We start from the raw sequence: 72,089 nt of genomic DNA on the forward strand, positions 1-72,089 counted from the left end.
CAATGCAAGAACACAAAAGATGTTCCAAAATTGCAAATGTCCCCCAAAAAAATGAATGTCACGTTTTGCACATTTTGACTAAGTCGTTCTCAAATCCTTCAGTGATGAGTTCTGTTTCCACGGTGAAAGTAAAACAAACACAAACTGACATCAGCTTTGAGGATTGATTCAGGAATGTTCTCTCTTCTTACTCCGAGCTGTCGCGGTTCTCCGGGTTCGGTGAAGCGGTTCCACTCCGTCACCCAGCAGACGGACAGGCAGCATCTGCTGCTGTCTAATTCTATTTAAATAAAGTTGTGTTTCATTAAATCACGCTGCAAATAAACCGCGTTGGACTCGCTGCTGTCAGCGGAGACTCGTTCTACTATCAGACTCCAGAGTGTGTGTGTGTGTGTGTGTGTGTGTGTGTGTGTGTGTGTGTGCGCGCATTGTGAGTGTTTAATGCATAGTTGTGTATCTTGTGTTTGTTTGTAGATGTATAGGTGTGTGTTTAGGTGTGTGTACCTTGTTTGTGTAGATGTATAGGTGTGTGTCTGTGTGTAGATGTATAGGTGTGTACCTTGTGTGTGTGTGTCTGTGTGTAGATGTATTGGTGTGTGGTGTACTGTCTGTGTGTGTGTGGGGATGTATTGGTGTGTGTGTGTGTGTGTGTGTGTGTGTAGATGTATTGGTGTGTACTGTGTGTGTGTGTAGATGTATTGGTGTGTACTGTGTGTGTGTGTAGATGTATTGGCGTGTACTGTGTGTGTGTGTAGATGTATTGGCGTGTACTGTGTGTGTGTAGATGTATTGGCGTGTACTGTGTGTGTGTGTAGATGTATTGGTGTGTACTGTGTGTGTGTGTAGATGTATTGGTGTGTACTGTGTGTGTGTGTAGATGTATTGGTGTGTACTGTGTGTGTGTAGATGTATTGGTGTGTGGTGTACTGTCTGTCTCTGTGTGTGTGTGTGTGTAGATGTATTGGTGTGTGTGTGTGTGTGTGTGTGTGTGTGTGTGTGTGTGTGTGTGTGTGTGTGTGTGTGTGTGTCACCAGAAGTTTTCCCATTGTGGCGTTTCAGCTCCAAATCTTCAGGTTTTTTCTTCTCATTGCAAAAAGAAAACATTCCTAACAATCTGTGAACGCGACTGATGAAGATGAAGATGAAGATCATACTCCGCTCGGCGTAACCCGACACCGTGTCCTCTTCACGTCGTCTGTGTTGTCGGGTCGATGCCCTTCATCACGTCTAAATGCAAAGATCAAAGAGCCTCTTTCTGACCTCCTGAGGGTCCATGATCACGTGATTATTACATGATTATTATTACGTATTTATTACATGCTTATTACGTGATTATTACATGATTATTATTACGTATTTATTAGCGGTATCAACAGAAGACCTTCACGTTACAGTCAGAGAGTCGGAGGATCTTCTTCTAGTCTATAAATATTATTTTATTCTGGTCCAGGAACAGGTGATCAATAAAAAGCAGAAGTATATTTATGGGAGGAGCCACGGACTGAAATACACCTGACCTTTCACCACGGTGCTGCTGTCTGCTTTGAACACACACACACACACACACACACACACACACACACACACACACACACACACACACACACACACACACACAGGTTATTCCTGTGCTCTTGGCATCTCTCCGGTGGCAGAGAAGCTGCTTTAAACCGGTGGGAGACGAGCACTTGAATGCACCGCCACGCGGGTCTCTCTCCACGACCCAGAATGCACTCTGCTCCAGTGGCGTCTCCTGACCTTCATTTCACCCCAACGGCGCCTTCTGTTGTGATCGTTATGAAGTCTGAAGCGATGGAACCGTTATGAGGCCTAAAGGTCAACGCCTCGTCTGATCGTCTCCTTTAAAGAAACTTGACCTGAAGATCATTGTTGTCATTATTATTATTATTATTATTATTATTATTATTATTATATTATCATTATTATTATCATTATCATTATTGTTGAACATGAGTTTAAATGAGCCGACGCTTTGAGTCAAATCTCACCGTTTAATGAGCAAACTCCTGATGTTCTCCTTCTACTTCTTCTCCTTATTTCTCCTTCTTCTTCTTCTTCTTCTTCTTCTTCTTCTCATTTCTCCTCCATCTTCTTCTTCTTCTTCTTATTCTTCTTCTTCTTCTTCTTCTTCTTCTTCTTCTTCTTCTCATTTCTCCTCCATCTTCTTCTTCTTCTTCTTATTCTTCTTCTTCTTCTTCTTCTTCTTCTTCTTCTTCTCATTTCTCCTCCATCTTCTTCTTCCTTTTTCTTCATTTTCTCTTTTTTCCTCTTCCTATTCTCCTCCTTCCTCTTCTTCTTTTCCTCTTCTTCTCTTCCTCAGGGACCCTGGAGCCTTCACCACCGACGTCAGACCAGATCCGATACGGTGAGATTAGATCTCTTGACTCCATCGGGATCTCTTTGATGTTTTGGTGTTCTTATAATGAGAAGTCTGTAATCATCTTGTTTATAATAGGAGGAGAATCCTAGAGAGAATCTGTTGAACCAGGATGAACAGACTCACGGATTAGTGAACTTTGCTAAACCTTATTCTCTCATGACTCATTATGGACGTGTGGATTTCAGAATAAAAGCGCGCCTGATTAAAATATAGAAAAATGCTGTGTTGTCTCATATTCTGTATCTTTTGACATGGTCACAGTATTTATGTCACACCTTATCTATTTCTTCACCTGTGTGTGTGTGTGTGTGTGTGTGTGTGTGTGTGTGTGTGTGTGTGTGTGTGTGTGTGTGTGTGTGTGTGTGTGTGTGTGTGTGTGTCGTTAACATTGCTTTGCTCTCCGTCTGCAGTCGTGTTCCACAACGCCATCCCCTTCATCGGCTTCGGCTTCCTGGATAACGCCATCATGATCGCAGCCGTGAGTCCATCACACGTTTAGTGGAAATACTGAAGACTCTGTGACGCTGAATGTCTCTCTCTCTCTCTCTCTCTCTGTCTCTCTCTCTCTCACTCTCTCTCTCTCTGTCTCTCTCTCTCTCTCTCTCTCTCTGTCTCTCTCTCTCACACTCACTCTCTATCTGTCTATCTCTCTCACACTCACTCTCTATCTGTCTCTCTCTCACACTCACTCTCTATCTGTCTATCTCTCTCCATCTGTCGCTCTATCTCCATCTCACACATTCACATCACTCCCACTGCCACTCTCCCTCTCTCTTGCTATCTCTCATTCTCTCTCTCCCCCTCCCTCTAGGGAACACATATTGAACTCTCTCTCTCTCTCTCTCTCTCTTTAGGGAACACACATTGCACTCTCTCTCTCTCCCCCCTCTCTTTCTCTCTCTCTCTCTCTCCTTCTAGGGAACACATATTGAACACACTCTCTCTCTCTCTCTCTCTCTCTCTCTCTCTCTTTAGGGAACACACATTGAACTCTCTCTCTCTCTCCCCCCTCTCTCTCTCCCTCTAGGGAACACATATTGAACTCTCTCCTTCTCTCTCCCTCTAGGGAACACAGATATAACTCTCTCTCTCTTTAGGGAACACATATTGAACTCTCTCCCTCTCTCTCTCTCTCTCCCTCTAGGGAACACAGATATAACTCTCTCTCTCTTTAGGGAACACATATTGAACTCTCTCCCCCCCCCTCTCTCTCTCTCTCTCTCTCTCTCTCTCTCTCTCTCTCTCTCTCTCTCTCTCTCTCTCTCTCTCTTTCTTTAGGGAACACATATTGAACTCTCTCCCTCTCTCTCTCTCTCCCTCTAGGGAACACAGATATAACTCTCTCTCTCTCTTTAGGGAACACATATTGAACTCTCTCCCTCTCTCTCTCCCTCTAGGGAACACAGATAGAACTCTCTCTCTCTTTAGGGAACACATATTGAACTCTCTCCCTCTCTCTCTCCCTCTAGGGAACACAGATAGAACTCTCTCTCTCTTTAGGGAACACATATTGAACTCTCTCCCTCTCTCTCTCCCTCTAGGGAACACAGATATAACTCTCTCTCTCTCTCTCTCTCTCTCCCTCTAGGGAACACAGATATAACTCTCTCTCTCTCTCTCTCTCTCTCCCTCTCTCTCTCCCTCTAGGGAACACAGATATAACTCTCTCTCTCCCTCTAGGGAACACATATTGAACTCTCTCTCCCCCCCCCCCCCTCTCTCTCTCCCTCTAGGGAACACAGATATAACTCTCTCTCTCCCTCTAGGGAACACAGATATAACTCTCTCTCTCCCTCTAGGGAACACAGATATAACTCTCTCTCCCTCTAGGGAACACATATTGAACTCTCTCTCCCCTCTCTCTCTCTCTCTCTCTCTCTCTCTCTCTCTCTCTTTAGGGAACACATATTGAACTCTCTCCCTCTCTCTCTCTCCCTCTAGGGAACACAGATATAACTCTCTCTCTCTCTCTCTTTAGGGAACACATATTGAACTCTCTCCCTCTCTCTCTCCCTCTAGGGAACACAGATAGAACTCTCCATCGGTGTGACTCTGGGCATCTCCACCATGGCCGGTAAGCACGACGTCTGATGGTCGAGTGAATTAAACATTTTAAAGTCTTCCTCTGGTTGAGAAACATTTTCTCTGCTGGATAGAACATGAATATATGATAATATATGTGCATATAATGTATATTAAAATGTGTCACTGTCTTTTTTCCCTTTTTTACACACAGATTATTATACATTATTATAATAATGTGTTTATATATAATATATTATACAGTTCACGCTTCAATGACTGCATTCTCTCTCATATTCTCTCAGATGTAAGAACATTCCTCTCGTTCTATATCGCTTCAAACTCAACGGTTCGGTCTTAAAGTCGACTTCATTTCTTTAATCAATACGTTTTATTTTAGATGACGCCTCTGAAGAAAATAATCATTTTTTTACCAGAGATGTGATCATAATAAGTTTATTTGAAATAAGCGATTCAGCATGAAGAAAGTATTAAAAACGCCTGTTTGTCAATAACTTCCTAAAAACATTTACTAGAATGTATCAAGTACTTTATAAAATGCTACATTTTCATTCTTTGAAGTTTTTTGTTGTAGCAGTCAGGAGACGTATGTGGAAATATCTGCAGGTTTCAGTGAGCGGTTTAAACCACGTGAGCAAAAACACTGTTTTGTTTCACGACGTAAAATATGAATTAAATAATGTGTTCGTCAATGAGTTCATCTTCAGCAATAATTCAAAAATCCAAAGAAAAAAATTGCGTTGTTTCGTGAAAGAGCAAAAACATGTCATCGCCTCATAATGTATCGTGTAACCCGACATTATTATTATGATTTTATTAAGATCAGATCTAAATGTATGGAGAGAAACTATTTTCCTGAGACGAGATAACGTGGAACAATAAACACCACTTGGTTTTTTGTTCCTGGAAACAATTTTATATTTATATATATATATATATATATATATATATATATATATATATATATATATATATATTATAATTGACAAGTTATTCACGTACATTTGGAACTTTGCTATCAACAGGAAACATGTTTGCGTGGTGGTGTAAAGTCTGAATAACACGTATAATAACGGTCGCAGGTTCTTGGTTGCGTCCCGGCTGCCGGGTCTCGGCTCTTTTCCTCCACTTCTCCCTCTCCTCACCGCTAGATTATTCTGTTTCCATGGATACTTGGCTCTAGTTTTCCCTTGCAAAGTGGTGTGTGTGTGTGTGTGTGTGTGTGTGTGTGTGTGTGTCATCCAGCCTTTAGTGATGCTGAGCTAGTTACTGCGTTTATTATTTTCACCTCCATCGGCAGCAAAGAAAACTCAAATTTTGAAGATTTGAAAACGTAGCACCTGCACAGATATTAAGGCCGCGAACAAAGAACCTCTCTGTGTGAGAACCCAAAACCTTCAGATGGCGTTGATGTGGTTCATTAACCGAACGGAGAAAGAAGCCGATGAAAGGTTTTCAGAAGGCTACTCTTTGATCTGTGAAAACTGGCTCACACCTCTCTCTCCCCCCCTCTCCCTCTCTCTCCCTCCCTTTCCTCCCACTGAGGCTCATCCTGTGCTCTCAGCTGTTCTCCTCTACTCTTCATCTCTTTCAACACACTGAGCTGGCAGAGTTGAGGTGTTTTCTCTTGGTCTTCTTAAGTTTTCCTCAGCCCGACACATTTTCTCTTCCTGGTGACCCCGATGTGATATCTGTCGGCCTCGAGCTCGATAACCGTGAAAAGCCTTTTAATGGAGCGAGGCGCGATTTCTTCAAACGGGGATAAAGATACACATTCCAATCGCGAGTCCTTGAATTTCTACCCGGAGCTTTGAGTTAAAGAGACGCCCCAATTATAAATATTAATAATAAATAAATATTTATTCTGTCACGCACCGGTCAATTTATAGATTTAGGTCTGTTTACCTTCACAAGACGAGTGGAGAAAACATCCACAACACACACTATCTGTTGATTTTACTACGTTACCATTAGATAAATAAATGTGTTTTGTGAGAGAACTTTGACTAAGTGTTCCCCTCTTGTGGTTCTGCAGCCGCGGCGTGGGGGAACCTGGTGTCGGACCTGGCCGGGCTCGGGTAAACAAACTTTATTTATTTAATTTAGTCTGTGTTTTTAAATCTCTATCCTTGTTTTGACATGTGTTTTTTTTCCTCCCTATGTAGTTTAAAGATTTCATTCCTTCTGTCTTATAATAACTTATGTTTTTATTAGGAGGGGTGTATGTATGTGTGTATGTATATATATATGTGTGTGTGTATGTATGTATGTATATATATATATATATATATATATATATATATATATATATATATATATATATATATATATATATATATATATATATATATATTAATTTTTGTTTACATTTTATTTTTATATTTTACATTGTTTGATATATGTATATAATATTAATTAATAATAATATCAACACATTTATCTTTTAAAAGTAGCTGCAGATGTAGTTAAAGATTGTTGTAATTGACGTCCTCACAGATAGTGAGTGAGTGTGTGTGTGTGTGTGTGTGTGTGTGGTAGTCTTGCAGGCTATGTGGAGGCTCTGGCGGTCAAACTGGGGATGCAGGGTCCAGACCTGACGCCCAAACAGGTGGACATGTGGCAGACCAGAGTCAGCTCTCACATGGTGAGATGTTCAGTCTTCTGGAAACATCTTGTGTGTTTTATATATATTTGTGTGTGTATTGTTAAACGTAGAGAAACGAGAGCTGATGCGTACCGGTAAGTCTCATCAGAGGAAACTCATTTCAGGGAGAATCACACAGACTGTCGGATGTTTTCTGTAGAACTGCAACAAGCGGTTTGGATTAAATCTGAAAAATAATAATATATTATTTCTCTTCCTGCAGGGCAAAGGCATCGGCGTGGCCATCGGCTGTATTTTGGGGATGTTCCCGCTGTTCTTCATGAGCGACGACGATGAGAAGGAGAAGAAAGAGAAGAAGAAAAAGAAGAAGGAGGAGGAAAAGAAGGAAGCACTAACCTGCAGCGACGCTGCGTCTCCTTCCTCCTAACACGCCGACGTGGACTCAAACGCCTCGGTCCTCAAACCTACGAAGCCGTTCTTTGTATCATCGGTTCTTTCTATTGTTACGTTTCTTACGCAACAGTCTGTCACTACGAGCTTCTCGCTACGAAAGTCTTCCAGGAGAAAAGCATCTCCGCATCTTCACCGTGAATCAAAACCTCCAGATCTTCCTCACGCGATAGTTCATATTACCGTAAAGGTCGGGTTATAAGTCTGCTATATAAGTTATAAGTCTGCTGCTAGCCAGCTAGTGCTGCTGCTGCTAGCTCCCAGCTGTAGCCAGCTAGTGCTCTGCTAGCGCCCCGCTGTAGCCAGCTAGTGCTGCTGCTAGCTCCCTGCTAGCGCCCCGCTGTAGCCAGCTAGCTCCCCGACAACCACTGAAGGTAGCGGGACCAGCCCCGGCTTGACGCCCAACTCTGGCAGCGGGGACGCGGGCAGTAGCAATAGGACTGGAGCTAGCAGCAGTGCTAGCTGGCTACAGCGGAGAGCTAGCAGCAGGGCTAGCTGGCTACAGCGGAGAGCTAGCAGCAGGGCTAGCTGGCTACAGCGGAGAGCTAGCAGCAGGGCTAGCTGGCTACAGCGGAGAGCTAGCAGCAGGGCTAGCTGGCTACAGCGGAGATCTAGCGGTGACAACCACCGACGGTATTAGCGCCTTATAACCCGACTTTTACGCTAATAGACTTTGAATAAGTTAGCAAACAGTTGTCTGGGTAGCGGTGGGGGAGGGAGGGGGCGGAGCTTAAGAGCTTCAGGGTTTTTACTAACGTCTTCCCGTCCTGCAGCCCGTCGGTGCAGAACGTTCCACCCTAAAAAAACATGAGTGGCGCTTTTTGAATCATGTTTTAGTTTTTCTGTTCTGCTGAAGCTCCCAGAAGGTTTTAAGATGAGACGGAAACTAATCTTGTGTTTCCGTCTCTCAGAGTAAATAGTTTTTGCTCTCCTTCAAACAGCTGCTGTGATTATTTATTTTTTGGCGGGATTCATACTTCAGAAATCTCCCTGATTGAAAGAAAATGAAACGCAGCGTTTTCTTTCTTTCTTCAGCAGATATTTTATACATTTGAAGACGCCCGTCTCTGAAACTCTAGTTTCTCGTCTGTTCTGATTCTTTTTAAACTTTTTACCAGAAGCAACAACGTAAATGAAAATAAAACGTCTACCTCCAGGGGAACGCGCTCCTCGGTTGTCTTCATGAAGAAGTGACGTGTACTCGATGATCTCTCCGGGTTCGATTCCCGGAGCGGACGCCCAGCGGCGACGCACGACTTCACCGCCGGCGTTTTGCTTTCTGAGGTCTATTCTGTCTTTCCTGTGTCAAATTTGCAGCATCTCTCTTCTCTTCTTCTCTTTTCTCTCTTCTCTCCTCCTCTTCTTCTTCTCTTCTAATCTCCGCACAGAGTTCTTCACGCACTACAATGTGCTCTCAAGTACCCACAATGCAACGAGCTGCACAAGTTAAAGCCTCACTGATGTGTTGCACGAGAAAAACATACTTATTGTTGTCGTTCTTTAATGCCGTTAATTAGACGACAAATTTAGTTTTTTGTTGTTTTTTTGCCTTGAAGTTTGAAAATTGCCAAAACTTAAAGATATTGTTCTGATTATTTAGTTTTGCTGTTATTTAGCAGATTGTTGTTTTAAGGAGGTGAAATGTTTGAACACTATTTTTTAAATGAGATATTTAAGTTTGTCGTTGAGGGCGAGGAGCAACTAATTAATAAGTAATAATAATAATAATAATGTGCCGTTGGTGGACAATCTGAACTTGTATGTTAAACATCTCATGTTTATATCATGTTTTTTTTATTTTTCGAGCATGTGTGGTGAGCTGTCTTTTATTTTCCCTCTTTTCTTGATATTTCTGCATAATTTATCAAAAGAGGAAAACATTGTTTTTGAAGTCTCTGAACAAAAGTATATAATCTCTAAAGTCTATTAAAGGAATGCTGTGTTGTGCTGCCACCTGGTGGCCAAGTCTGGAACAACAGGTGTGTGTGTGTGTGTGTGTGTGTGTGTGTGTGTGTGTGTGTGTGTGTGTGTGTGTGTGTGTGTGTGTGTGTGTGTGTGTGTGTGTGTGTGTGTGTGTCATGTGAAAGTATTGATTATGTTGCTCAATGCAAAGTGTACACTTTAAACTAATATAATAATAAATGTGGGAGTGTTTCTCTCTGCAGGCGAAGCTGAATCTGTGTTGTTGTTGTTCTGCAACCTTCTGATTGTTGCTTATTTAACCAAAAATATTCTAAACGTATTCAAAAACCCGTTATTAAGTGTTTTTTATCTATTTGAACACAAAACTAACACTAACAAAATGGGACATGTTTTACAAAACCTCTAAATAATAGAGCATAGTTATTTTCCAATTAATTAAATAATCCTGACAAACAAATACAAAATATCCCAAAAATGCAAAAAAAAAAAAAATCTTTTCCTACATTTTTACAGATGGAGATTGTTTATTTATTTAAAAGTAATATTTTTCACCATTTAAGTTATAAACACTGACATCTGAGTTTAAAAAAGATCCCATAATTATTTGTTTTTCTTTGCCTCTCCTAACTTCTATAATAATATTAAATATTTAATTAAGAGACAATACAAATATATTTTACTGCAATCTGGAGCTGTTGACATTTGTTTTGTTGTTGCTTAAATCTAAAAGACAGACCAGCGTCTTCATCACAATAAAAGACAGACCAGCGTCTTCGTCATCAGATGCACGTTGTATGCTACGATTTTATTATTTAGCCAAAACAGCCGGTTTACATAGAAAATAGGAACTGAACATTTGACATAATACAGGATTCTCAGAGCCAGAGAAAGAAATACAATAAACAAAACATGTTGCCATTACAGGACTCTGTGTGTGTGTGTGTGTGTGTGTGTGTGTGTGTGTGTGTGTGTGTGTACAGCAATATATTATTCTGATGCCTTCTGGGTAATGAAGTCATTAAGCATCCACCTGCTTAAGAAAATTGTAAATTGTAAATTTGACTGAAATTAGATTAGAAGTTTTCCTTCTTCTTGCCTTTATCCGTCACGATGCGTTCAAGGCCTGTGGGAAATGTCACTGAGCTGACCGGTAAACAGTATTTTTACATTCATGTGCCGTTTTGATAGAATGAAGTAAAACAATGGAAACTTTATTTGTATACAAGCTCAAAAAGGAGAAGCAAATAACACGTGTTTATCATCATTAATGCAGCCGAGTTGTGGTTATTACTACATTTAAAATGTTTCCATCGTCCAAATTATTACCCAAAACCAGGAATTATGATGAAATTAACGACTTCATTCATAATGTGTTCCCCCGTCAAAGAATATTTGATTATTTTAAAAAATAAGCAGCTTTGTTTGATCTGTTTTGTTGATAAATTATTATGTATTTTAAATAATAAAATACATAATTGAGTAAAATGTAAAAATAAATAAAGGAAACATGGATGGTTTCCTGTATTTGAATGTTCCAACTCTTTTTGGCAACAATGAACTAAAACAATAAAGAGCATCATCGTGTGCATTTCATTGAGAACAGTTTGGGTTGTTGCGCATTAATACTGTGTTTAATCCCAAATGTTTTCCCATAATCCCGTCTGCCGGTGTGTGGCACTGAATATATGTTGGGAAAATAAATGAAATCAAAATAAAAGCCTTTAATTTTCAACACCTTTTTAGTGAGAATTAAATGCAATAAAAGAAACAAATCATTTAACACGCACTGTAAGAGATTTGGCAACTTGTCTCAAAAGTAAAGGCTAAATGTTCACACACACGCACACACACACACGCACACACACACACACACGCACACACACACGCACACACACGCACACACACACGCACACACACACACACACACACACACACACACACGCACACACACACACGCACACGCACACACACACACACACACCCCTCTTGCAGGCTCCAACAGTCAGCTTCATATGCTTGTCATCGCATCAACTACACGATTGTATTCGGTAACCTGAAGTGAAATAAATAAATAAAAAACATAATAAAAAAAAGGCTCCAGTCATCATACAGGGTGTCAAACTGCTGCCGCACAAAATATGACACATTATTGATTATTGATCCCTGCAGGGAAACGCGTTGAGCTCATGGACGGCATCTAAAATGCATTCTGGTCCTGAAGAAGCAGAACAACTGAGGACAAAACAAATAGTTCCAGTAGAAAAAAAAGCAGACTATTCAATCTTAAATAAAAAAAAAAAAAGACAACATGCATATTAAATATATTTGTTAATATGTTTCATATGCTCAACAGGACATTTGGGAGTTTAGAAATGTGTAAAGCCACAAATAAAATGGCGGAAAACATTTAAAAATGGATACAAAATGTGAACTTGTGATGACACTATTAACAGTAACGGGGAAAAGTTTCGTCTGTTTCGGCTCGTTAACGCTAATTACCCGCAAACAACCGGCTTGTCGGGCTATTTGACATTTAGTGATTACAAGCTATTACAGGCTGATATATATTTGTCGCAGTTGTACATGAATATCAGTGCACGGCCGGTTACGCTTGTGTTGCGCTAGTAACCGTTTAGCTAACGGAGGATTTTCAGTCGGTTTCCCGCTAACAGCCCTGGCGCCATGATGGAGGTCAACGCATGTTGTTGATGCGTCTGCAGAAACGTTTCAGTCTCATGAATTAGATTTGTTGATAGCTTCTGCCAAAATATATAATTTAACAAACTATGTTTATCTAACGAAAACTATAAATGTCTGTTATTTAGCCAAGCAGGACGGCGCTGCTATCGGCAAACGTAAGCTAACGCTCCTTCAGCTCATTTTGGGAACAGATTTATAGCTTTATCATTGAGAAAATAGGACGTTTTAACAGGTGTTCAGTATTCGTTTGCACGTTTGCGGTACGGATCGGGTAGCGAGCGATGTCGCTTTAATCTGAGACATTTCCGATATAGAAATCGGCTAAAGACCTCCAACATGGCCGCCGGAGTGTTTAAAACCACCTGAAGAATTGCTCCGTAATCCGGACAGTTGGTGTTTGATGGCTAGTAAGCACAGATAGTTTAGGACTAAAGCAAAGCCAGATCCCAGACCAGTTTATAAACCGGTTTTCTGTACACTACACGGTGGAACCAACAGTTCCCGGATCTTCATTTTAGGAGGCGTGTACTTCCAATTTTCTCATTCGAGTCCCAAAAACGGCCAAATTCGTCTGTTTAAATATGTTAAAATGACACAATTCGGCACATCGTCTCGATACCGACGCCTCGACTCGTCCGCAACCCGCTTCCATCTGTGCCAACTACATACAGCTCACCACCGGCACACTGGCTTCACTACAAACAGACCAATACACGTAATCCACATTACTCCAATTACTAATGCTAAGTAGTAACACGGAACCTGTGGTGACGACCTCCATCACTACCACGGACTTGGAGGCGTCTGCTCACAACACAGCCGGTGGATTTATAGAAAACCTGGAGGCCGACAAAGTCCCATCACGCCCGCAGGATTTGAGTTTTTGGACAGGAATTAAATGCAAATTGCAAGAAAAAAGGTAAATAAATACTGACAGTATCTCAGATTTGTTTGGAGGAACTGACAGAAGACTTAATCTGGCACCTTGTTGGCATCCGCGGCTCCTATAATCCACTGCTGGGATGTTACGCACTTGTAAATCTAATTTAAAAAGCCAAAATGTTTGTTTATATTGGGGCAAAAAGAACATGCAGGTTAATCTACCGTATGTTGTGTTAATAATCTTCAATATGCTAACATATACAAATACTCTTTATTCTCTGTCCAACACCCCATTTATGTTTTATTAATTTTTTACAGGAAAAACATAATTGAAAAATCCATAATTTCAATTAAATAGAGAATATTTACGTTAAATTCAGCCTTTCAGGGCTTTTGGCACCTTTTAGTGGAAATGGGAGACCAAGGGGATGTGAAAAGAAACGCATGACAAACAAAACATACAAACACATCAAAATATAAATATGTACATACAAATAATGATTTGATCTTTTTTGAAAATACTCCCGTCAATCCTTCCAGAATTTTTTTCAATTGTCATCTATTGTCATTTCCTTCCAATAGAACGAGCATTAACATTTTACCCAACGTCTCATTTAAGAAGTCGCTGCTACAACTTTGTGTTTTTTCGACAAAAGGACGTCCTTGCTGAAGTTGCCCAGTGCGGCTGATCTCGGATCAGCACCAGTAGAAACCTCGAGCCGGTCAAGAGCGAGACTGGCGGGGTTTTCAACAAAGAGTTAAAGGGACAAGTGCTTCAAATTCGTGGCCTAAACGAGTCGATTGAGGTCTTAATCTTCGTTGGATAAATTCTAAATCCAGACAACTTCTTCTTACTCGCATCAGTTCTGATCGTTCCCCTTTTTGAGTCTGTATCGGTTCAGAAAAGAGATTTTCAAACTGTGTATCTCATTTCAACAACTTCTCTTTGGCCAAAAGAAAAGGCGACAGTGCTAGAAAGTTTGTTTTCGCCTTTTCTTTCACTCAAAATTGTATAATTTCTGTAATTAACTCCACGATCAAATATCACTGCAAAGGTCTGTTTGCTAATTTCTAAACTGATCCCCGATCAGAGTCTCTGGGCAACCTCGGCGTCCAGTCGATGTCATACCTCCCATTCGCGTCAACTTGTTAATACATGACGTGACGTATTGAAACCCATTTTGCGTCCCTTCCAAGAGCATATTTGCCAACAGGGATGCAAAATGGCTCAAGTCGAACCGACCCCTTTCCCGTCTCAGTAAATGCACGGCGCCGATCGGTCATTGGTCGACGTCCTCTTGAGCCTGACGCCTCGGCGGATGGCCACGAGAAAATCCTCCACCTCGCCGTATTCCGACTCCTCCAGGAGCTCCGGGAGGGGCCGGCGCTCCCACTCCACCGCCGGCCGGCTGCCGGGTTGCGGCGGCGGGGTCGGGGGGTCCGACCCCTCGCTCTGGCGCCGGGTCTCCCACGGGCCGGCTCTCGGCGACAGAGGTGTGGTCGCGGGGCTCAGAGGGCTTCGGGTCGCGTTGCCGCCGCCGCCGCCGTCCTCTGACGACGATGCCCTGCCGGGGAAACCCGGGTGATCCGGCACGGTGGGGGTCTTGACCGGGATCATGGGGGGCTTGATGGGTATGGGGCCCAAGCCGAGTCCTCCGGACGGCCGGCGCAGGTTGGGTTTGGAGGACGGCGTCCGCCGGATGGTGGCGACCCCCGGGGTGACGATGGCTAAGGGGTTGCAGGGCAGCCCGGCGGTGGAGGCCGGGCGCTTGGACTGGAACATGCGGCGGTAGGACTGAGTGATGTCGCTGTTCCTCGGGATCGTGGACGACTTGTCGAAGTCCTGCTGCGGCTCCCCGTCCTGGTCCGCTCCCACGGAGTAGTAGTCGCAGTCCGACACTGGAGGGAACAGACAACACGGCACGCGTCAGGGATGCAAAGTGACTCGTCATCGTCTCTGAAGGGTATTTCAGTTTGAGGAGATTCTTTTCAAAGTATTTCAGAATCAGAATCAGAAACCGTTTATTGCCAGGAATGTTTACACAATCGAGGATTTTTTCTAGGCGAAAGGTGCATACATTAGAGTTTGTGTGTGTGTGTCCAAAACAAGGTTGTGTACTAAAGTTTGCATCACTTAATTATTGCGTAGGCGCCTAGAGGGGTTATGTTGAAAAAAGATAGATGTATAGATGTGTGTACTGTGTGTGTGTACCTTGTGTGTGTGTAGATGTATAAGTGTGTTTGTGTGTGTGTACCTTGTGAGTGTGTGTAGATGTATATGTGTGTGTACCTTGTGTGTGTGTAGTTGTATAGGTGTGTGTGTGTACCTTGTGAGTGTGTAGATGTATAGGTGTGTGTGTGTGTACCTTGCGAGTGTGTGTAAAAGTATAGTTGTGTGTGTGTGTACCTTGTGAGTGTGTGTAGATGTATAGGTGTGTGTACCTTGTGAGTGTGTAGATGTATAGGTGTGTGTACCTTGTGAGTGTGTAGATGTATAGGTGTGTGTGTGTGTACCTTGTGAGTGTGTAGATGTATAGGTGTGTGTTGGTACCTTGCGAATGTGTGTAAAAGTATAGTTGTGTGTGTGTACCTTGTGAGTGTGTGTAGATGTATAGTTGTGTGTGTGTGTTTACCTTGTGAGTGTGTATATTTATAAGTGTGTGTGTACCTTGTGAGTGTGTGTATATGTATAGTTGTGTGTGTGTACCTTGTGAGTGTGTAGATGTATAGTTGTGTGTGTACCTTGCAAGTGTGTGTAGATGTATAGTTGTGTGTATGTACCTTGTGAGTGTGTGTATATGTATAGTTGTGTGTGTACCTTGTGAGTGTGTGTAGATGTATAAGTATGTGTGTGTACCTTGTGAGTGTGTGTAGATGTATAGTGGTGTGTGCACCTTGTGAGTGTCTGTATATGTATAGTTGTGTGTGTACCTTGTGAGTGTGTGTAGATGTATAAGTGTGTGTGTACCTTGTGAGTGTGTGTAGATGTATAGTTGTGTGTGTGTACCTTGTGAAGGGATGGTGTCCTCTGAGCAGCAGAGTGTGTGTGTATGTGTGTGTGTGTACCTTGTGATGGGATGGTGTCCTCTGAGCAGCAGTGAGCAGCAGGGTGTGTGTATATATAGGTGTGTGTGTACCTTGTGAAGTGATGGTGTCCTCTGAGCAGCAGGGTGTGTGTGTGTGTATATATATAGGTGTGTGTGTAGCTTGTGAAGGGATGGTGTCCTCTGAGCAGCAGGGTGTGTGTGTGTATATATAGGTGTGTGTGTGTAGCTTGTGAAGGGATGGTGTCCTCTGAGCAGCAGGGTGTGTGTGTGTATATATAGGTGTGTGTGTGTAGCTTGTGAAGGGATGGTGTCCTCTGAGCAGCAGGGTGTGTGTGTATATATAGGTGTGTGTGTGTGTGTGTGTGTACCTTGTGATGGGATGGTGTCCTCTGAGCAGCAGGGTGTGTGTGTCTGGCTGCTGTAGCCACTGGATCCCTGCAGGGAGTCTCTGCTGGACCCGTGGATGTCCAGGCGGAGGCCTCGGGCCAGCGCCCGGGCCAGCTCCTCATGGGTCTCCCGGTCCTCCTAAAGGTCCAACGTAGTCTTTTATTTCATAACTCGACCCGAAACACACCTGGAATGTCGCTCGACTACTCGTGAAACCTGGCTTGGTGATTGGTGCGTGACTATAAACATATTTAGAAAGTGTTGTTATTAAAGTGACGCGTTTAAAGCTTCACCGTCAGAGTTTACACGCTACCAAGTCATGTGACCAAATACAAACGCCCTCTGACCCTGTGTGATGTCACGGAGTAGTTTCCCTTCACCCCCTGTGGCTCCTCCCCCCTCGCGGTGACGTCGGCGCCGTGGTGGCTGCTGGGATCTGTAGTCTCTCTCCTGTCCCTGCTCCTCTTCAGGGTGTGGACCATCGACTGGTCATACGGTCCCGGTTTGGCCCAGTCCTAAACAGAGAGGACACTTTGTGGTTTGTTCTTTATTAAATCATTATATATATATATATATATATATTTCTTTCATTCATTTTTATTTATTTATATATATATATACCGTAAAAGTCGGGTTACAAGCCGCTACTATGTTCGGTGGGTGTCCCTGCTAGTTCCCCCGCGGTAACCAGCTAGCGCTGCTGCTAGTTCCCCGCTAACTTCCGCTAGCTCTCTGCTAACTTCTGCTAGCTCTCGCTAGTTCCCCGACAACCACGAGAGTCGGGCGGCGACCCGGGCAGGGACGCGGGCAGTAGCAGCAGCAGCGCTAGCTAGCAGCAGCAGTGGGGAGCTAGCAGCAGCGCTAGCTTGCTACAGTGGGGACAACCACCGAAGATAGTAGCGGCTTGCAACCCGGCTTTTACGGTATATATTTGTATATTTGTATTTTATTTATATATATAATATATTTATTTCATTCATTTTTATTTATTCATGTATATATATATATATATATATATATATATATATATATATATATATATATATTTGAATATATGTTTATGTTTATTTTATATAGTTTTTCAATTTATTTATGTATTTTATTATATCAATATATTACATTGTTACATGTATATATATATATATATATATATATATATATATATATATATATATATATATATATATATATATATATATATATTGCATTTATATATACAGTATATATTGAATTTATTTTTATATATATTTTCATTTCAATTGATATATTTCTTTTATGTTTTTATATATTTTTTATTCATTTATTATATATATTTGGAGTTACTTTTGTTGTGAATTTGTAATTTGTATTTACATTTTTATTTAGAAACGACAATAAAAGTAGTTTGGGAAAACCCGACATTTTGAATATAAACTATAATTTTCATTCAAAGAAATATTATATTATAATATATGACATACATATAGAAAAACAAGAATTATAAATATTTACATGATCATTTAGTATAACTATAAATCTTTGTCAAAATTAGGATTAAATTCTGTCAGTTCAACTTGTTTTTTTTTAAAGCACACATCAGACACAACCTGTTTTAAAGAAGCACAAACTGTGACATCAGGACATTAAAGTCCGTTACAGAGCAGCATTTTGGTGAAATGTATCTTTGATGTGATTTCAAAGTGAGCAAAGAAAGAAAATACATTTCAAAAGAATACATCACAAAATGAAAGAGTGGAAGACAGAAGGAGGATAAAAAAAAGAGGAGAAGGAAGAGAACGTGATGGAGAACGAGGATCAAACCTTCCAGGACGGGACTCTGGACGACGAGGTCGCTCCGGGGCCGAGGGGCGGGGCCTCTCCCGATTGGCCGGAGCCTGAACGAGGCCACGCCCACGTGGGGGAAATGCACGAATAGGAGGGCGAGGAGATGGGTGAGGAGGAGGAGGAGGAGGAGGAGGTGAAGTATGGAGGGTGGAGGTGGGAGTCCGGGGCCTGCAGCGCCGCTCCGTGCAGACAGAGGGCGCCGGGGAGCTCGACCCCGTTGGACAACTGAGGAGCGGATGAGCGGAGAAAGAATGAAATAAATAAAAAGGTGACGACGATGTGAAAACAAACATGAGGGAGACGAGCTCGGGTATATTTGTCTCTATTTTATTGTGACCTGAAGCTGCCCCACTACCCAGCATGCTCCTGGGTGAGGGAGGTCTTCACAGACCTGGACCCCGGTGGATCAAAGCTACAATACCAACATCTGCTACATTTTGGTGGGAAAATACTTTAATGAAGCTTTTAATTATTAAAAAACGTTGTGACCCCCAAAACGTTTTGTGCGTGTGTGTGTTTATGTGTGTGTGTGTGTGTGCTTTATGTGTGTGCTTTATGTGTGGATGTGTGTGTGTGTTTATGTGTGTGTGCTTTATGTGTGTGCTTTACGTGTGTATGTGTGTGTGTTTATGTGTGTGTGTGTGTTTGTGTGTGTATGTGTTTTTTGTGTGTGTGTTTTCTGTGTGTTTTATGTGTGTGTGTGTATGTGTTTCTATGTATCTGTGTTTGTGCGTGTGTGTTTATGTGTATGTTTATGTGTGTGTTTTTATGTGTGTGTAAGTGTTTTTATGTGTGTGTGTTTATATGTATGTATTTGTATGTGTGTGTGTGTGTTTATATGTGTGTGTAAGTGTTTTTATGTGTGTGTGTTTATATGTATGTATTTTTATGTGTGTGTGTGTATGTGTGTGTTTTTATGTGTGTGTATGTGTTTTTATGTGTGTGTGTATGTGTTTTTATGTGTGTGTGTGTGTGTTTATGTGTATGTATTTTTATGTGTGTGTGGGTGTGTATGTGTGTGTTTTTATGTGTGTGTGTGTGTGTATGTGTGTGTGTTTGTGTGTGTGTGTTTATGTGTATGTATTTTTATGTGTGTGTTTTTATGTGTGTGTATTTGTGTGTGTATGTGTGTGTGTTTATGTGTGTGTGTGTGAGATTATGTGCATGTGTGTGTTTTTATGTGTGTGTGTATTTGTATGTGTGTGTGTGTGTGTGTGTGTGTGTTTATGTGTGTTTGTGTGTGTGTGTGGTCACGTGTAGATGTTCACCTGTTGCAGCCCAGATTGGGGCTCGTTGTGTGAGGGTGAGGAAGAGGAGGAAGAGGAAGGCTCCTCAGATAAAGGGGAGACACACGACTGCAGCGGAGCCATGCAAAGCACACACACACACACACACACACACACACACACACACACACACACACACACACACACACACACACACACACAGAGCCAGCGGCGCAGAGGTAAACAGACAGAAGAAGAGCAGAGGAGCGAACATGTTAGTCAATAAAAAAACAAGCAGAATCTCCGCAAAGTGAAAGTAAAGCGACGGAACAAACGAAGAAGAAGAAGAAGAAGAAGAAGAAGAAGAAGAAGAAGAAGAAGAAGAAGAAGAAGAAGTAGAAGAAGAGAGACAGGAAGCGGCAGCAGGTGGGAGGAGAAGCTCACAACATACATCATAAATAAAATAAATATAAATATAAATAAAATACTGAAAACATCAGGCAAACGCATCGTTCTTTCCACATTTATTGTGAGTATTTCAGACTCTAAAGCTGCATGAACGTGTTGTTGACTCTGGCGCCCCCTGTGGATGAAGGTGGCAGTGCCTCGGAGCACCAGGGTCCCTTTAGAAAACCTCTTCACTGCAGACAGTCTGCTTAGTGGACGTCTCCTTTAAGTACGATTAGTGTATCTGATAGTATTTGATCTCACAATGTATCAAATACTACTACTACTACTACTACTACTACTAATAATAATAATAATAATAATAATAATAGGAATAACTGATATTGTCTACACATATTTTTTTGTGCCCGTGAAACACTGCTCAGAAAACCCTGCGGGTGTTAAGTGCACACACGTGCACGCACACACACACACACACACACACACACACACACACACACACACACACACACACACACACACACACACTCACACACACACACAAACACACACAGAAACACACTCACACACACACACACACACACACACACACACACACACACACACACACACAGAAACACACACACAGACACTCACACACACATTCACACACACTGACACTCAGATACACTGACACACACTCACACACACAGACACACACACTCACACACACACACACACAGACACTCACACACACACACACACACACACACAAACACACTCACACACACACACACTCACACACAGACACTCACACACAGACACACACAGACACACAGATACACACTCACACACACACTCACACACACAGACACACACACACACAGACACACACAGACACACACACACACACACATTCACACACACACATTCACACACACTGACACTCAGATAAACTCACACACACTCACACACACACACTCACACACACACACACACACACACACTCACACACACTCACACACACACACACACACACACACACACACACACACACACACACACACACACACACACACACACACACCCCTCTCTCTCTCACCTGGGAGCCCTCCGGCGGCATGGGCGAGGGGGACTTGGACTGGGAGCACTGGTTGAACTGGAAGGCGTCCTGGGAGATGAAGCCAGAGTCGTGGGAGGAGATGGAGGAGAGTCGGGGGGGCTGCTGGGGGAGCACCGAGGAAGACGAGGACGAAGAGGCGCGGTAGCGGAAGTGAGAGGTGGGGGAGTGACAGTGAGACCCGCTGGAGCGAGAGTCACTGCTGTTCACACTGTTCAGGCTGCTGCAGGGGGGAGGGGGGGGGGGGAGAAGGGGGGAGAGAGGGGAGGGGGACAGGAGGGGGGGGAGGGGGGGGGGGGGGGGGGGGGGGGGGGGGGGGGGGAGGAGAGAGGAGAGAGGAGGAGAGGAGAGAAGATTATTTCCCAGATTACATCGTCAACCGTTTTCAACTACTTCTACTACTACAACTACTTCTACTACTACAACTACTTTAATTACTACTTCTACTACTACAACTACTTTAATTACTACTTCTACTACTACAACTACTTTAATTACTACTACTACTACTACAACTACAACAACCACTTTAATTACTACTTCTACTACAACTACTTGTATTACTACTTCTACTACTACAACTACTTTAACTACTACTTCTACTACTACAACTACTTCTACTACTACAACTACTTTAATTACTACTTCTACTACTACAACTACTTTAATTACTACTTCAACTACTACAACTACTTTAATTACTACTACTACTACTACAACTACAACAACCACTTTAATTACTACTTCTACTACAACTACTTGTATTACTACTTCTACTACTACAACCACTTTAATTACTACTTCTACTACAACTACTTGTATTACTACTTCTATTACTACAACTACTACTACTACTTTTACTACTGCTACTACTACTTCTACTTCTACTTCTACTACTACTCTTACTTCTAAGGGTGAAATAAATTGTGTTTTTCATGACAGTACATGTACATCACGGTTCTCTGAGTACAACGATACTACTCTTCCTATTTTAAAATAACCTAATACATCTAGCAGTTCCACCGTTGGCCCCCAGGGGGCAGCAGAGCAGCAGGCAGCGGGTCAAAAGGTTTCTGTGGTTTCGGTGGTTTGTGGGAACCAACCTGCACATGCTGGACTTCCTGGATACGGTGGTGCTCGGCGACGAGGGCGGAGTCTGGTAGGTCCAGGTGCTCTCTGAGCCCTTCAGGTCTACGATCACCTGCAGGGACACGGCAAGAGGGGGGCTCAGTGTGTGTGTGTGTGTGTGTGTTTGTGTTTGTGTGTGTGTGTGTGTGTGTGTGTGTGTGTGTGCATGCGTGCATGTGTGTGTGTGTGTGTGTACCTGCTCGCTGGAGGCCGGCAGCTTGTGTGGGTCCATGGTGAGAGCCTTCAGGTCGTCGGTCAGAGTCTGCAGGTGAGTGATCTCCCCCAGCATGGACATCTCCTCCTCCTGACGGCAGATGAACACATGAACGCATGAACGCATGAACATGAACACATGAACACATGAGCACATGAACACGTGGCCGTATGAACACATGAACGCATGAACACGTGAACATGAACACATGAGCACATGAACACATGAGCACATGAACACACGCCCGTATGAACACATGAACGCATGAACACGTGAAGATGAACGCATGAGCACATGGACGCATGGACACATGGATGCATGAACATGAACGCATGAACAAATGAACGCATAAGCACATGGACGCATGAGTGCATGAAGACATGAGCGTATGAACGCATGTGCGCATGAACGCATGAACACATGAGCGCATGAACACATCAACACATCAACTCATGAACGCATGAGCACATGGACGCATGAACATATGAACACATGGCTGCATGAACGCATAAACACATGAACACATGGATACATGAACATGAGCACATGAACACATGGATACATGAACATGAGCACATGAACGTATGAACACATGAACGCATGGGCGCATGAGCGCATGAACACATGAACGCATGAACACATGAACACATGGCTGCATGAACGCATGAACACATGTGCACATGAACGCATGAACACATGAACGCATGAACACATGACCACGTGAACACATGAACACATGGACGCATGAACACATGGATGCATGAACATGGGCGCATGAAAGCATGAGCTCATGAACACATGAACGCATGAACCCATGAAAAACATAGACGCATGAGCGCATGAACACATGAGCGCATGAACGCATGTGCGCATGAACACATGAACACGTGAACGCATGAACACATGGCTGCATGAATGCATGAACGCATGAACACATGAACACATTAACCCATGAGCACATGGCTGCATGAACGCATGAACGCATGAACACATGACCACATGGCCGACTCAAACAGGTTGCATTCAAAACACCTCTCGGTACATTTAAAGGTTTTTATTGCTTTATCCTCCGGTGAACATGTGACTGACCACGACGGGCTTCAGCATGAACATATGAACACATGAACATGAACACATGAGTGGTGAGACTGACCACGACGGGCTTCAGCATGGACATATGAACACATGAACATGAACACATGAGTGGTGAGACTGACCACGACGGGCTTCAGCATGGACACGAAGCAGCAGAAGCGGCTCCTCTCCTCCACCAGCGACCTCCTCACCGCCTGCTTCTCCGTCTCCTCCAGCAGGAGAAACTTATCACTGACCTCCTGCAGAGCGGAGTCCAGCTGGGGCTGCAGGTCTCCACGGCCTGGACACACACACACACACACACACACACACACACACACACACACACACACACACACACCGTTAAACTCTGTAGTTGTGGGTTCGCGGCTCTAACTGTCGAGCGCTAAAGAAGAAAGAAGGCGACTTACCAAATACATCCGCTGGACAGAGCAGTGCATGATGGGACATCACAGGATGAGGAGGGAGGAAATAAAAATAAATAAAAACATGGTATTACTACATGGAGAAAGTACTTGGATCTTAAAAGTACTACAAAACTACAAAAGTACTTGGAACTTCAAAAGTGAATGTTATGGATTCTGAATCATACTAATAATATACTTATAGTGCCCAAAGTAAAGAATACTCATTATGCAGAATGGTATATATTATATTATATCTGATACACACATAATACTACACACCTAACAATACACACATAATACTACAATGAAGCTGCTGCTCATTTAAATAATCATTTCTCAGAAGTGATCACAAACCTTTCTTTGCTTTCTTCTGCAGCTTCAGAGTGTCTGAAGATCTCTTCTTGATCTCCTGACGGGCCTTCTTGTACTCTGCAGACACACACACACACACACACACACACACACACACACACACACACACACACACACACAACGATGAATACACAGTTTGAGGCGTGCACAGAAACTGTAGAGACATGTTTTTTGGTTTGATACATGATGTATAAACAGCATGGTGTCTGATTTCACTTGTTGTCTCTCTCTCTCTCTCTCTCTCTCTCTCTCTCTCTCTGTGTGTGTGTGTGTGTGTGTGTGTGTACCTTTGGCGTGGTCTTTGTCCAGCGTGTTGGCGACTCTCTTCCACTCCTCCGTCTGCTCCTGTAGAGGGTTGATCAGACAGTCCAGGAACACCCTGCCAACACACACACACACACACACACACACACACAGACACACACACACACACACACACACACACACACACACACACACACACACACACACACACACACACACACACACACAGATACGTCTGAAAACACAAGTCCACAAAATCTGCTACATAATATAAAATAAATAAAAAAATAGACCAAAACTACTTATTCTTTTCACCCATGTATTTATTATGTATTTAAATAGTAAATAATTTATACAAATAACTGTTATTACAAACTTTAGTATTATTCTTATTATTTATTTATTGTAATAGTCAATTCTATATACAAATAATATTAATAGCTATTATGAACTTTATTATTATTATTAATAATGACAGAAGAGTAGACATGGAAAATGAGGAAGAGGAGAAAGAAAAAGGAGGCTGCAGCAGGAGGAAGAGGAGGAGCCGGTTCCCATGGAGAGCTGGTACACCTGTTCAACACACACCACACACACACACAAACACACACACACACACACACACACTCACATGGAGAACTGCCGGAGCTTGGCCTCGATGCTGCGGTGCCTCATGCACATCCTGGTGAGGGCCGAGCCGATGTCTCTGGTTCCTCCTGGAGAACACAGAACACAGAACACAGACAGGTTCTGTCAGAGCTCGGCGGAACGGTAAAAATACTCAAGAACCACGACGACGAGCGGATCCACAGAACAATTATCCCCCAAAATCTTGATCGGTTAATCGCTGGAGTCGTGTTTTATGCACAAATGGCAGAAAGATGCTGTTTTCAGCCTCTAAAAGAAAGGAGATTTCCTGCTTTTATCTGTTTGATATCATATTAAATTATTATCTTTGAGACATTTCATGACCTGGATGATGAATCGACTGATCCAGAAACATGAATGAGAACATTAATCATTAATTAGAATAATCAGAAATGCATTTCCTCATCTCACATTTCATCCGTCTGCACGAACACGTTCGGCTGCAGCAGCAGAAAAAGGTTAAATAGCGTTTTTGGTCCTGTCCCTTTAAGAGCGACGTGATACACGCGTCAGCTGGTTGCCAGTTTTCTTACTTAAAGTCTGTTTTAATATCGTTAAAAACAAACAACAACAACCCAGGATCAATAAATGAGAAACAACGTAATGTGACACAAAAATAATACGGCAAAAATAAATTTCCATAAACACACACACACACACACACACTTTGGAGCTTTTACTTTTGCAGAGTCGTAAAAAAAAAAAAAGGAGCACATTTATATATATAAAAATGAATTATTTACCCAAAGAAATTATGTTTTTTAAATGTAATCTAACTCTATCTGACGCCCACCAGTAGAGACCAGAATAAATGGTTTTAAACAGTTTTAATTGTCTAAAAATGTAACTCGGAGGGCGGAGAAAACTCCATCTGTGACTGCAGCTTAAAAAGGACGGAGAAATAAAAAGAGACCAGAAAACTAAACGGTGTGACGACTTCCTGTTGACGTAAAGGAGCCAGAGGTCAGAGGTCGCCTGCAGCCTCGTGGCCCGTTGCTCAAGGACACTCCAGCAGGGCGACTGTCACTGCAGCAGAACCACGGGCACCCGAGGGTGCCAGATGGCCGCCCCCTCCGACAGAGCCCCCCCTCCTGGGGAAAGTTCAGCAGACCTCAGCCGGTCAAATACTAAAGTACAAATACACCTTCAACCTTCATCATGTCTTTATTTTGTACATTTAATAATAATATCTGACGTCTTATATTGACGTGCTCGGTTTCTCCTTAAGGTCTTTTTTACGTGGTGTCCATGAAGGGTGCCCCATGAGGGGTATACAAGTGTCTGTGTGTGTCTGGGTGGGGTGGTGAGCACTGCATTGCACCACTGACACCTCTTCCTCTCCTCTTCCCTCTCTCCACATGTCCTCCTCCTCTTCCTCTCTCTGTCTCTTACACATCTTCCTCTCTCTCCTGGAAGCCGTTCAAAAAGGAGGAGGGGGAAACGAGGAGAAAAGCTTTGCTCACAAAAAGACCATCATTTAAGAGGGGTTTCATATTTAATTTAATTTAATTATCGTTAATAGGTTTTGTTAAATCGAGGACAAAAACTTGGAAAGTAATAAAAGATAAAAACATTAAACGCAATGCAATTGTCAAAAAAGACATTTTGTTGTCATTGTTGAGATGTTTGACTTTGACCACCGGATCGTGCATTACACCTGTTAGTGTTGATATCAACAGGTGAAGGATGGAGTCTAAATGAAAGGGCACATATTGAAAGGTTCATATTTCTATTTTGGGTTTTCTACTAGAACATGTTTTGCTTTAATGTCTGAAAAACACACCTGTGCTCACCTGCTACGTTTTAGTTACCGTCTCTTTAAGAGCCCCGCCCCCTTTTTCAAGGGCCATGTGATTGGCTTGTTGAATCACATGTTTTCTGATCTGGACCGTCTTTATTTTATCTCGAACGTCTCCTCCAGCGTTCAAAGTAATAATCTACAAAAAAGAAAACGCTGGAATTCGTAGATATCCCGTAACATTTGGGGATTTGGTGTCCGGTCCAACAAACAGCTTTTAGAAGTTCGTTCTGTGAAGCGAGAAGTCAACGTTGATTTATTTTCCACGTATCGTACGTACTTTAGTAACGGCACTATAACGTAAGTAGTTTTGTTGCTCAAACTTAAGTAAGTATTTCACGTTCTTTTCCTAAACCGAACTAAGTAGTTTTTTAGTCTGCGAAGACTGAATTTTCAAAATATTCAATTAAAATATGTATTTATGCTGTTATTGTTACTCTAATGATAATATAGTAACAATACTGTAGCAAACAATATAGCAACAATAATGTAACAAACAATATAGTAACAATAATGTAACAAACAATATAGTAACAATAATGTAACAAACAATATAGTAACAATAATGTAACAAACAATATAGTAACAATAATGTAACAAACAATACTAGCTGAAAATACAGTACTGACACTGTAAATACTTTTACAGTAATCCTGGTTTTCCGGAGGACATTTTGGGTTCTCTGAGTCCTCTGATCCCTGAATCTGTGTTCTTCAGATGAACATCTGGGCGTAATCTCTTCTCACTCCTAACACTTCCTGCACCCCATCTCTCTCTCTCTCTCTCTCTCTCTCTCTCTCTCTCTCTCTCTCTCTCTCTCTCTCTCTCTCTCTCTCTCTCCAGCATCCACACTTCTTTCTCTTCACACACATCCTCCTCCTCCTCTTCCTCTTCTTCCTCCTCCTCCTCCTTCCGTCACGCCTTATGCCGACGACCCTCTGCTCTCCGTTACTGAAGCCTCTTTTTCACTCCTCTTCCTGCCCTTTTCTCACCTTTCGGACGAGTCGCTACCTCCTCTCTTCTCACCTTGTCTCCTCTCTTCTCACCTCGCCTCCTTCTCTCTTCTCCCCTCCTCTCCTCCTCTCTTCTCCCCTCCTCTCCTCCTCTCTTCTCCCCTCCTCTCTTCTCCCCTCGTCTCCTCCTCTCTTCTCACCTTGTCTCTTCCTCTCTTCTCCCCTTGTCTCCTCCTCTCTTCTCACCTTGTCTCCTCCTCTCTTCTCACCTTGTCTCTTCCTCTCTTCTCCCCTCCTCTCTTCTCCCCTCGTCTCCCCCTCTCTTCTCACCTTGTCTCCTCCTCTCTTCTCCCCTTGTCTCCTCCTCTCTTCTCCCCTCGTCTCCCCCTCTCTTCTCACCTTGTCTCTTCCTCTCTTCTCCCCTTGTCTCCTCCTCTCTTCTCCCCTCGTCTCCCCCTCTCTTCTCCCCTTGTCTCCTCCTCTCTTCTCCCCTTGTCTCCTCCTCTCTTCTCACCTTGTCTCCTCCTCTCTTCTCACCTTGTCTCTTCCTCTCTTATCCCCTCCTCTCTTCTCACCTCGTCTCCTCCTCTCTTCTCCCCTTGTCTCCTCCTCTCTTCTCCCCTCCTCTCCTCCTCTCTTTTCCCCTCCTCTCCTCCTCTCTTCTCCCCTCCTCTCCTCCTCTCTCCTCCCCTCCTCTCCTCCCCTCCTCTCCTCCTCTCTTCTCCCCTCCTCTCCTCCTCTCTTTTCCCCTCCTCTCCTCCTCTCTTCTCCCCTCCTCTCCTCCTCTCTCCTCCCCTCCTCTCCTCCCCTCCTCTCCTCCTCTCTTCTCCCCTCCTCTCCTCCTCTCTCCTCCCCTCCTCTCCTCCCCTCCTCTCCTCCTCTCTTCTCCCCTCCTCTCCTCCTCTCTTCTCCCCTCCTCTCCTCCTCTCTCCTCCCCTCCTCTCCTCCTCTCTTCTCCCCTCCTCTCCTCCCCTCCTCTCCTCCTCTCTTCTCCCCTCCTCTCCTCCCCTCCTCTCCTCCTCTCTCCTCCCCTCCTCTCCTCCTCTCTTCTCACCTCGTCTCCTCCCCTCTTCTCACCTTGTCTCTTCCTCTCTTCTCCCCTTGTCTCCTCCTCTCTTCTCACCTTGTCTCTTCCTCTCTTCTCACCTTGTCTCTTCCTCTCTTCTCCCCTCCTCTCCTCCTCTCTTCTCCCCTCCTCTCCTCCTCTCTCCTCCCCTCCTCTCCTCCTCTCTTCTCCCCTCCTCTCCTCCCCTCCTCTCCTCCTCTCTCCTCCCCTCCTCTCCTCCTCTCTTCTCACCTCGTCTCCTCCCCTCTTCTCACCTTGTCTCTTCCTCTCTTCTCCCCTTGTCTCCTCCTCTCTTCTCACCTTGTCTCTTCCTCTCTTCTCCCCTTGTCTCCTCCTCTCTTCTCCCCTTGTCTCTTCCTCTCTTCTCACCTTGTCTCTTCCTCTCTTCTCCCCTTGTCTCCTCCTCTCTTCTCCCCTCGTCTGAGAAACGAGGCGTTACACTTCTATATCGGTCCCGGCTGCAGCATTATTTGGAGCGTCATGATGCAGACAGAGTGAGCGGCGCGTCGTGTGGTCGCGACCCAGTTTCAGTGGATCGATGCCGTTCTCAGACCACAGCTGTGAGGAGAGTGTGATAATATCTGCAGCTCTAATGTCAAGCGTTGCAGTTCATAAAGAGACGAGAGATAACGGGTGAGAGGAATATTTCCAGCGACTCTCCAATGGGACAATGTGTCTGATCCAATAATGTTATTATCGAATATTTAGAATGAGCAAAAGCAATTTTTGTAAATATTTTTTACATTACTTTAAATGAAGTCTTTAAATGATCGTATTCGAGGCTGCACCAGTTCAACACTATCATCCTCCTGACCCCGCAATTGTATTCAGAAAGCACATTTAATTACAACAAATATAGGCATAATAAAAAGGACATGGATAGCTCTAACTTTTTTTGCAATGACAAATGTGTGTTTTATATTTTATCCCTACATTACACTTTACAAAATGCTTTGTCTTTTAATTCAAATGTTCTATTTCCCTTCATTATTTTTAATTTATGTTGGAGGAAGCTTAATATCTAAGTTTTTGAATCACCAACAACTGCTTATAATAATAATTAAATGTCTGGCCTGATTCTGTGTGTGCTGACCCATAACCTTTTATCACCTTTTAATAAATACATAAAGTTCTCCACAGACAATAAAGGAAAGTATATATAAATACTCCCGCCAGGACAAAGTCCTTGTCTGTGTAAACATACTTGGCAATAAATGGTGAATAAGTATAAATATAAAAGAATACAAACAAAGTTCAAGAAATGTTAGAATAGAAAGTTACAAACATGAACTAATTAATTTAAATTAATCTAAAACGCTGAAATACAGAAAAAGAAACTGACTTGTGATATTTAATGAAAGCTCAAGTTACTAAATGAGTAAAATTATATATTACTATATATATACTATACTATACTACATGTACTTTTGCATGTGGAAACACAAGTAAAGTGTTTATATTGTTCTCTATTTTACAGTTAAATAAAACAATTATAAAATAAATAGAGCAGAGACTTTAAAATAAGTTCATGAGCGAGTTCTGTTCTCGATTAGTTCCTGGTCAATTCAGCCGATTGACCTCACACTGAGCCTGTGTGTGTGTGTGTGTGTGTGTGTGTGTGTGTGTGTGTGTGTGTGTGTGTGTGTGTGTGTGTGTGTGTGTGTGTGTGTGTGTGTGTGTGTGTGTGTGTGTGTGTGTGTGTGTACATGGCACTGAGACCCGATTGACCCAGATTGGCTGCACAGCGTCTCTGAGCCACGCGGCCCTCAGGCTCCACGGCTCGTCTGCTCGAGGGTTCAAATCCCTCAGAGGGTCGAGTCCCGGTCACGACTGTGTGAACTTTCAGAGTAACACTCGGGGCTGTATCATTATGGATAAAAAAAACACATTCATTCATGTTGAAATATTTATATTACATATATATATTTATTAATAATTGTGCTTTTACATTTTCTTCATATTGTCCTAATTGTCAAACTCCAAATTAAAATGTATTAAAAAAAATAATATTAATAATCGATGCAACGGTAGCAGAGACATCGTGTCTTCACAACATTCTTGTTCCTTGTTTAAAACCTGCAGCCTACATTACCCACAATGCAACTCGACCAACGACAGTTCGGGCAGAAATTCAGGTGCGTTTTGCTAGCAGCGGCTAACGTAGCATGTAGCATCCAACCCCCAGCAGAGATGAGCAACGGCTGACAGAGGTCTCACATGTAAAATATATATCATTATTTATTAATCATTAATTATATGTCATAACCCGGCTAAAGACTACAAGTTTATATATATATATATATATATATATATATATATATATATATATATATATATATATATATAAAAACTTGTAGTTTATATACACTACAAGTATAGTAGACTACAAGTTTATATATATATATATATATATATATATAAAAACTTGTAGTTTATATACACTACAAGTATAGTAGACTACAAGTTTATATATATATATATATATATATATATATATATATGTATATATATATATATATATATATATATATATAAACTTGTAGTTTATATACACTACAAGTATAGTAGACTACAAGTTTATATATATAAACTTGTAGTCTTTAGCCGGCGTGACTTATCAGACTTCACAAAGCTCCTTGTGGAGACACTGAGGACTGAGCCGTTTCCCATGATGCAGTAGTTGCCACACTGGGATGAAACCAGTGGAGGTCCCAGTGGGAGAGGAAGACCGTGAGATGAAGAGGAACGTCAGCGGAGAAGAGTTCTCCAAAATGATCAGCGTGTAATTATTAAAACTGCATCGATATGGAAGTTAAAGGAGGTTTTTATTTATTTTTATTCAAGTGTTTTAAAAAGAGCTTATTACACACAATGTATGATTATTATTATTAAACTAAAGTAAAGGTATTCATTTTATTTTTTTATCTATAGATATATATATATATATAATAAATAAATATAAATAAAAATATATAAAATAAATAAAACATTTATATATACAAAAAAAAAAAAAAAAAAAAAAAAATATATATATATATATATATATATATATATATATATATATATAAATAAATAATAATATTTATATATATAAAGCGACCTGACCGACTTCCTCCCTGAGTCGCTCATCACCAGCTTCACGGCCAACAGAAATGACCTGGAATCTAAAAACGCTCCCGACACACACACACACACACACACACACACACACACACACACACACACACACACACACACACACACACACAGCCAGTAAATCACTGGCCTACTGGGAGACGATATTTCTCGCCTACAGAGACGTTACGACTGGAGAGCTATTTATGAGAACTGGAGCATGATGGGAAAAGGAGAGGAGGAAGAGGAGGAGAAGAGGAAGAAGGAGCGCAGGAAGATGTCATGAAGAAGAAAAAAGAGGAAGACAGGAAGGGCAGAAGAAGATGGTTTCGTCTGTTTGAGGTCCTTCCTGTAATCTGGCTGTCACTCAAGCAGTGTGGGCGGGACTTGGGTCAACTTTCTTTGTCTTTTTCTTCCTGTTGATTTATTTTCAGACGAAGAAGAAGGAAAAAAAAAAAAGTAGAAGTAGAAGATGAAGAAGGAGATGTAGAGAAAGAAGGAGACGAAGAAGGAGATAAAGAAGGAGACGAAGTAGAAATTGAAGTAGAAGAAGACAGAGACGAAGTAGAAGAAGGAGAGGAAGAAGAAGAAGAAGAAGAAGAAGAAGAAGAAGAAGAAGAAGAAGAAGAAGAAGAAGATGAACGCGGCGAAGTGGTGATGTCACAGCCTGCTGCCGCCTGATTGGCTGACCTGCAGACCGCAGGAACCAACCAGCTGCTGGTCAGACAGCTGCATGCATTGCATCAGTCAGCATCTCTCTCTCTCTCTCTCTCTCTCTCTCTCTCTCTCTCTCTCTCTCTCTCTCTTTCTCTCTCTCTTTCTCTCTCTCTTCATGCATCTACAAGGTCACTTTACCGCTTCAACACGTCTCACATGTACAAGCTGCACACGTGTCGCCGTCCGGCTCTTTAATGGTGAAGATATAACAAGTCTTATAACAAGTCTTATAACAAGTCTTATAACAAGTCTAATAACAAGTCTTATAACAAGTTTTATAACAAGTCTTATAACAAGTCTTATAACAAGTCTCATAACAAGTCTTATAACAAGTCTTATAACAAGTCTTATAACAAGTCTTATAACAAGTCTTATAACAAGTCTTATAACAAGTTTTATAACAAGTCTTATAACAAGTCTTATAACAAGTCTTATAACAAGTTTTATAACAAGTCTTATAACAAGTCTTATAACAAGTCTAATAACAAGTTTTATAACAAGTCTTATAACAAGTCTTATAACAAGTTTTATAACAAGTCTTATAACAAGTCTTATAACAAGTCTTATAACAAGTTTTATAACAAGTCTTATAACAAGTCTTATAACAAGTCTTATAACAAGTTTTATAACAAGTCTTATAACAAGTCTTATAACAAGTCTAATAACAAGTTTTATAACAAGTCTTATAACAAGTCTTATAACAAGTTTTATAACAAGTCTAATAACAAGTTTTATAACAAGTCTTATAACAAGTTTTATAACAAGTCTAATAACAAGTCTTATAACAAGTCTAATAACAAGTTTTATAACAAGTGTTATAACAAGTCTTATAACAAGTCTAATAACAAGTGTTATAACAAGTTTTATAACAAGTTTTATAACAAGTTTTATAACAAGTCTTATAACAAGTCTAACAACAAGTGTTATAACAAGTTTTATAACAAGTCTTATAACAAGTTTTATAACAAGTCTTATAAGTTAGAGCTGACGGTCACATGATCAGCTGGAGAGACGATACTATAGGATAACTTTAAGAAAGAAAAGATTTACTTTACTTTAACTACAAGAGAAGAGAAAGTAAGAAAGAAATAATATATATATATATATATATATATATATATATATATATATATAAATACATATACAAGTATAAAAAACCTATGTATAAATACATAGATATGTATATACAAATATATAAAATTGCTATTATTAATAATAATTTGTACGTGTTGTCTTTATTGTTATTATTATTATAGTTAAGATAATTATAACGATGACGTTTACGATGATTACGATCAACATTATTATTATTGCCATTTATGTATTCATTTCACTCGCCATCCTATGACATACCTGCACATTTATCTAGTTATTAATAAATATATATTTATCAACATAACAAATTAAAACCCTGCATCATATTTGAAATCGTCTTGAATACGTCTTTATATTTATTTTATCACACTGACTAAATAAAATGAATGAAAATAATAATGATGGTTTATTTACAACTTTTTACTGATAATAGTGTGAGAACATTTCATCTCATCAAACCTTTTAAACCAAACAAAACCTTTTTCAACAAATTCATGAGGATTTTATTGATACTAGAACACTTATTGATACGCTTATGAGTTCTTTCTGGTCATATTGTGAGAAAAATGAATATTAATTTAGAAAAGAATTGATCGCTCTCAACTTTTACATATGAAAAAATGTAATTACTATCCCTTCCATCCCATTGGTTCACTCATACGTCACATGATGAAACCGTTAACACCAGTCTGCTGCTACGTTTGTGCCCCGGGTTTTACCTCTCAGGCGAGGACGAGCAGAAAACCAGCGAAGCGTTACGTGTGAGGGAGGAAGAGGAGGAAGAGGAGGAAGAGGAGGAAGAGGAGGACACCGAATTCCTCAGAGCTCCTCGAGGTCGACGGGGTCGTACGGTCCTGGAATACCACACAGAACCAGGGAGGGGAGCGGGCCGGAGATGCCAGTGTTGGGATGCCTTGTGTGTGTGTGTGTGTGTGTGTGTGTGTGTGTGTGTGTGTGTGTGTGTGTGAGGGGGAGGTTTACAGTACAGTCTTAGCATTCTTTAAATAGGCGTCCCGGGAATGTCTCCCCTCTCCCGTTACTGGAGGATCAGTTCGTCCTCCAAAACACGACGGACGATCGGACCTTTCAGCGCCACTTTGGTTTTTACAACTCTGCAGAATCAAAGTTTCATTGAGCAGAGAAGTTTTTAAGTGACTACATGAAACATATTATTTAGCTCAAAACAGGCGACATTGGGAATTACTCTGAAGGTTAAAGGTCACCAGAGTCTGAGTGGAGGTTTGAGGCTCAATGGTCTTTATTTTGACATCATTTAAGTCTTTTTTGAATAATCCAAAGCGTTTATACGCCTCATATTTTTAGGTTTCTCAGTAATGTTCATTCACACGTGCTTTTAGATTGAAGTTTAAACTGAAATGATAATTTTCCAGCCGGGAAACAAACGTGTAAAATCTAAGAAGAATATCCTTCAGCGACGTCGCCAAAAAAGTCACATATTTTAGGAAATATTACAAGAATCAAATAGTAATTTAAAAAAAGGAAAAAAGTCCTAACATTACAATAAGGTTATCAATGTTTAAGAAAAAAAAATATTTTGAAAAATCTATTTAAATATGTGACCTTTTACTTAAAATTCTGACTTCAAGTTGAACCTTTATCAAAAACATTTTGACTGATTTCCTCTAAATGTTCAGAAGAACTTTATGATGGAAACTTTATCGCCAAAAGCTGCAGTGAACAAATCAACAGGGTACTTTATGAATGAATGAATTGTTTCCCCTATAATAGATCTGATCAGATAATAAACAACAGCCATAATTTGGTCAAGCAATCAAAACATAAAACACATTAATAACCGACGAGGTAAAACAGAGAAAAACCGTGAACTGAATTTAAAAAATAAACCGTTTTGCTTCATCTCGTCTCGTGATCTCGACTTTAAAACATTCTTCAGCCTCTAGATGTTCACGAGGAGACGATCAGTAGCTCTCCTCTGGCAGCTGAGGAAACACAACGAGCAGCTGGCTCAGGGGAGGACACACACACACACACACACACACACACACACACACACACACACACACACACACACACTTCGATCAGAGGAACTGGAATGCAGAAACTAAATCTCGTCGATATCAGCGTCATCGTCCGCAGCCTCGCCGAGTCTCAGCCAACACACACACACACACATACATACACACACACACACACACACACACACACACACACACACACACACACACACACACACACACACACACACACACACACACTCTTTGAACTGAGATAAAACAAAAGTAAAGAGAGCGTTTGATTTGTTCGACTCCCCCTCATCCACCACCCAAGAGCAGAACCAGAGCTCCTATTTCACCGCTAATCTGTAGTCTGAAAACGTTGGCAGTGAACACACCGCGCCCTCTGAGTGTGTGTGTGTGTGTGTGTGTGTGTGTGTGTGTGTGTGTGTGTGAGCTGCATCTGAATGCCTAACGCTTGCCGTCACATCGGAGTTCGACCTCGTCTGCAGAGACGCTGCTCAGAGCGTTTTGCTCTCAGTGAAAGAACCGACACCTGAAGTGCACACGGCCGCGTGTGTGTGTGTGTGTGTGTGTGTGTGTGTGTGTGTGTGTGTGTGTGTGTGTGTGTGTGTGAGTCGTTGCTCCACCGTTCAAACATTGTTTTTGAGTGTTTTTGGTCTCCAAAGTGGTGATTGATATGATTGAAATCATCCTGATCGTGATATTCGATATAGGTAGAATGCTTATTGGTATTTAAATCAACCAATAACCAAATATATTAGATTAAAACCGTCACAACCGTCAGAGGTCCAGGAACAACTTGCTGATTCAGAATCAGTTTCCTGACCCCGGGAACGGATTATTACCCATCATGTGAATATGTTCCAGCTGGCTCCGTTGCTCAGACGTTACAGAAGTCAAAGCTTCTGTTCTCACTCGTCTGAGAAGACGTGTTGACAGTAAACACGGAGAAGAGCTTTCAGAGCGGAAAGAAACACACACACACACACACACACACACACACACACACACACTCACACACACACACCATATTCTATTCAAGTTCTTTCTATTTTGTAATGCTGAGATGACATGAAAATCTAATGATGACTCAGCTTTGTGTGTGTGTGTGTGTGTGTGTCAGTAATGAACTGTGTGGGAGGTCTAGGATGATGGTATGTTCTCAGGTGTGTGTGTGTGTGTGTGTGCGTGTGTGTTCACTACCAAAAGCCTGTTCAGGCAGCTCTCTCTCTCCTGTGATTGGCTGTTGTCGGTAAACCAGAAACACTTTGATCCTCCCATCGCTCCATGGAGACGACACACACACACACACACACACACACACACACACACACACACACACACACACACACACACACACATACACACACACACACTAACACAGCTGACAATAACCAGAGAAATATGAGTCTGATAACAAGTTATTCTACTTATTGTCAAACACACCAAACACCACAAAGAAATGAAGTTCTCTCTACTTCCAGCCATGATTGTGCAGCTCTTTTGGTGCGTGTGTGTGTGTGTGTGTGTGTGTGTGTGTGTGTGTGTGTGTGTGTGTGTGTGTGTGTGTGTATGTATACACAAAACAAGCTACCTTGTTCTGAGCTTTTGCACCGCGATCAAAGGCATCAACCAATCGCGTCGTGATCTTTTCTTTCTGCTCTTCAAACCTAGAAAGCAGACTCCTTTCAACCACATCCTCCCCGCCCCTTTCACAATAAAAGCCCGAGGCGTGCAGTGTTAGCAGCCTGACAGCACAGAGTGTGATCGTATGGAGCTGAATTATTAAACAGCTGCTGACCTTTACAAACAGCTCTGACCTCCTGCTGGTCACCTTCACCGCCACAACCACCGCCGCCGCCCTCAGGAGGGACGAGGCTCTAACCACCGGCCCTCTCTCTCTCTCTCTCTCTCTCTCTCTCTCTCTCTCTCATCCTTCTTGTTCCTTCCATCTCTTTTATTTACAGAATGGACTTTATATATCTCAACCAGTTTTCTCCAAAAGAAGCGTGAAGATTCAGACGAAGGACATGAGTGACCTTGAGTGACCTTGTGTGACCTCCGCTGGGCGGCTGGAGGGGAACCTGTGCCCCGAGTCCAGGCCTGCAGAGGGAGCGCTTAGTTATTCTCTCTCATGCTCCCTCAGACGGGCGGGGCCTGACGGCTAATTAGAAGCCGTTTGTGCAAAAGGGATGAAGAGCGCACACACACACACACACACACACACACACGTACACACACGTTAATAATTCAAACGCACCCTCTGGCTGACTAACACAGACATAGAGAGCGCTGGTACATATAATATATACATATATAAGAAAATTATGAAAATAAAAACTTGTGAGACTGGTAGAGAGACTGGAGGAGAGACTCTCTCTCTCTCTCCCTCTCTCTCTCCCTCTCTCTCTCTCTCCCTCTCTCTCTCTCTCTCTCTCTCTCTCCCTCTCTGAGTGTTTCACGTGATCTCTGTGACGTCAAACTAAGGGCCAGCTGCTGCCGTTGCCGTGGCGACGCCATACCATAATGAGGCCCTTCTAGACCAGACATTGCTGCTGGCAGTCGGTTCAGTTCTGCTCTCACGAAGAAGAAGAAGAAGAAGAAGAAGAAGAAGAAGAAGAACACACCAGGGCTTCATTCATGAAACTGATTTATGATCCATTCTATCAGAAAACTACGATATATATATATATATATATAAATATTTATACTACACATACATATATTGTGTATAGAGCGCAGGGGGCGGATCCCCAGCTCAGGTTGGGAGGTGATCAGGGAGTCTACTTCCCAGTGCTGCAGCCAATCGGCACGCGGCATTGGACACACCTGCAGCCCATCAGGTAATTAGAGGGAGTTTACATTCTCAGAGCTGGGCCGCAGCAGGAGGACGAGACTGGACAGGAGGATCCCCTGAAGCGCTGGAGGGAAGGTAAACCATGAACTCGCCTCTGCTCTGCCCACACAGAGGAAGCGTCTCTGTGAGGTCACGGTGACCTTTGACCTAACGAGCACCAACGTCTCACCTGTTCACCGCTCAGAGTCCAGGTGGAGGTATTATGCCAAATTTGACGCGATTCCTTCCGGTCGTTGAGAACGGCCCAGACTGGCCCCTGAACGCACCACGAAGGAATCTCTTTCACAATGATTCTGGGAACTGTATTTTCTTGTTGCACTAAAATGTTTTCCACCAGCCGGCCTCCATGTTCTCCTCCAATCATCTCTTCTTTCTCCTCTTCCTCTTCTTCTTCTCTCACAGTCTCACCTTTACTTCCTCTTCCTCTCTCCTTCACGTCGTCCACTTAGAAGCTTCCGGGTCATTTCCCTCGGTGACCTTCAGTTCCTTTTCCTCCTCCCTATACTTCCTTTCCTCTCACTCTCTTATCGCTTCACACTCACCTGTCCGATCTTGTCTCCTCGTCTCCTCCTCACCCTGAACTTCCTCTCCCTCATCATCTCCTCCTCCCCTTTCCTCTCACTCCCTTATCTCCTCCTCACCTGTCTGATCTCTCCTCCTCACCTTCCTCTGCCTCCTCCTCTTTCTGTCCTCCCTTTCCTCTCACTCCCTTATCTCCTCCTCCTCACCTGTCTGCTCTCGTCTCCTCACCTTCCTCTGCCTCCTCCTCTTTCTGTCCTCCCTTTCCTCTCACTCCCTTATCTCCTCCTCCTCACCTGCCTGCTCTCGTCTCCTCCTCCTCCCAGGTGTTGACATATTGACTACAGACTCAGACAAAATGGTAAATAAACCTCTAAATGTGTCTTTAGGATATTTTCTTTCCACGAGTCCGACAGAAATCGTGTTGTGAAGCAAACGGATCAAATCTTTCTGCCTCTAATCAGAGCTTGAGGCCGTGATCGTTCCTCGGATCCACTTTGAGGATAAGAGGAGACGAGAGATCGGATCTTTTGCTCACATGAATCCTGCAGTGATTTCCATCTTGTTGCCATGAGCACCAGCAGCAGCCGGCTGGACATGACAGCCAGCATCCCCCTCTCCATCCCTCCATCCATCTTTCTCCCATCGCCATCTGCCCTCCCTCCCTCTCCCTCTCTCCCTCTCCCTCCCTCTCTACCTGCTCTCCCTCCCTCGTCACACATGTTATGCCACCTTCCCCCTCACATCCTCGTCTCTACAATCTGCCGTTTGATCCATTTTGGCCTACATTTTCACACACTTTCCTCCACTCTTCATCCCTCCTCCTCCTCCTCTCTGGTGGAATGACCTCGTCATTTAATAATTCAACGCGTCTGTCAGTCGACTTTTATCTGCAGGTCGAAGATACAACGTTTACAAATATTGCTTTAAGCCAGAGGCGACTGTATTTGAAATATTTCAAATCACAACAAGCCTTTTGCTGTTTTTTTTTTTAAGCTGAAATTTGTGTCAAAATATAATTTTAATACCTCTTCTACAGACTTAAGAAAACATCTTTGTTGGCTGCAGACACATCATTTTTATATTTTTCAATCCGAATAATTACATGAAAGTTATCATACCCTCTCATAACATTAATCATATGAGGTCGCTTTAGGAAGGAGATCGTGAAATACTGAGTCTGGTTTGGGCTGTATAACTAGGGACGTGTCGTTTGAGTACGTGACCAATTTACGTAATTTAACTTAATTTACAAAAAGATAAACCCATGCGCCGCTCTGTTTTTTTGTCCTTCCTGGTTTATGATTTTGTGATCCATCCACAGATTACAGCTCATTCGTGTTTGAAGGTGTGGCTACGAATCGATATATAAATATTTTATTGAATATAAAGTACTACAGGATCCAGGTGAGGCTCCACAATCCTCTAATTGTTGCAGAGAGAAACCAATAATTCTCCACAAAGCTCCAGGTGTAAACCCCACACACACACACACACACACACACACACACACACACACACACACACACACACACACACACACACACACACACACACACACACATTAAACTGCCTGTCAAAGCTTCCTCTAATCAATCCAGGAAGTGACCTCCATTGATGTTTCCAGTCTGGCGATTAGGAAGACAGCCGCCTCCGATCATTCGTCAATAATGGAAACGCACAAATCAATGGGAAGCGCACAACCGCTTCACCACAACACACAGACAGAGAGAGAGAGTCCACCGGCATCAGTTTGACACCGAGGTCGTCTGTCAGCGTAAATCTGGACGATGTAAATGTCCCTTTAAGCTTCATCGCCTAGATTTCTGATCAGAAAACGGCTCCGAGAGAAACCAAAACGCGCACACACAGGCGCACACACACACACACACACACACACACACACACCTCGGCTGTTGGTCGCCAGGTCGGCCACCTTCTGAAAGGCGTCCAGGAAGGCTGCTACCGCGACGACCGTCGTCCTGGGAGACACAACAGAAAAAAGGTTTAGAAGAAGCATTCAACCTCAGACAGTGTGTGTGTGTGTGTGTGTGTGTGTGTGTGTGTGTGTGTGTGTGTGTGTGTGTGTGTGTGTTGAGAGTTTGTAATCAGCCGTGATCTCTGGAGGCTGCAGCTGATCCATCGCACTGATAACAGCTTTATGGTGGCATCATTCATCTCTGCCAGCCACACAAGGTTAATTGAGGTGTGTGTGTGTGTGTGTGGGTGTGGGTGGGTGGATGTGAGCGAATGGTTAATGGCCCATCCGGGGTGAGCGTATAAGTGTGTTATTGTTTACGATGAATTAATGTTTAAGTGTTTGTGCCGTTTGTTTGTGCACACTTGAGTGTGTGTGTGTGTGTGTGTGTGTGTGTGTGTGTGTGTGTGTGTGTGTGTGTGTGTGTGTGTGTGTGTGTGTGTGTGTGTGTGTGTGTGTGTGTGTGGAGGTGAGGCGAGGCTGACATTTAAACACTTAATGAAGCCGAGCGATTGGATGTCCATGAGCTCAGGAGACACAGACACACAACGCTGTGCGCTCGTACTTCCTGCGCACACAGTAATAAACACCACCGCTGCTGTTTGGGTTTCGTCTCTTTTCTTTTTTAATCCCATGGAAACATGTTTCACTGCATCATCTAGAGGATCTGTGTGTCGTTGAACCGTTTAATCAACACATCTGTGTTGAGATCAGGAGGGGAGCTAGGTAACGTTAGCCGTTTGCTAACCCAGCTAACGTTAGAGGAAGTGCATTGATTGACATAATTATACTTTTTACTTGTAAAGCGCTTTAAAAGGTACTGAAGGCACTTTGCGTGGTAAACAATAGAGGCAACAACAAAAGAAAGCCGACAATAGTGAGAAACAAAATAAAAACTAGCATCACAGTTGCGTTCATGCTCTACTCAGTAAAGTAGTAAACTAGAACGTCATCATGAATGTTCACATGTAATCTTATAAAATGTAGACTTTGGTGAGAAACTTGAGTGGATGAAGTAGTTTGAAGGAGAAGTAAAAAAATAAAAATATATATACTTTTTCCACGGTTTACACTGACTTTGTACGGTTGAAACAATTTTCTTGATGGTGAAAAAGTTTTGACAGCTAAAATTGTTTAAATAAACTTTTTTTTTTTTTAAATGCATTGAATTATAAAAAGGAAAACAATTAGTTATTCTGTCATATTTTGTATTCACTATTGTCTATTGAAACTATTTTTTATCCGATTACTTCATTGATTAATGCAACAAATCGATTTTGATTTAAAATATTGGGGTTTTGACAGCTTGGCCTTTACTGATGCAGTATTTACACGTTCCAGTAGAAGGTGTATTATTGTTGTTATTGTTATTTACCTGAGCTGTGACTGCAGCTTGCTGGCCTTGCTGACGAAGTCGTCCCAGACGGGATAACTGCCCTGAGGAGAGAAAGAGAAGAGAATGAATCAAAAGTTAATCTTATTATTGTGGACGTGTTGCTATCATTGTAAATAGTTGTTTTAACGAACAAAAAACACAAGACCTTAATTAGGTCACTGGGAGTTATGGGCCTTGAAGCTTCACCACTGGTATCAGACTACCAATAATCCTGTAAAAACCTGCCTTTCTTTTCACATTAATTCACGTACAAAGAAGTCCTGGGCACCGGATGCAGCACGCGAGCCAACGGACAACGAGGAGACGGATCAATACGCCGATCAATAACCCCGACCCCCCAGGACATGCAGCTCCAGTCCAGCGACCGGGTTCAGCACCACGGACTCAGAGCCGCTGCAGTGCGGCGCAGGACGAGTGTTCAGAGGCACGGAGACGCTTCTAATGTCAGCGGGGGTCTCCCTGATGCTTTCTGGGGCGGGTGGGGCTTCTTCAAAAAACATGTTTTTACTGCAGTGAAGCAGCTTCACTCAGTGGATTCTGAATAAAATACTTCACAGCAGCACGCTGGAAAACACGGCAGGAATAAAACACGTTGAATAAACGCAGAGATACAAAATGTCATCACAAGAAAATACCACATGCATTATTTTTACGCTCTTTTATTTGCATGTGAATAAAGAGTACTTAGATGTGAAAAGGCGTGAACAAAGTAGTGCCCGACATCTCACAGAATGGACGTCCGCGTACCGTTGTGTACTCAGCTAAATGAAATGAAATGAGAGAAAAGGGGGATGAGGTTCCTTCAGGAGTTTCTTTCTCTCAAACGTGTGACAGACTTCCTGAAGGAGGCTGCACTCTGTGGGCGTCGCCCTTTGTCATCGTCATCGTCACAGGAGGAGGAAGAAGGTGGAAGAGGGGGAGGAGAAGAAAGAGGTGAGGTGGAAGAGGAGGAAGAAGAGGAGAAAAAGGAGGAGGGAGGAGGCTGTGTTCAGCCTTGATCCGTTTGTGAGAACGATGGCTGGCTACCGTTGCTATGGATACGCTGCTGCAGAAAGGGGCGTTGGACAGAGGAGGGCATTGTGGGTATTGTGGGGGGAAGAGGAGGAGGAGGGGGGGTCACACGAATCATCAAAAACACGCACACGCTTTCCTGTGGCTCACATTTCAGCTTCAGATTCACATTAAACACAAATATATTACAAATATCTTTCTGTTACACACACACACACACACTCTCTCTCTCACACACACACACACACACATACACACACACACACACACACACTGATGCATCAATCAGTCACCGAGGACATAAATTGTCACCGTGGCAACAACCGGAGGCAGCAGCAGCAGCCTGCCGGTCTTCCAGGATTCCTCCTCTCCACAGAAACACACACACACACACACACACACACACACACACACACACACACACAAAAAGACTAGAAAAAGGGCTGAAAGGAAATGACTGAATCCGGCGCTCATTTCCTCCTGTGAGGAACATCCACCGGCTCCAGATGTTCCGTCCTAAATATCCAGAACGTCTTTGTGGATGAAGAGGAACTTGATGAAGAGGAACATGATGAAGAGGAACATGATGAAGAGGAACTTGTTTTGCCATTCGACTGGATGCATATAGGCCTTAACTCTTAGGCATCTGCGACTGCAGATCCGCGGTATACGGTGTTTACGTTTTGTAAATATTAATTTCTTTGCGATAATTCTGCACAGAAATATGGTTCAACGTCTCCAAGATTCAGTAGAACTTCCGCTTCTGCTGCCTTCAGTGAACTTTCACTTTCAGTGAACTTACACTAACGAGTAGTAATTTATTGTAGAGAGGATTCACAGCTGCGAGGTCCAGAGAACAACATGCAGCATCGCTTCAGCAGCCTCCAGTCCTTCTCTGCCAGATCACCTCCGCCGGCCGGTAAATAGCGCCAACGACAGATTTCTTTGAATAAAAGTCAGCCATATAATAATACATTTGGTTTTAGACATATATTTACATGTGTCTACCATTGTATTCATATATTTCACTGCTTTTGTGAACCTAAGACCTTTGGTAAAACAATGTCATGAGTAAACGTTTGTATTCACAAGAGATTTGAAGAATTTCCAAAATCGAGATTCAATTTTTCAGCTTTAGGGCCATATTATCTCTTTACACTTGTGCCTTGGGACAATGGTGCCTCATTATATAGAGAGCTGAGATTGTTTTGCAATTGTTTTAATGTAAAATACATGGGTATCTATCCAAGTGCCTTTAAAAGGGTGAATTTAAGAAATTATGTAAAATCGAGAAAATGACCCCCGACTCCAGAGGGTTAAAGTAATACTTGGACATACTGGGAGGACGGTCAGTGGACCTCGTTCCCTTTGGACAGAGCAGGGCTAGCTGTTTCCTCCCGTCTCCAGTCATTGTTCTAAGCTAAGCTAACGGGCTGCTGACTGTAGCTTTAAATGTAACTTACAGCCATGAGAGTGGTGTCGTTATTGACTTTTCATTTACTGTACCTATTGAGTAAATGGAGGTTTGAGAGTCTGTTTGAATCTCCAAAAGAGTTTGGACTATTTCACAGAAACTGTGACGGTGAATAATCGTTAAAAGTAGAAACAGACTGACGTCAGAAAAAAACAAAAAAACTAAGTGACACATTTGGAGGAAGGCCAACGAGGCAGCTCTGTCCACGATGAGAGAGAGAGAGAGAGAGGAATTGATAGAGAGACAGAGACATGGATAGAGAAAGACAGAGAGAAGGAGAGAGAGGGAGAGAGAGTCAGACGGAGAAAGAGGGACAGACAGAGAGAGAGAGAGAGAGAGAGAGAGAGGCCAGGATTATTTTAGCTCAGGAGGTGATTAAGACGCTCAGTCAGATAAACGGTGATTAGCATTCAGCTAATACGCTCAGAGGCATCACTTTAAAACACACAGCGGGTCTCGAACTCAGCAACACGGAGGATAAAAAAAGAGTTTTCTTCTGAAGTTGGCGTCCAGCTGAGGTTCACTACTCAGGAAGAACAGGAAGTCTGGTTGTGTCACTTTATTGTTTATTATTTTGCATCTATAAGCTCATTTTTAGTGGATCTCATTGGGCTGAACATTCTCCCAGAACCAACTGAACAACCAAAGATATGCATATTTTGGGATGCCTGAATGATATTTGCAAAGATATCCATGCAAAGTCTTCACAAACACTCGCAGATGACAACAGTTGGCTGTGAGACATGTGCGGAAAGTATATTTTGAGCTTTATCTCTCAAGAGCTGAAAGAATGTGTGCCTTCATTAATAAGTCATTAAAAAGTGATTCATAGAGCAACCAGATTCTCTTCCTGTGGTCCAATCAGACGCTACCTCACCAGACTGAATAAAACATTGAAACGATGACAATGTTTTTTTAAGTTGTTTTAAAGTATTCAAAGAAACGTGGACACGTTCCAAACCTTCAGCTCAGTTTCTATTCAACGAGGAGACAACGGCACAAAAGACGAGTTTAATTGGCGGAGGATGTTTAAGCCGCTCTCGGCAGAAGACGACGGTTCTCCTCCGGGGGAGAACAGTAATATGCCGGGGATTTAACCAGTAATGTGTTGATGATAATCAGCACCCAGACACACTCGCTTTTATACAACCAGGCGGCAACATTCATGCTTAAAGCTGCATTCTCTCTCCTGACCACCAGGGGGCGACTCCTCTGGTTGTATAGAAGTCTATGCTTCATGTGTTAAAGCTGCATTCTCTCTCCTGACCACCAGGGGGCGACTCCTGTGGTTGTATAGAAGTCTATGCTTCATGTGTTAAAGCTGCATTCTCTCTGCTGACCACCAGGGGGCGACTCCTCTGGTTGTATAGAAGTCTATGCTTCATGTGTTAAAGCTGCATTCTCTCTCCTGACCACCAGGCGGTGACTCTTCTGGTTGTATAGAAGTCTATGCTTCATGTGTTAAAGCTGCATTCTCTCTGCTGACCACCAGGCGGTGACTCTTCTGGTTGTATAGAAGTCTATGTTTCATGTGTTAAAGCTGCATTCTCTCTCCTGACCACCAGGCGGGGACTCCTCTGGTTGTATAGAAGTCTATGCTTCATGTGTTAAAGCTGCATTCTCTCTCCTGACCACCAGGCGGTGACTCTTCTGGTTGTATAGAAGTCTATGCTTCATGTGTTAAAGCTGCATTCTCTCTGCTGACCACCAGGCGGGGACTCTTCTGGTTGTATAGAAGTCTATGCTTCATGTGTTAAAGCTGCATTCTCTCTCCTGACCACCAGGGGGTGACTCTGCTGGTTGTATAGAAGTCTATATAAAGGACTCTACTTCTCTCTTATCTTCTTAAAGTTTAAGCATTTATTCTGCTACAGCTAAGTGACAGATGAGCTCATGAAATATGATGCATTGTTAAAAGAACAATATATATATATATATATATATATATATATATTTATATATATATATATATATATATATAATATACGTAATAAGTTAAAATGAGCAGTGAGCCGCTCTTTTGGTCATCGTTTGATGAATAAAACTCTCTGTTCACATTCAGGAGGTGAACAGATCTGCAGCGGCCATGTTGGTGAGCAGATTAGAGAAGCAGGTGTGAATCCTCACGAGCACACGAAGAAGAAGAAGAAGAAGAAGAAGAAGAAGAAGAAGAAGAAGAAGAAGAAGAAGAAGAAGAAGAAGAAGAAGAAGAAGAAGAAGAAGAAGTCTAGTGGGAAGCATTTGATTCATTGTAGATCAGCGTAAGAGGATGAAGAGATGAAAACTAAACGCCACTGAAACAGACGGAAGAGAGACGAAGACTCACTTGAGGAGAGGCAGAGGAAGGACGGAAGAGAGGGAGGAGATGAAGGGCAACGGGGGAGGACAGAAAGGAGGAGGAAGGAGAGGAGCAAGGAGAGTAAAAAGGGAGCCAACTGAAGGAAAAGGAAAACGCACAAAACAATGCCAAAGAATTACGCCTGAAAACGCAAGAAAAGAAAAGGAAATGAGGAAGGAAAGGGAGGAGGAAACGAAGAAGAGGCTCAGAGCGACAGGAGTACGAAGAGAAGGAGAGGAGGAGACAAATAAAAGGAAGCATAAGAGGAAGTGACAGATCTCAAAGGCCTCTCTTTGTGAACAGAAACCAGCACACCTGTTAGAAACCACCTGTCTGCTATGACAACACACACACACACACACACACACACACACACACACACACACACACACACACACACACACACAGAGTTGTACTTTAAATGTGTCTTTACCAGTCAGATGCTGGATCTGATATCACGTTTACGATACACAACAACAACAACAACAACAAAAACAACAACAACAACTACTTGATCCCTTCGGCCCGGCCGGTCTCTACTGAGCATGTGCGAACTCGTCCCACACACCTGTGGTTAAACCAGGCGGCAACCTGGTCCATTTAGAGTCAAACAGACCATAAAGCATGCTTTAGGGCGGGGCTTACTGTGATTGACAGGTGGACACCAGACATAGGGGCGTAACTTCCTGTTCAGTGGTTGCAAAGAAAAAACAAGATGGCGACGGCCAGAACGGGCAAACTGGAGGCTTCAAAAAACGACGGTCCACAAACTGATGGATGACGTCACGATGACTCCGCCCACTTCTTATACACCGCCTCTATTAAAACTACCAATAAAGATAACGCAAATATTTAAAACATGTATTTCCTTATTTAAATTGCTTGAATTGGTGCTGAGAAAAAGTCTGTTTTTGTTCATCTCGATTAATCGTAAAGTCAGAACGGTTCAAAACAAATACATTTAAAAAAAACACTATTTCTAAAGTGACATCTTTCCAACGCTCGTGAAATCCTCATATTTTAGAACGAGGTTGTGTTTCTGAACAAGTTCTATTCAGCACTTTTTTTAGATCAGTATGTTTTACAGAGCAGGTTTCTCTGGGTTACAGGTCCCATACGTATCAGATTATCCTATAATGATATTTGATATTTTTACGAATGAAAAAAGGGGGAAATTACTTTTTAAAAGCATCTAATTACAAACACATTTTACAAAATGTAATTACACGTTAATAAATATCGCGAGCAGCTTTGTGTGGTTACCAGGATGGAGATGAGGTTGTTGTGGTTTTTGGGGGAGAAAAGCTGCAGGCGTTCACATCCTGAAAATGAAGGCAGTGGAACCTGAACACACCCACTTCACCCCTCCTCCTCCTCTTCATCCCTCCTCTTCCTCCCCCTTTCTCCTCTTCCTCCCCCTATCTCTCTCTCTCTCTCTCTCTCTCTCTCTCTCTCTCTCTCTCTCTCTCTTGGATAATTAGCAAATTAATGATAAAACACCTGGAAATCTCAGATGGAAAAAAAGAAAAGTCAGCTCTCTTTGTTTGGATGCAACAGGATGAACAGAGGAACATTTCACGTGTGTGACATTGAGGTGTGTGTGTGTGTGTGTGTGTGTGTGTGTGTGTGTGTGTGTGTGTGTGTGTGTATATATATATATATATATATATATATATATATATATATATATATATATATATATATATATATATATATATATATATATATATATGCTCCTTCACGTTACCTTCATGTCTCCCATGACAGTCTGGAACAGCCCCCCCAGCGCGCTGCACTCCCTCTCCATCACCGTCTCCATCTTCAGTGTCACCGGGAAATATCACCAAAAAAACCTCTCTCACGCGCAGGTCCTGCGGTCCATTAATTAATGAAGAGGCAGGAAACAACTGAATTAAAGGGAGGAGGAGAGGTGTCGATGGAAAAGGCTCAGAGTCGCGCTGCAGGGTTTCCCCGGCTGAAGGAGACCAGAAGGCGGACGCGGGCAGCAGCAGAGCCGGCGGTCGGTTCCCACTCGGGGCGGATGGATGTCCGCATGTCGGCCGAGAGAAGGCTGCAGGAAACGGGCACGACGACGACGACAAAGCCGCCGGAGAGGATCAACTTCACCGCACTGAGCGAGCTGCTCCACTGGCGCGCGCTTGGCTCTCGGGGACGCGCCGGGCAGAGAGACGTGGACGCGCGTCCGCTTGGCCCCGCCCTCAGCTGAGAAAGCTTTTTTTGATAATGGGAAAAGAGAGGGTGCCATAAATAATAAAATAATAATAAAATAATAGAACAATATATAATATATCCATAGTATATCTCATATACATATATATATATATATATATATATATATATATATATATATATATATATATATATATATAAGATAAATACAATTGAATAAATTATAGAATGAGTATATAATTGAAAATAATAATAATATACAACCATTGATCTGTAAAATTGTATTTTTTAATAATAAAAGGGGAAATAAATACCGAACCACGTTATTGATATTTAAAAAATACTTTTTAAAGTACCTTTATTACAAACTGAGTAAAACTGTTCCAAAATGTATAAATTAGGTTTTTGGAGCATATTTTATACTTTCATATTTCCACAGGATTGTAGAAGCAGGATATTTCCGGCTTCTTCAAAGCTGCTTTGAAGGGAAACGTCATATTTCCACACGCTAGAATGAAGATGATTTGTTATTTCCACCTGTTGGCTGAACGTCCTCGTTCCCGAGTGTTGAAACCACTGCAGGACCCAGAAGGCCTTCACTGCGTGACGTCATCATTTACTGCGTGATGGAGAGTCTCCACTGATATTTAAAACTGCATCGCCACCTAGCGACTGTTTCCCTGAACTGTTCGGGAAACGTCCACATCAAGAGGAAGATGAGGAAGATGAGGAGTCCAGGAGCCTGACCGTGACGCACTTCTTCTGTCCCTTGACTTTTATTTCTTACATGGACATGGAGAGGTGATGAGACGATGGGCCCCTGAACACAAACATGTAAAGGGCCTCCACCATGAGGACAAGAGCCACCGACTCAAACAGACGTATGTATGCTCATTTTGTATCTCTTTGGAGTCGTTTTGTATCTCTTTGGAGTCGTTTTGTATCTCTTTGGAGTCGTTTTGTATCTCTTTGGAGTCGTTTTGTGTCTCTTTGGAGTCGTTTTGTGTCTCTTTGGAGTCGTTTTGTATCTCTTTGGAGTCGTTTTGTATCTCTTTGGAGTCGTTTTGTGTCTCTTTGGAGTCGTTTTGTGTCTCTTTGGAGTCGTTTTGTATCTCTTTGTAGTTACTTTGTATCTCTTTGGAGTCGTTTTGTGTCTCTTTGTAGTCGTGTTGTGTCTCTTTGTAGTTACTTTGTATCTCTTTGTAGTCGTTTTGTGTCTCTTTGTAGTTACTTTGTATCTCTTTGGAGTCGTTTTGTGTCTCTTTGTAGTTACTTTGTATCTCTTTGGAGTCGTTTTGTATCTCTTTGGAGTCGTTTTGTATCTCTTTGGAGTCGTTTTGTATCTCTTTGGAGTCGTTTTGTATCTCTTTGGAGTCATTTTCTATCTCTTTGGAGTCGTTTTGTATGTCTTTGGAGCTGCTTTGTCTTTCGTTTTGCGTTTCTCTTCTATTGTATTGTATCTCTTGTTAATTGTATGTTGTTCTCTTTGTAGTCGTTCTGCTTCACTTTTTGCTGTTTTTTTAATCTCTTTTGGGTGTTTTGTATCTTTTTTGTTTGTTTTTTGTACATCTCTTTGTATTTGTTTTTGTAGTTGTTTTGCATCACTTTTGGCTGTTTTGTGTCTCTTTGGAATTGCTTTGTATCTTTTCGTAGTCGTTTTGCGTTTCTTTTGTGTTGTATCTCTTTTTCATTTGTTGTTTTTTCTCTTTGTAGTCATTCTGCTTCACTTTTCGGCTGTTTTGTATTTTTTTTAAATCTCTTTGAAGTTGTTTTGTGTCTATTTTTTGTCGTTGTGGATCTCTTTGTATTTATTTGGTATACATCATTGCGTGTCCCTTTTTGCTTTTTTGTATCTTTTTTTGTTTGTTTTCTCTTTGTTGTGTTGTATCTCATTTAGTTTTTTGTACATCTCTTTTTTTCTTTTTTTTCTCTTTGTTGTCATTTTGCATCACTTTTGTCTGTTTTGTGTGTCTTCTTTGCTTTGCATCTCTTTGTATTTGTTTTGTGTCTGGTTTGTGTCTCTTCTGTTTTGCATCTTGTTTCCAGTTTGCATACCTTTGTAGTTGTTCTTTCAGTTTTAGATTTTGGTTGTTTGGCTTCTCTTTGTGGTCAATCTGTGTTTGTTTGTAACTTCAAACAGAGGGTCAGGCCCCGGGGCCCCTAACATTGTAGGCCCTCAGCTTCTGCATAGACTCTCATTGCTGGACACCTAGTGGTAAAACATTGTCAACGAACATTTCTCTAGACTAAATTAACTGCATGTATCAGGCTTCATCCCAAGGACCTTTCTACTGCCGTATGCACCCACGTGTACAGACTCTTCTACTCTTTGGGGAATATTTCTTGTGTCTTACATCCAAAATGTAACGTCTACCCAAAACTAGCTAACATAATTATGCCATGTTTATTGTACTGAGTGTTTTTGTGTAAATCAGCATTGCCACCAACAGAGATTATTAATCTTACTAATTATATGTGATGCACTCATTGGTGTTATAAAACCCCAACCTTCCTCTCAGCTTTCTATAATCCAGCAAACTAAATAAAATGCTCTTGAGATGTTGTGTTGTCGGACGTCATATGTTTTGGTTCTTATACAATAAGTCAACAATTCGTTCAGACCTTTGATCAAGTCAAACATCAAATCAGAGAAAGAAGACGCTTGTGAAATGCAGTTTCACTCTCTGCAGCAGTGCTGACCAACCATCTGCCAAAGAGTTTCCACTGAGAGGGGAAACCTGCAGACGGTTGGCTCTGAACACGGAGCTCCGGTGGCCGGACCGGTTTGCTGGAGGAAGATCTGGGATCAGATGGTGAAGCTGGCAGAGTTTCAAACAGCCAAAGCTGTGTCATTTCAACGACAGCGACTCGCTGCTTAATGACAGGGGGCAACAACACACACACACACACACACACAGCAGCGCTCTGTGTCATTATCTCCCCCAAAACAGGAGAGGACTAAACTAATAACAGCTATCAGAGGGAAGGGGAGAAAGACGTGGGCGGTAAGGCGAGAAGACGAGGAGCTTCTGAGCTACAACGCGTTGAATTCAGTTCAGACGATATTCTATGAGTCTCATTTTATTAATCTGCATTATTGGCAAAGGAAAGGGTAAGAGTCTTCAGTTTGACGAGAAGATGATCAGAGATGCTCTTAAGAAAAAAATAAATTAAAGGCTAAGATAATGTACATCATATATTCTTATTTAAAAAGTTAGTGCATATATATATATATATATATATATATACACAAGTCTATGTTCTTTAAAGTCACATGAAAATAACTTTTAATAATGAAGTTTACCGTACATTCAATCAATTTTGATTTCCAATCAACTGTTGGCCATTTTAGATAGTGCATTCTTTAGAGTCACAAAATAATATACATAAGGACATATTTTGCAGCCACTTACGACTTAAAAAATTAGGCTCCTTTTCCAATTTAATTATTCCTTGCTTTACTCAAGTCACAGTCAATGTCAATGTCGGTTCCCAGTAGTTCAGATCTTAAAAACAGTCACTGGCTGTGCTAAGCAACAGGTTTAAGTCAGAAGATTCCCAGTATAAATAAAACCAGTAAGTTAAAAAGATCTACTTTTCCCAAACACCCCCCCCTCCAAAAAAAAAAAAAAAAAAAAAAGTTCAATAGAACATCTGAACTAATCAAGTCATTATAGTACTATTCCATTGAGACACTATGAGGCATTATCACAGCGGTACTTTTGCAAGTTTCAAATGACATTCATGGCAGAGAGTGCAGTTCCTAGTACTTTATTGAATTTCACAAAAAGTTGATCCCGGAACAGATCGCTTTCAGAATGTGGTCAGGAACCTGAGAACAGAAATATCATTTAGACAGTTTGCAATGCATTCATGTCAACTTGAACAAAATTTGGAGTGGAATGTTTTTTACCCTCTCTGAATATTTAATCCGTTTGAGAACATTTAAAGTTGATACTTACAGCGAGGATTCTGAAGGTCAAGGGTGTCAGTTTTACACAGGAACCAGTGGCTGCTGCCACCTGGGACGGTGTGGGGATGACACTGGAACTTGTTTTGTTCTTGGAACAGTCATGGGTACGTTTAAGTTGACAGGCTGCACATTAGGACCAAAAGCCCCTCCAACGGGAGAAAAGAACTCCCACAGGGCAGGTTTGATTTGAATGCCCACTTGCTGGGACAGGCGGCTGGGATGCTGGGCCTTGGGTGGGGACCTGGGCTGCAGATTAGGATCAGGAACTTCTCCAGTGAGAGAAAAGAACTGCCACATTGCAGGTTTGATTTGAAGGCCGACTTGATGGGGCTTGTAGTCGGGCTGCTGGGGCTGCGGCTTGGTCTGGTAGACGGACGACTGCGGCTGGTAGACGGACGGCTGGTAGCCGGGCTGCTGGGTCTTGGGCTGGTAGACGGACGGCTGGTAGCCGGGCTGCTGGGGCTGGGGCTGGTAGACGGACGGCTGGTAGCCGGGCTGCTGGGGCTTGGTCCGGTAGACGGACGGCTGGTAGCCGGGCTGCTGGGGCTGGGGCTTGGTCCGGTAGACGGACGGCTGGTAGCCGGGCTGCTGGGGCTGGGGCTTGGTCCGGTAGACGGACGGCTGGTAGCCGGGCTGCTGGGGCTGGGGCTTGGTCCGGTAGACGGACGGCTGGTAGCCGGGCTGCTGGGGCTTGGTCCGGTAGACGGACGGCTGGTAGCCGGGCTGCTGGGGCTTGGTCTGGTAGACGGACGGCTGGTAGCCGGGCTGCTGGGGCTTGGTCTGGTAGACGGACGGCTGGTAGCCGGGCTGCTGGGTCTGGGAGGATGACGGCTTGGTCTGAGGACCAGCTTGCATAGAAATTCCCCTACTTGAAGCAATACCCAACTCAAATCCTCTTCCATTTTGGGGTAAGATCAAATCCCACATGTCAGCTTTGGCCCGTAGGACACCTTCTGCATTGGGGTTGGTTTGAGGAGGCTGCTGAGAGTTTCGTGTGGGTTTCCGATTGATCATTGAACCAGACCCATAACTAGAGACACTTCCCTTTGGACTGTACCTATCTACTTGGCCACCGTCACTGAATCTAGAGCTACCCAGATAGCCTCCAGGCTGTGGAGAGCTCTCAAAACCAGATGCAAAAGCAAGTTTGTGATTTCTTGGATAATCAAAGAGAGGCGTAATGCCACTGGAGCCTCCACTTCTGTAGTCGAGTGCTAGAAAAATAAAACATTTCACAAGATCAGTTATGTAAAGAAGTTGGGAAATTTAACCTGCAGCTTGTTTGTCAGGACTTCTTACCATTGGCATGTGGCCCAAAAATCAACAGTGAGACCACAAGCATCCTGAAAAAAGATGAGAAAATGAGAAAAAAGAATGACAAGAATTATACATCTGCTGAAACAAAGAACAGTAACTGTACCTTGCACAAAATCCAGAATACATTTTGGTTTTTCAAGCTGAAGGTAAACAGCCTGCAATATGTGTTGCAGAAAACCACCAGAATAAGAAACTAGTGTGTCAGCTTCATGACTGATGCACAGACAGTGGCCCTTTTCAAGTGTTGGTGCCGACCAATCACCTCTCACACTGATGAAGTAATTGGAATCAGGTTTAGATATCCACTGTAACAACTTTGGCAGGTGTTTGACATTTAGCTAATTTGTTCAGTTCAGTTTGTAGATCTGCTCTGAAGGTCAATTCACACACATTACAAACGTTACCTGGCAGTGAGACAAATGTCCCCATAGAGACAGTATGGCCGAATCCCAATGTCCCCCCCAAAGGACTCAAACCCTGAACCGTCAAGGACTTACTGATGTCGCCTGTTAAAGGGTTGAGTGTGAAAGACTGTAAGGGCTTGAAATGGTGTAAATACGTTGCATGCTTTTTCTGCAAAATATAATGTTAATATAACTTAAAAACATAGCGCAATATAGTGGGTATTTATTTTCTACTTTTTACTTCCTGATTTGAATGTCTTCCACACATGTGCCCTCCTCTTTGTTTCCCTTTTTTTACGTTTCCATGCTTCCATTGGTAACTTCGTGTTTAACTTCACTTTGCTATGCATTGTGGGTAATTTCCTTGGGAAAAGTCTTGGTCAACGATAATCTCACGAGAGCGAGGCGGTCGCATATTTTAGAGCCAGGCGCCGCAGTAGCTCTCCACCGACAGCGTGAGCCAGTGCATGATGGGAAACGCCTTGCTGTCGCCACTCAGAGATGATTGGCTCTTAGATTTGACAGCAAACACGTTCTAGAAAAATCTTATGTTCTGTGTAGTTGTAATACTCGATTCTTGACTATTAGTCTCAGGTTTAATCTGAAAACATATCTTGTCTGGTTGATAAAGCTCATTTATATAACACGTCAAAACCAGTACTAACAATCTCCGAACAAGGTATGAAAACAAGTAGCCTCCAGATTGGAACTAACTGTTTCTGTGATTTCCTGTGTAATATATGCTTTTTATATTGTATAAGCATATTGTCAAGTCGAGATCCCAGAAGAGCTGCCCTAAGTAAAAGGCATAAAGAGTGGACTAAAAATATCAGGCCAAAGACTCAAAATGTTCTTTCAAAGAGTACTCAAAACACTCAACGATTCAGTGGGACAGAACTGAACCCTTAACTATTTTTCATGAGTGAGTGCCTTAGGGTGGAGGTGGGCCTCTAAAGTACTTTTGGTTGCATTTGAGGTTCAGATTTCCACCTCTGAGATTCCCTCAAGACAACAGAATTGAACCAGAAACACAAAACGTAGTTTTGCATGTTAAAGCCCATTGAAAATAGCATTTTTCACAACTTCAGTCACCAAAAAAAGTAAAGGATGCACATTAGATTGAGAAAGAAAAAGAGGTAGGAAGTGAGTAATGATGGAAAGAAATAAAAATACAGAGGAGTCAGTTTCTTAGCGCCAGCTTGTTCTTCTGAAACTTTCCATCGTCGTTGATTCGCTTTGACCCATCAGGGCAGGTATCGGAGAGTTCAGAGGACAACATATGGGTAAAGATGAAAGACAATTATATCCTGCATCAGCTCAGTGTAAAGAAGGTAAAATATGCAACTGCAGTGATAGATTAAATCCACCCCCTCCTTTCCCAGCACCACCAGGCCCTTTACAAAGCAATGGACCGCCTTACGCCACACATATGAAACAAATATACAATTTTTTCCTGCCCGAATGTCAGCTAAGTAAGTTGGTTTCAAACAGTGTGATTGTAGCGTTAGTCTTGATGTTCCAAGAAAACAAGTTTAATGCAGAAGAAACTCCATAAACCAATAAGTTAACTGGATGTTCAAGTCACAAAAGGCTCAGAAAAACAGAACATCTGAACCAATTAATAGTACCATTCCATTGATACTATGGAGCATTGTCACAACAGTACTTAAAATGACAGTCATGGCAGAAAGTGCAGTTCCAAGTATTTTATTGAGGTTTACAAAAGGTTGATGCCAGGACAGACAGCTTTCAAAATGTGGTCAGGAATCTGAGAACAGAAATATCATTTAGACAGTTTGCAATGCATTCATGTCAACCTGAAAGAAATTTGAAGAGTGCGTCACCCTCACTTAATATGTAGCATTAACTATTGAATTCGTTTGAGAACATTTAAAGTTGATATTTACAGCGAGAATCCTGAAGGTCAAGGGTGTCCGTTTTACACAGGAACCAGTGACTGCTGCCACCAAGGACGATGTGGTGATGCCATTGGATTTTGTCTCGTTCTTGGAACAGTCATGGGTACTTTTAAGTTGGAAGGCTGCACATTAGGACCAGAAACCCCGGGAGAAAATGTCTGCCAAATGGGAAGTTTGTCTTGAATGGCCCCTTGCTGGGGCTGGTAGCCAGGCTGCTGAGGCTTGGGCTGGTAGATGGATGGCTGGTAGCCAGGGTACTGGGGCTTGTAGATGGATGGTTGGTAGGCAGGCTGCGGGTAGCTGGGCTGGTGGTGGAGCTTGGGCTGGTAGGCGGACGGCTGGAGAGGAGGACCAGCTAGCATAATAATTCCCCTACTTGAAGCAATACCCAAATCAAATCTTTTTCCATTCTCGGGTAAGACCAAATCCCCCATGTCCGCTTTGGCCTGGATGACACCATTTGCATTGGGGTTGGTTTGTGGAGGCTGTCGGGAGTTCAGTGTGGGTTTCCGAATATTCAGTGAGCTAGACCCGTAACTAGAAACACTTCCCTCTGGACTGTACCTATCTACTTGCCCACCGTCACTGTGACTGGATCCATAGCTACCTAGAAACCCTCGAGGCTGTGCAGAGCTTTCAAAATCAGAAGCAAAAACAAGTTTGTGGTTTCTTGAATAATCAAAGAGAGGCTTAATGCCACTGGAGCCTCCACTTTTGTAGCCGAGTGCTAGAAAAAGAAAACATTTCAAAAGATCAGTCCTGTAAATAAGTTGCTAAATTGAAACTGCAGCTCATGTAGCATGAATTCTTACCATTTGCATGCTGCCCGAAAGTCAACAGTGAGACCACAAGCACTCTGAAAAAAGATGATAAAGTGAATAAAACAAAAGACAGAATAATTATACATCCACTGAAAGAAAGATGAGTAACTGTACCTTAGGCAACATCCAAAATACATTTTTGGTTCTCAAGTTAAACCGCCTGCAATATATGTCGCTGGTAACAGGACAACCACCAGAATAAGAAAGTGTTTCAGCTTCATGACAGTGGCCCTTTTCAAGTGTTGGTGCCGACCAATCACGTCTCACGCTGATGAAGTAATTGGAATCAGGTTTGGATGTCCACTCAAACAACCTGGGCAAGTATTTGACATTTAGCTAATTTGTTCAGTTCAGTTTGTAGATCTGCTCTAAAGGTCAATTCACACAAATTACAAACGTTACCTGGCTGTGAGACAAATGTCCCCATACAGACAGTATGGCCCAATCCCAATGTCCCCCCAAAGGACTCAAACCCTGAACCTTCAGGGACTGACTGATGTCACCTGTTAAATGGTTGAGTGTGAGAGACTGTAAGTAAGGGCTTGAAATGGTATAAATACAAATGAGACAGCATTTTGCTGCAAAATATAACATTACTGTAACATAAAATATTGTATTTAATACTTTTTACTCCCCGATTTGAACATCTTCCACCCATGTGCCTTCTTTGTGTCTTACGTTTCAAGGCTTCCACTGGCAACTGCGTGTTTAACGTCACATTGCTATGAATTGTGGGTAATTCCCTTGGGCAAAGTCTGCATTGTCAAGTCAAGATCCCAGAAGAGCTGCCCTTAGTAAAAGGCATAAAGGCTGAACTAAAAATATCAGGCCAAGAAAATTTAAGGCAAGTAGTCCTGAGAGTTTATCACAGGAAAGTAGTGAAGTTTATTCATGGTTGTAAAAAGCAAAGTATGACTGTGTGCCTCACATCAATATAGTTCTGAACGGTTATTCTAGTTCCTAGTCCACTAAACAGACCCTTAAGGCTTATTCCGAGCTATTTAAACCTAACACCTTACCAAGAGCCAACGTTTATACGAATGGGACAGCATTTCGCTGCATAATATAACTTTACAGCTTAAACAGAACTCCAAACATTTGAGAGCCGGGCCCATTTAACCGAGAGCAGATTCATTAATCACGTGAAAGGGGATCTAACAGCATCTAATACTGACTTACAGAAATGGTTCATAAAAGACTCAATGTCTGCCAGAGAGCCCTCAACAATTTGACAGTGGGACAGAACTAAACACTCAAAGTCTGAGTGTATAAGGGTGGAGATTCGACTGCTAAAGTACTTGGTTGTATTTGAGGTCTTCAGAGTTACGCAACAGAAATTTAAACTGAAAATGAAGTTTTGCATATTAAAGCCCATTGCAAATAACAGTTCACAACTTTAGACATCAAAACAAGTCAAGGATGCACATTAGATTGAAAAAGAGGTAGGAAGTGGGAGGGTTTGACTTTTATGCCACCTGTGTGGTGTAAAACAAGGCATAGTTAAACAGGAAAAGGAGGCCAATGTTTAGCTAGTAAGTGGCGAAGATAAAGAAGTAATGCAGATGCGCCGAATCCTTTCGGCGAGATTGAGGCTTAAAGCCAGCATGTTTTTCCTGAATCTTTCTATCGTCAATGGAACCATGAGGGCTTTGCCGCAGGACAGGTATCAGACGACAATGTATGGGTAAAGATGGAAAAATGAACGACACCGACTGATATCCTGCATCAGCTCTGAAGGTAAAATATGTACCTGCAGTGATAGATGAAGCCCTTTCTTTCTCCATCAGGTCCTTTAGAAATCCATCCCTCAGGCCCCACAACCTTGCGCTACACAAACCAATATAATTTTTCCTGACTGAATGTCAGGAAAGTCCAGACAAAGATTCATTTCAAACAGTGCAATTGTAGAGTTGGTCTTGATGCCCCAAGAAAACAAGTTTAATGCCAAAAAATCTCAATAAAGCAGTAAGTTAATGTTACAAAAGACTGCGAAAAATACAAGAATCTCAATAGAACATCTGAACAATTTAAAGCCATTATAACAACGGTAATTTTGTAACAAGCAGATTTCAAATGACAGTCATGGCAGAGAGTGCAATTCCAAGTACTTTATTGAATGTCAAAAAAGTTGATCCCGGAACAGATCGCTTTCAGAATGTGGTCAGGAACCTGAGAACAGAAATATCATTTAGACAGTTTGCAATGCATTAAATATGTAATCCATGCAACATAAGTTAAAGTTAAAACTTACACCGAGACGAAAAGATATCCCAGACGCCAGCTTGGCCTGGAATCGCCACCTGTTGGGGCTTGGCCGGGTAGCTGGGCTGGTGGGGCTTGGCCGGGTAGCTGGGCTGGTGGGGCTTGGCCGGGTAGCTGGGCTGGTGGGGCTTGGCCGGGTAGCTGGGCTGTGAAGGGAGCTGGTAGCCGTGCTGCTGGAAACCGGGCTGGTGGGGCTTGGCCGGGTAGTCGTGCTGCAGGAAACCGGGCTGGTGGGGCTTGGCCGGGTAGTCGTGCTGCAGGAAACCGGGCTGGTGGGGCTTGGCCGGGTAGCCGTGGTGGCGGGGGTTGGACGGGGGCTGGTAGCTTAGCTGCTGGGGCTGGTAGCCAAACTGCTGGGGCTGGGGCTGAGGACCAGCTTGCATAATTATTCCCTTACTTGAAGCAACACCCAACTCAAATCGTTTTCCATTCTGGGGCAAGATCAAATCCCACATGGCCGCGTTGGCCTGGATGACACCTTCTGCATTGGGGTTGGTTTGTGGAGGCTGCCAGGAGTTTTGTGTGGGTTTCCGAATATTCAGTGAGCTAGACCCGTAACTAGAAACACTTCCCTCTGGACTGTACCTATCTACTTGCCCACCTTCACTTTGATGGGATCCATAGTTACCTAGAAACCCTCCAGGCTGTGCAGAGACTTCAAAATCAGAAGCAAGTTTGTGGTTTCTTGAATAAGCAAAGAGAGGCTTAATGCCACTGGAGCCTCCACTTCTGTAGCTGAGTGCTAGAAAAAGAAAACATTTCAAAAGATCAGTCTTGAAAAGAAGTTTCCATTTTGAATGTGCAGCTTGTTTACCATGAATTCTTACCATTTGCATGCTGCCCAAAAGCCAACAGTGAGAGCACAAGCACTCTGAAAAAAGATGAAGTGAATAAAATAAAACAGGATAGAATCATACATCTGCTGAAAGAAAGAAGAGCAACTGTACCTTACGCAAAATCCAAAATACATTTTATGTTCTCAAGCGCCTGCAATATGTGTCTCTGCTAACAGGACAACCACCAGAATAAGAAAGTGTTTCAGCTTCATGACAGTGGCCCTTTTCAAGTGTTGGTGCCGACCAATCACGTCTCACGCTGATGAAGTAATTGGAATCAGGTTTGGATGTCCACTCGAACAACATGGGCAGGTGTTTGACATTTAGCTGATTTGTTCAGTTCAGTTTGTAGATCTGCTCTAAAGGTCAATTCACACAAATTACAAACGTTACCTGGCAGTTATACAAATGTCCCCTTACAGACAGTATGGCCCAATCCCAATGTCCCCCCAAAGGACTCAAACCCTGAATCCTCGAGGACTTACTGTGATATCACCTGTTAAAGGGTTGGCTTAAAATAGTGTAAATATGAATGGGGCAGCATTTTTATGCAAAATATATTGTTAATAAAACATACAAAAATAATACGTAAAATTGTGGGTATTTATTTTTTACTTTTCACTTCCTGATTTGAACATTTTCCACCCATGTGCCCTCCTATTTGTTTCCCTTTCTTTTTACGTTTCCATGCTTCCATTGGTAACTTCGTGTCTAACTTCACTTCGTTCAAGATGAGCCAGTCCTGTGCAGAACAATCACCGGCGATCGGCGCGCAATGCATGCCGGTTAGATTTGTGTCCGACTTGATCCCAACTTGCTCCGACGCCATGCACACACGTGGTCAACGACGATCTCACGTGAGCGAGGCGGCAAATCACCTAGGTTGGTCTACTTACAATTTAGGTGGCGCGTGCCGGTGCATATCTCTGGACCAGTTAAGAGCTTGCTAGCGGACTAGCGTGCTAACGGGCTAGCGAGCTGGTTTGAGATTCTTCTGCATTAAAGTTGTTTTCTTGGAATATCATGACTAATGCTATAATCAAACTATATTTGAAACTAATATATTTTTGCTATGTTCAACCTAGCGTCCATGGTACTCTGAGGTTTTAGAGTACCTAGTTTATAGAGGATTGTGCCAACAAACTATGGAACACTCGTGCCACTGACGGGCATGGCCCCCCAGTACCATCATATTAATGTTCTTTAGCACTTTGTGTTGTGTTTATTTCCCTTTTCTGTTGAAACGATAACAGACGTCTGCTAGCTTTGAGGCACTGCTTATAAATGCTTTGTAAAGCATAAATAGTCTTCACTTCAGATGAGGTCACAGAACGTACTTAACTAATACTTAACTAACGAGCAGTAACTACTGAATTAATCATGACATTTGTTTAGCGCTTTTTTTTGTTCAGTTCAGTTTGTAGATCTGCTCTAAAGGTCAATTCACACAAATTACAAACGTTACCTGTCTATGAGACAAATGTTCCCATACACACAGTAAAACGTACTTTGGGTTTTATTTTTTGAGGTTTTCAGATTTTCACCTTTGAGATTTCTGCCTCACACAACAGAAGTTAAAACATGAATAGAAACAAGAGAAGAAGAAACTTGTTTATCTGCTATTGAGGTCTTCATCTAAACATTATGAAGCTGTATTAAAATGTACTTGATGTACATGTTAACAAAATAAAAATGTGTTTCGGGGTATTCCTGTACGTTATATTTATATTTAAAGAGAACTACATACTGTGTAATATGTTGCGCTTTCTCACAGAAATGTGAATGAATCAAAACTATATTGCATGTTAAAGCTCCTAGAAAATAGCAATTTAACAAGATCAGATTTTCTGAAACGGAAAAAAACTTTAGATGCATCTCCTAGCTGACAAAGACTGAATACTTTATGAACAATCATTCATGTAACTGGTTTCACAATAATTCCATGCTTTTCCATATACGACCACATAAAGCATAACTAGACATTTTTGGAATCCATATTTAAATCATGATACTCCACAAATTATAGGATTATTTCCTTGTGTGGTGTTTTCATTTTTATTAAAAGAAAAATGATATGATTTAATAGATTACTCTTTGGCCTTGGCTCATTCTCTGCAAAGAACATATGAGAACACATTTCCAATGACCACACACACACACACTGTACAACCCCCCTACACATTTATATCACAGACAGGATGTTCGGGTCCATTGGACCCGGGATAATAGAAGTATAGAATTTGTATGTCCCTTCACTTCGTCCTCCTGGCTGGGCTTGCTTAAAAAGTGTGTGCGCTTTGTTTTTATGCCCCTGGTGTTCCCGCACAAGGTTGCAACACTAAAATTAAAGTATCAACTTTGTAAAAATATTGTACATGGATTTATATAAATGTAAAAAATATGTTAGCAAATGTTTCTGTTACTATGACAAACACATTTAATTGGGTTAAGAATCCCACATTACTCTAAAGATGAAACTTAAAACAGAACAAAAACAATTAAACGCACATTATTATATTAACTTTGTTCAAAGCTTTTGTCAGTTGAGAAGGACATAACTCTGGTCCAACAAATAATTGTGAGCAAATAACATGCATGTGGTCTGTGGCAGTGGTTCAACTGGTTCTCAACTAGTCTGGGCCAGTGGTGATCATGCCTTTCAAGCCGGCCACATAAAATGACGTGGCGAGGCAGATTCAGGCCTCGAGTTTGACAGTGGAAGTTTCAGAATGTGACAGAGCAGCACATTAATTCACAAATGTAATGAAAGATAAATTAACCACATACACCATTTATAGTGCGTGTGATGAAGCAAACATGTTTAGTATTTAAATTGTGTTTAAAAAACCCCAAATGCAGCGAGTCCAGACCCACGAACACTGGCTGAACAACAATGCACACAAGGGTTAAGGAGCATACAACATGTAAATGCATTGGCTTTTAAACACCAAACTGAAAGCCAGTAAGGGAGGAAATGCACTTCCAGAATGTAAGGAATGATTCAGGTTGGAGGGGGAAGTAAAGGATGTACATTATATTGAAAAGGGTGAGTAGTGATGTGAAAATATGGACACTAAATGTATACACGTAGCAGTATTAGTTTCAAACAGTGTGAATGTAGCAATAGTCATGAGGTGCCAAGTACACAAGTTTAATGCAGAAGAATCTCAAACCAGTACCCTGATGCATCATTTCACAAATAAAAGCCCAATCATGGCAGAGAGTGCAGTTCCAAGTACTTTATTGAATTTCACAAAAGGGTGATGCTGGGACAGACAGCTTTCAGAATGTGGTCAGGAACCTGAGAGCAGAAATATAATTTAGACAGTTTGCAATGCATAGATGTCAACTTGAAAGACATTTGGAATGCTCTTCACCCTCACTTAATATGTAGCATGAACTATTAAATTGTTTGAGAAAATGTAAAGTTGATACTTACAGCGAGGATCCTGAAGGTGTTCGTTTTACACAGGAACCAGTGACTGCCACCTGTTACGGTATCGGGATGACACTGGAACTTGTCTCATTTTTGCAACAGTCATCGGTACTTTTAAGTTGGCAGGCTGCACATTAGGAACAGAGACGCCAACAGGAGAAAACTCCCACACGGCAGGTTTGATTTGAATCCCCACTTGCTTGGGCAGGCTGCTGGAAACTAGGCTGCTGGCCTTGGGTGGGGACCCAAGCTGCATATTAGGCCCAGAAACACCACCAACAGGAGAAAAAATGTCCCACATGCCAGCTTTGGTTTGAAGCACTCCCTGCTGGGGCTTGGGTGGGTAGCTGAGCTTGGGTTGAGACTCAGGCTGCACATCAGGAACATCTGCAATGGGAGAAAAAATGTCCCACATGCCAGCTTTGGTTTGAAAGACCCCCTTCTGGGGCTTGGGCAGGTAGCTGGGATTCCGGGGCTTGGGCAGGTAGCTGGGATTCTTCAAACTGGGCTGTTGGGGCGGGACACTTGGCTTCTGTGACATGGGTGGGGACCCGGGCTGCATATTAGGACCAGAAACACCCCCAACAGGAGAAAAAATGTCCCACATGCCAGCTTTGGTTTGAAGAACCCCCTGTTGGGGCTTGGGCGGGAAGCTGGGCAACTGCGGCTTGGGTAGGTAAACACGCTGCACATATGGACCAGAAATGTCCCACATGCCAGCTTTGGTTTGAAGGACCCCCTCCTGGGGCTTGGGCAGGTAGCTGGGCTTCTGGGGCAGGTAGCTGGGATTCTTGAAACTTGGCTGCTGGGGCGGGACACTTGGCTTCTGTGACATGGGTGGGAACCCAGGCTGCATATTAGGACCAGAAACACCACCAACAGGAGAAAAGATGTCCCACATGCCAGCTTTGGTTTGAAAGACCCCCTCCTGGGGCTTGGGCAGGGAGCTGGGATTCTTGAAACTGGGCTGTTGGGGAGGGACACTTGGCTTCTGTGACATGGGTGGGGACCCAGGCTGCATATTAGGACCAGAAACCCCATCAACAGGAGAAAAAATGTCCCACATGCCAGCTTTGGTTTGAAAGACCCCCTCCTGGGGCTTGGGCAGGTAGCTGGGATTCTTGAAACTGGGCTGTTGGAGCGGGACACTTGGCTTCTGTGACATGGGTGGGGACCCAGGCTGCATATTAGAACCAGAAACACCACCAACAGGAGAAAAAATGTCCCACATGCCAGCTTTGGTTTGAAAGACCCCCTCCTGGGGCTTGGGCAGGTAGCTGGGATTCTTGAAACTGGGCTGTTGGAGCGGGACACTTGGCTTCTGTGACATGGGTGGGGACCCAGGCTGCATATTAGAACCAGAAACACCACCAACAGGAGAAAAAATGTCCCACATGCCAGCTTTGGTTTGAAAGACCCCCTCCTGGGGCTTGGGCAGGTAGCTGGGCTTGGGCAGGTAGCTGGGATTCTTGAAACTGGGCTGTTGGAGTGGGACACTTGGCTTCTGTGACATGGGTGGGGACCCAGGCTGCATATTAGGACCAGAAACACCACCAACAGGAGAAACAATGTCCCACATGCCAGCTTTGGTTTGAAAGACCCCCTCCTGGGGCTTGGGCAGGGAGCTGGGATTCTTGAAACTGGGCTGTTGGGGAGGGACACTTGGCTTCTGTGACATGGGTGGGGACCCAGGCTGCATATTAGGACCAGAAACCCCATCAACAGGAGAAAAAATGTCCCACATGCCAGCTTTGGTTTGAAAGACCCCCTCCTGGGGCTTGGGCAGGTAGCTGGGATTCTTGAAACTGGGCTGTTGGGGCGGGACACTTGGCTTCTGTGACATGGGTGGGGACCCGGGCTGCATATTAGGACCAGAAACACCACCAACAGGAGAAACAATGTCCCACATGCCAGCTTTGGTTTGAAAGACCCCCTCCTGGGGCTTGGGCAGGTAGCTGGGATTCTTGAAACTGGGCTGTTGGAGCGGGACACTTGGCTTCTGTGACATGGGTGGGGACCCGGGCTGCATATTAGGACCAGAAACACCCCCAACAGGAGAAAAAATGTCCCACATCCCAGCTTTGGTTTGAAGGACCCCCTCGTGGGGCTTGGGCAGGTAACTGGGCTTGGACGTGTAGCCAGGTTGTTGGAAACTGGGCTGCTGGAGCTTAGGTGGGGACTGCACATTTGGACCAGAAATGGCGGCAACGGGAGAAAAGATGTCCCACATGCCAGCTTTGGTTTGAAGAACCCCCTGTTGGGGCTTGGGCGGGAAGCTGGGCAACTGCGGCTTGGGTAGGTAAACACGCTGCACATTTGGACCAGAAATGTCCCACATGCCAGCTTTGGTTTGAAGGACCCCTTCCTGGGGCTTGGGCAGGTAGCTGGGATTCTTGAAACTTGGCTGCTGGGGCGGGACACTTTTCTTCTGTGACATGGGTGGAGGCCCAGGCAGCATATTAGGACCAGACACACCACCAACAGGAGAAAAGATGTCCCACATGCCAGCTTTGGTTTGAAGGACCCCCTCCTGGGGCTTGGGTGCTCTGGGCTGCATATTAGGACCAGCAACGGGAGAAGCGATGTCCCACATGCCAGCTTTGGTTTGAAAGACCCCCTCCTGGGGCTTGGGCAGGGAGCTGGGATTCTTGAAACTGGGCTGTTGGGGAGGGACACCTGGCTTCTGTGACATGGGTGGGGACCCAGGCTGCATATTAGGACCAGAAACCCCACCAACAGGAGAAAAAATGTCCCACATGCCAGCTTTGGTTTGAAAGACCCCCTCCTGGGGCTTGGGCAGGTAGCTGGGCTTCCGGGGCTTGGGCAGGTAGCTGGGATTCTTGAAACTGGGCTGTTGGGGCGGGACACTTGGCTTCTGTGACATGGGTGGGGACCCAGGCTGCATATTAGAACCAGAAACACCACCAACAGGAGAAAAAATGTCCCACATGCCAGCTTTGGTTTGAAGGACCCCCTCCTGGAGCTTGGGCAGGTAACTGGGCTTGGACGTGTAGCCAGGTTGTTGGAAACTGGGCTGCTGGAGCTTGGGTGGGGACTGCACATTTGGACCAGAAATGGCGGCAATGGGAGAAAAGATGTCCCACATGCCAGCTTTGGTTTGAAGAACCCCCTGTTGGGGCTTGGGCGGGAAGCTGGGCAACTGCGGCTTGGGTAGGTAAACACGCTGCACATTTGGACCAGAAATGTCCCACATGCCAGCTTTGGTTTGACGCACACCCTGCTGGGGCTTGGACATGTAGCCAGGTCGTTGGAAACTGGGCTGCTGGCGCTTGGGTGGGGACTCTGGCTGCACAGTTGGACCAGAAATGTCAGCAACGGGAGAAGAGATGTCCCACATGCCAGCTTTGGTTTGAAGGACCCCCTCCTGGGGCTTGGGCAGGTTGCTGGGATTCTTGAAACTGGGCTGTTGGGGTGGGACACTTGGCTTCTGTGACATGGGTGGGGACCCGGGCTGCATATTAGGACCAGAAACACCCCCAACAGGAGAAAAAATGTCCCACATGCCAGCTTTGGTTTGAAGCACTCCCTGCTGGGGCTTGGGTGGGTAGCTGAGCCTGGGTTGAGACACAGGCTGCACATCAGGAACATCTGCAATGGGAGAAAAAATGTCCCACATGCCAGCTTTGGTTTGAAAGACCCCCTCCTGGGGCTTGGGCAGGTTGCTGGGCTTATAGCTGGGGTTCTTGAAACTGAGCTGCTGTGGCGGGACACTTTTCTTCTGTGACATGGGTGGAGACCCAGGCAGCATATTAGGACCAGAAACACCACCAACAGGAGAAAAGATGTGCCACATGCCAGCTTTGGTTTGAAGGACCCCCTCCTGGGGCTGGGTCAGGTAGACCGAGGGCTGGGACTCAGAAGTAGGCTGAGCACCAGTTAGCATAATAATTCCCTTGCTTGAAGCAATTCCCAACTGAAATCTTTTTCCATTCTGGGGCAAGACCAAATCCATCATGCCAGCGTCGGTCTGTATGTCACCATTTGCATAGGGGTTAGTTTGAGGAGGCTGCTGGGAGTTTTGCGTTGGTTTCTGAATATTCAGTGAGCCAGACCCGTAACTAGATACACTTCCCTCTGGACTGTATCCATCTACTTGCCGACCTTTACTGAGCCTAGATCTACCTAGAATCCTTCCAGACTTTGCAGAGCTTTCAAAATCAGAAACAAGTTTTTGGTTTCTTGGGTAATCAAAGAGCGGATTAATGGCACTGGAGCCTCCACTTCTGTAGCCGAGTGCTAGAAAAAGAAAACATTTCAAAAGATCAGTCCTGTAAAGAAGTTACCAAATTGAAGATGCAGATCATTTAGCATGAGTTCTTACCATTTGCATGCTGCCCGAGAGTTAACAGTAGCTGATCGTCGGGCTGATGGGGCCTGAGTCGGTTGCTGGGCTGCTGAAGCTCGGGCTGGTAGGACGGCTGATAGGCGGGCTGCTGGGGCTCGGAACGGAGATGAGGACCAGCTTGCATAATGAATCCCTTACTTGAAGCAATACCCAACACAAATCTTTTTCCCTTCTGGGGTAAGACCAAATCCCACATGCCATCTTTGTTCTGGATGACACCATTTGCATTGGGGTTAGTTTGAGGAGGCTGCTGGGAGTTTTGTGGGGGTTTCTGAATATTCAGTGAGCTAGACCCGTAACTAGAAACACTTCCCTCGGGACTGTAACCATCTACTTGCCCACCTACACTGGGACTGGATCCAGAGCTACCTAGAAACCCTACAGGCTGTGCCGAGCTTTCAAAATTGGACGCAAAAGCAAGTTTGTGGTTTCTTGAATAATCAAAGAGCGGCTTAATGCCACTGGAGTCTCCACTTCTGTAGCCGAGTGCTAGAAAAGAAAACATTTCAAAAGTTTAGTCCTGTTGCTAAATTGAAAGCGCAGATTGTTTAGCATGAATGCTTACCATTTGCTTGCAGCCCGGAAGTCAACAGTGAGACCACCAGCACTCTGAAAAAAGAAGATAAAGTGAATAAAACAAAAGATGACAGAATAATTATACATCTGCTGAAACCAAGAAGAGTAACTGTACCTCACGCAAAATCCAAAATACATTTTTCGTACTCAAGCTGACGCTCAACAGCCTGCAATATGTGTCGCTAACCACCAGAATAAAAAACTAGTGTTTCAGCTCCATGACTGCTGCACAGACAGTGGCCCTTTTCAAGTGTTGGTGCCGACCAATCATGTCTCACGCTGATGAAGTAATTGGAATCAGGCTGGGATGTCTACACCTGGGCAGGTGTTTGACATTTAGCTAATTTGTTCAGTTCAGTCTGTAGATCTGCTCTCAAGGTCAATTCACACAAATTATAAACGCTACCTGGTTGTGTTCCAATACAGACAGTATAAAGTACTTTGGGTTTTATTATTTGAGGTTTTTAGATTTTCGCCTCTGAGATGTCTGCCTCAACTTAAACAGAAGTTAAAAGATAACTAGAAGCTAGAGCGAAGAAGCTTGTTGCACTGCTATTTAGCTCTTCATCTAAACACTATGAAGTTGTATTACAAAAAAAAAGTTGAGAAAATAAAAATGTGTTTCGGGGTGTTGCCTACATTATATATTCATATTAGTCTGTAATTTAGACACCGCTGCACGCATGCTTTCTACCTGATGTTGACCAAAACAAATGTACCTAGTGTTGCCTCTTAAAGCCCATTGAATACCATTTTACATAAATATAATAATATTTTAGACTTTAGATTTGTCTCCTCTGTGGGCAGGCATTGATTTTCGGACACGGGTAGTGATTTAATATTTATTATCAGAGAAGAAAAACACAGCCGACAAAGATTGAATACTTCATGAGCAATCATTCAGGTTATTGATTTCACGATAATTTCATGGAAACACTTTTCATACATGGTGGCACTTTATAAGTATACACTATTTAGCATTAGTAAAGCATGAATAAACACTGAATTCGTCATTTACAAAGCATTATTCCAAGTCAGTTATCTTCTCAACAGAAAAGGGAAATAAACACAACACAAAGTGATAAAGAAAATTAATATGATGGTGCTGGGGGGGGGTCATGCCCGTCAGTGGCACGAGTGTTCCATAGTTTGTTGGCACAATCCTCTATAAATCCTGAATACTTCATTTACAAATGGGGAATCAATCATTTATAAAGTATGAAAACCCAAGCTTAATCAAGAATGAAACATTTATTACTGTTTATGAATTGCATACTAATGAGTTACTAATGAGTGTTCATGTTGGAATAATGCTTTATAAATGATGAATTCAGTTTTTATTCATGCTTTACTAATGCTTTATGTGTACTTATTATAAAGTGCTACCTCATATTAACACAAAGCAGCAAGTCATGAAGACATTTTAGAATCCATATTTAAATCATGTTGCAATAATTCACACCAAGTTCTATTTTTTTTCATGCAGACAAATATAATTGACGTGTGCTTTTAATAAGCATAACATACATTGGCTTTTAAACACGAAACTAAAACCAGTAAGGGAGGAAATACACTTCCATAAATTAGAGAAGGCATGAGTGAGATGAGAAAAAGTAAAGGATGCACATTACTTTGAAAAAGTGGCATCAAGGGAGTAATGGAGAAAAGAAAGAAAAGTAACGTGAATGCTGTAAGGGTCCGTTAGCAGAGTTTGAGGCCGAGAGAGCTCGTTCATCAAGAAAGGCATTGGACGTCAACTGATGGCTCAATATGTAAAAAAAGACTGAAATCCTGCATTAGCTCTGTATATAGGAGATAAGGTGTAACTGCAGCCATACCTTCCACCATTGCCGTCAGGACCGTGACGATCCAGCCACCTCATGCACCATCTTACACTAGACAGTGAATCTATAATCATCAGTGATACCCAAATGCATATTTTTCCTGACAAATCAGGAAAATTAGGTACTCTAAAACTTCAGAGTACCATGGACACTAGGATGAACAAAACATATTAGTTTCAAATAGTGAGATTGTGATATTTCAAGAAAACAACTTTAACGCAGAAGAATCTCAAACCAATAGTCTGACGCATCATTTTGCAAAGACCTAGAAAAAAAAAACTGAATAGAACATCTGAACAAAGTAAAGCCAATATAGTACTATTCCATTGAGATAAGATGGAGCATTATCACAACGGTACCATTACAGATTTCAAATGACAGTCATGTCAGAGAGAGTGTAGTTCCAAGTACTTTATTGAATTTCAAAAAAGGTGATTCAGTACAGACTCAGAATGCGGTCAGGAACCTGAGAACAGAAATACCATTAGACAGTTTACAATGCATTCATGTCAACTTGGAAAGAAAACAAAAATGGAATGTTCTTCACCATCCTTTAACATTGCATATTTAATCTGAGAACATTTAAAGTTAAAACTTACAGCAAGGATCCTGAAGGTCCATTCTACACAGGAACCAGTGACTGCTGCCACCGGGGACGGTGTGGGGATGGAATTAGTCTTGTTTTTGGAGGAAAAGCCATGGGTGC

The 72,089-nt window shown here is 42.8% G+C and overlaps 2 protein-coding genes across 2 annotated transcripts in view; one reads left to right on the forward strand and one right to left on the reverse strand.

The window, feature by feature from the left end:
• The window catches only part of tmem65 (transmembrane protein 65), a gene marked incomplete at its 5' end in the record, with an annotated part of 16,937 nt that extends 9,026 nt beyond the window's left edge, over positions 1-7,911 (forward strand). The window contains 6 exons of the mRNA XM_079231944.1: positions 2,342-2,386; positions 2,812-2,879; positions 4,421-4,475; positions 6,480-6,522; positions 6,983-7,088; positions 7,312-7,911. Coding sequence (XP_079088070.1) covers positions 2,342-2,386; positions 2,812-2,879; positions 4,421-4,475; positions 6,480-6,522; positions 6,983-7,088; positions 7,312-7,476 — 482 coding nt within the window. The 3' untranslated portion in view covers positions 7,477-7,911. The remainder of the gene's footprint in view (positions 1-2,341; positions 2,387-2,811; positions 2,880-4,420; positions 4,476-6,479; positions 6,523-6,982; positions 7,089-7,311) is intronic.
• A 6,348-nt stretch (positions 7,912-14,259) lies between these two features.
• Positions 14,260-49,269, reverse strand: LOC306748733 (protein MTSS 1-like; the record flags this gene model as incomplete). The annotated part of the gene is made up of 15 exons (XM_079231945.1): positions 49,187-49,269; positions 42,596-42,657; positions 41,151-41,224; positions 25,107-25,191; positions 24,499-24,590; positions 24,194-24,268; positions 23,555-23,712; positions 22,320-22,427; positions 22,099-22,196; positions 20,978-21,218; positions 19,531-19,617; positions 18,239-18,487; positions 16,786-16,953; positions 16,420-16,576; positions 14,260-14,903 (listed from the first exon to the last, which is right to left on the reverse strand). Exons 1-15 carry the CDS (start codon positions 49,256-49,258, stop codon positions 14,260-14,262), a joined length of 2,370 nt encoding a protein of 789 aa, XP_079088071.1. The 5' UTR covers positions 49,259-49,269.
• Positions 49,270-72,089: the final 22,820 nt, after the last annotated feature.

Source organism: Taurulus bubalis, assembly GCF_910589615.1.
Source record: "Taurulus bubalis genome assembly, chromosome: 16".
NCBI lineage: Eukaryota > Metazoa > Chordata > Actinopteri > Perciformes > Cottidae > Taurulus > Taurulus bubalis.